Raw genomic sequence first — 72089 nt, forward strand, 5'->3', positions numbered from 1 at the left:
ATGGAAAGCGATAGTAACATTCATTAAAAGGATACGGGCTCACATGGAGCTATTCGTTTGTTCGTTCGTTCCCCTGACATTTCCCCTTATTCCTCCAATCGTTTGAAAATACATTTTTTTGTAAGTAGAATCCCTCGTTCATCCTTTTGTTCGTTCATCCCCTTTTCCGGACGTTGACCGGACTCCACCCATCCGACCATTGGCCGGACTCCACCCATCCGGACGTAGCCGGACTACAAGGTAATACTCGAGTATACCAAATTCACCCAGGGTCACCATATCGCTCGACCGAGTCCGCTTCTGGCTCGAGTCGATCGGTAACGAAGGGCAGGGCCCAATTCAGCCAAAAGGCTTACATCATGCGCAACTAATGTTTCCATCATTAAATCATTGAAAATTTCACGTTTCATTAAGGTCGAGCGCGATAAAGTACACGCTCGCCTAGAAAACTCGTTTTAGAAATCCTTGAAAGCACTTAACACATTATCAAACAACAACAACAAGTCATGAAGTCCGGGAGAATATAACAAACAAGGAACACTCACCTAGATATGCAAAATAACGTGCAAAATATCCTTCCGGATATTACCCTTAGTCACCAATGAAACCTAAGGTTGAACAAGAGAACATATTACAGTTTATCGAGCAAAACATTTAAGGGAAACAAAGAAACCCGACTAATTAGGAGTAAAACGTGTAAAGATGACTTTCAAGTAAGAAGAGGGTTGTTTGAACCCCAGGATGAAAAATCATGTTTTAAAATGGAAAACCGGTCATGGTATTGGCCTAACAAAAGTATACAAGTTCCAATAGAAACCTAGCCCTCGAGCGAAAATTTGGGCAGCACGCCCTTTGTGTTTACCTAATTTTCCAGCCATTTTGGCTTCATTATTTTTCCTCAACCACAACCCAACATCACACATAAGCAATTCAAGTCAAGAGACGTTCCATAGGCTCACAATATCATAAGAATAAGAATTACGACAATCACAAGTGTAGAAATACAACTTAGCACAAGACAGATTTGATGTACGAATGCGGAAATAACATTTCTGAAGCTACGCTTATCGGATTGAGACGAAACCTATGCCGTTTTGAAGCTAAGACACAGAGCTACAACATTCATGAAGGTCACTTAGTCCAGTTCCTAATGTAACTTAGTCAAAGTCTCAAATTACTAAACCAGAAACCAATTTGTCGGCTGTTTAAACGCAGAACACTGTAATGGACATATCTCAGAGTACACAAGTCCGAATCAGGTGTTCTTAGAGGCATTTGAAATATAATTCAGAATAATACAACTTTAATGTTTTGGCAAAAAGCTAAATCAGAATGGATCCTAGTCGAAAAACGTGATAAACTGGACTTAACTGATCACACGGACTGCTTGGGAAATACTTAAAACAGTAAGGGTATTTTGGACTTTTCATGTCCTACGTTGCTCCGATTGAGCTCAAATTTTGTAGGCACCTATAAAATACCATTCTATACAACTTTTATTCTTTGACCTAAGGCCAATTCGGCCTATAACATGAGGTTACAGAACCGGACAGAATGGAAGCAGAATTTTCCAGAAATCTGGAATTTTTTGTAAACAATGGAACTTTCTCAATTTTCTGGTTCTAATCACCACCAAACAACCTTATATAACCTTAATTACAACATTTACAATCATACAACAAGTTTAGGCAGAGAGCTATGAAACCCTAGCTTGCTTATTCATCCCAAAATTCATCACAACCACTTGCATAATCATGAAAGTAAGCCAAAACTTAAGCTAAAAATCATCTTAAACCCAAAATTTAAGCAACAAGGATCATGACCAGATTTGTACCTCTAAAGCAAGACTTGGATGAGTGATAGTTCACTCCCTTTGAAATTTCTTGGTTCCTCAAGCTTCCCAACTCACACTTAGTACTTTAATCGGTTTAGAATTGGATTTGTTACTTGGGTTGAAGCAAATCAAGAAGATGGAATGTTTTTTTTCTTGCTCTCACTTTCTCACACTCTTTGGTTCGGCCAGCAGCAGAAATATGGAGAGGAAAGGTGAAAAAATTGGTTAAGTAAGAAGCCAAAGTGTCTTGGTCAAGATGCTCTTAGGGCTACTCCCACAAATCAAACATTTTCCCCTTTTCCGCCAGCAATCATTCTCAGTGTGATTTGCCTTTCCACAGTATCCACAGGCCAATCGAGGAGCTACTGTTGGATCTTCTCGAGAAATGTCCTTTGATCCGATCTGACTTCCTTTCATAGACCTTTCATCTAGTACTCTTAATGTCCAAGGTGGGCGAGGTGAATGGTTCACTTTTTGCACTTTGGAGAGCATTGTCTTTTCTCTGGATTCCTCAGGTGTGCTGTTGGATGTATCTCTTTTTCGCGTTTGACAGGCTTTTACTTGGGCTTTCACATTCTCAATTCTTTGGGCCTTCTCAAGAGCTTCTGTAAACGTATTAACTTGAACTGCCGCTAATGCCTCCTGGATTTCCAAATTTAGTCCTTGTATAAATCGTCTTATTCTCCGTCGCTCCGTAACCACCAATTCGGAAGCGAATTTAGACAGTCTAGTAAATTTGGTCTCATATTCGGCCACACTTAGGGTTCCCTGACGCAACCCAATAAATTCGTCCTCTCTCCTTTCTTGGACTAAAGGTGGGAGATACTTTTCGTTAAATTCCCTTACAAAGTTCGCCCATGTCCATACCGTCTGTTCTCTTTCCCACTTGGCTTTAATTACATTCCACCACGCGCGGGCTGGTCCTTCGAATTGAAATACAGCAAAATTTACTTGTCTTTGCTCCGTGTAATTCAAAGCCGCGAAGATATTAATCATTGCCTCCAACCACTGCTCAGCTATATCCGGATCAGGCCCTCCTTGAAATTTCGAAGGTAGAAACTTTTGGAATCTCTCAAGAGCCTTATCCTCTCCGATCGCAGGATTTCGGGGTTGATTCACTGGCATTTGACCCTGTTGATCTACCAGTCGTGCCAGGATATTTGTCATTTGTTGCATCGCCGTTGCCATTTGATCTCCAGCCTCAACCCTCGGTCCCTGTTCTTGCTCGGCCTGTGACAGCCCCACCTCTCCCTAGGGCGAACCCTAGGGTATCAGCGCACTGCCTGCCCAGCTCTCGCCGGGACTCAGTCGATCAAAGAACTAGCAACCCAAAATAACTGGGAAAATAACTTCAAATTAAATTATACAACCCTAATAACACATAACTATCAATCAACTTTCCAAACTTAATATGGCAAGCTAAGAGTCACACTTACCACTTCATACTACAATTTCATAACATAAGTCAAACTTAGAAATTCAAGCTTACAACAGTAAAAGGTAAAGTCATCTTAATAAAATTTACAAGTTCAAGCAAAACAAAGCTAAGCGAGCTCTTGACCGTTAGTCCATCCCCGATCTGTTAAGGAAAACAAAGGGAGTGGGGTGAGCTAAAGCTCAGTGAGGTTCCAAGTAAAACAAGTAAACACATAGTCAAATTAAGGCATAGAGTAATCAAGTAAATACCCTCTGATGCAATAACAATTAATCCACAATTCAATTCAAGGATACGGGTGGCTTTCAAAAGCCAAAATTCCCTTGAGCTTGATCATAAATGTCTTCGTTGACACTCCGTCAACACTTGTATACACAGAATATTTAGTCCGTAGAACACCACTTTCACCTGTCTCCGTCCACCAATCAACCCCCCACCGGGCCCGCACTTCATAAACAGTAGTTAGGTAATACTCGAGTATACCGGTTTCAGTGAACAGTAAACAGTCCTCAAGGTTTATCGGCCTTTTCGACCAAGCCCTTGCTGGCTCGATAGAACCGACTCGCCTATTGTGACGCCCCACATCTCCCTAAGGCGGACCAAAGGGTATCCGCGGACGCCTGCCCAGCTCACGCCAGGACTCAAGCAATTCCATTCAATTTCAAACCGAACTAATCTCTTCGATGAGAACAATATGAATACAATAATGCGGAAGCGTTCAAGCTTGAGAAGTCACTTAATGTATAACCAGTACATCGGTAAATCATGCAACGACTTAAATTCAAAGTACACATCAGGGCCCAAATCTTTCAAGTTTACAATTTCCAAAAGTACAACCCAAACCAGGGCCTAGTCAAAATATATAACAGGAGTCTTAACAAAATTACAACGGATGGTTTCTCCATATATCTCCAAGAGTCGGTCCTGTTAAGGAAAACAAAACTATAGGGTGAGCTAACGCTCGTGAGGCCAAGAACACACATGCAAGCACTTAGTCAAATAACAAACCCAAATTTAATAAATAAAACCATGTCTTTTCAATAATCAATTATTCAAACAGGAAAAGTAATCAGAAACAATTCAAGGATATAGTAGCTCTCAGGAGCTAAGTTCCACTCGATCTGCCGTTGTCATTCGTATACCTTCCCGCATTCACCCTCCTGTCAACCGGGTCGGTATTTCCATTTCCGTAGATCACCACTTACTTCCCTCCGTCCACCGTACACCTCAAGGGCCCACAAGTCTATTATTGGGCGATACTCTACAAGTATGCCAAGCAAGACCTCTTATTAGGTCGAGCTTATAATCTCATGGCTCGTTCGAATCCCCGACCAAGCCCATTGCTGGCTCGAGTCTAAGGACGGCCTATGAGTTTGGGCGTCCCCCATTCATTTGAAAGTCGAGGAGGTTCACTCCAACGACACAAGCATTCATGACATAACATTTCATTTCATTCATTCATTCAAGACATTCCATTCATTCATTTGAAATTAGAACGAGTGCGATAAAGTACACACCCGCCCTTAATTTTTAAACTTTCAACAAATACCACAATTAAACAAGTATCAAAATTCACACACTTGACACTCACCGAGCAATTCAACAAGAATTATTTTCCGGAAGTTCAAGTGTCCACGGTGAGATCCTCTTGAAGGTCTCCTTGTGTGCCTGGCAAATTAGTAGTGGATAATCACACAATTAACCCACTTATCAAGAAAGATTGTACACTAGTACAATCTAAGAATTATTTTGCAAAAAGGAACCTCAATTACACGTAAATCGAGGTTCAACTTGCCTTTTATTAGGTATAATATTATTTGAGTTTTTATCATGAAAATCGTAAGCAAAACGTTTAAGAATATAAAAGAATAAAGAGTTTTTTGAAAAACTCTATTTTCTTGGAATTGGAAAATTTTCCAGTTTTATGATAAATCTTTGAAAAATCGTAACTCGCTCGGTATAAGTCGAAAATTGGAAAAATTTATACCGTTGGAAACCTCTTAGAGAGTACTATAAGTTTCTAGAAGACACTTTTCCATGAATCAAAGTGAAAAGTGGTCGAAAATGAGCTTGAAGATGCAGGGTCGGTTTTCATGGCAGAACGAAGTTGGTTTTTGGCCAACTTTGAAAATTCGGCACGATTCGTACGTTGCAAACCGGCCTCTGAAATTTTCAGCTCAATTAGTGTTGCAAGTGAAGTGTATGAAAAAACAAGCGGATCAAGAATCGGAGTTTCGAGCACCGAGATACGGTAGCCCGAAGTTGAGCAAATTCAAGACTGGAGAAGAATTTCCAGATTTGAACCCCCAACTTTGGAATTTTAATTAGGTATCGAAACGAACTTGAATTGGCACCAAAATTGGCAGTGTTTCAATACTATATGGAAGGTATCTCTCTATCGAATTTCGGGGAAAAATACCTTCGGTAAGGTAGTTAATGAGCCAACCGAAGTTCAAGAAAATCCTAAGGCAAACTGCCTTTGACTTGCATTTCCCAATTTGCAATCGTCTAACCAAGAAAGTTATCCAACCATGGTTCATTTGTGAAATAAGGGTCTAAGATACACCCATAATATCTTTGGTAAGTGTTTAATACTAAAACATCAACTAACAAGTTCATTCCAAGATTTGGTTCCAAACCAGTCCCAACATTAGGGTTTTCCAAAACAGAGCAGTTCACTTGATTCAGTCACAACTCAGTCATTATAGCTCGAAATCGAGCATGGCTTACGCCGTTGGAAAATACATTCATAGAGTTAAAATATCACAGAAGAAATCATTTCCAAATTCGGCACCCATCTGGTTCAAATTTGGGCATCAAGTTGCTGCCTGAACACTTCATTCCAGATGAACAGAGCAACAGGACAGCGAACTTAAAACATTTGGTTCGGCTTGCTCACAAGGAATCAGAACGTGCATTATATACCAAATTAAAGCTAGGAATGTCTAGTTTCAAACGCCACCGACGGCACATGATTTCGACATCCGAGGACAGAGTTATGGCCAAATTACTACTGCTGGTCAGAGCATACGCGAATCAGTTTTCCAGATTTGCTGGTTTCGAACAAAAATTCATTTGCTCCATCAAACCCCAATATTTTCCAATGAAATTTTTCACACATCAAATACATCCTATAAACATCCAATCCAAGCCATTAAACCATTAAAATTTGGCCTGGAAATGGCCGAACATAGCAGGGGCAAAATCGGAAAGTTTAGCTTCTTACACCCAATGAAGTTTCCACTAATTACCCATCACTAATGCATCATTATAATCACTAAACCAACAATATAATCACCATTAATCATCACATCAGCAACAACAACCCAAGTGTGGGAATTCCAAGAGCCCACAATCACATTTTTACACCAAAAACAAGTAACTAAGTGCATGCATGAGCTTAATCTTGCTATATAACCTCCAAAAGACAAGAATTCATGGGTTGATCATTACCTCTTCCTTAGGTGTGCAAGACCAGAAAATTTCGGCCCTCTTGAAGCTCCAAGAAACCGTGAAGATGCAGCCTTTTGTTAGCTAAATGTAGTCTCCAAGTGGTTTGCTAAGAGATCTCCAAGTTTGGTGTGATTTGGGTGGATTTTGGTGCATGGATTGAAGATGAAAAATGAAGACAATGGAGAGCTCTTCTCCTTCTTGTTGTTCGGCCAAGTGAGGTGAAGAGAGAGAGAGAGTGCTGATGCAATTGGCTTCCAAAGGAAGATTCTTTGTGTGGTGCAAAATGCACCTCAAAGTCAACTCGAAATAGTGTAATTTAGGGTGCGTTTGGACTTGATTTCTCGCGCGTTTGGTTCACTAGTGCACTAAACCTCTAATGCACTCATGTTAATATAGATATTATTCACTCTTAATTGTCTCGAAACAAGGGTCTAAAGTTCCTCAAATAAAGTCGCGCGTGTGAAAACGCGTACCGCCCATTTTACCGCTATAACGCGAAACTTTCGAAAAATTCTTATAACGATTGCACTACTAACTATCACTTGAATATTTATACTTAAATTACCTATTTTAGGACCATGGTACAAGTCTCCAATATTCCAAGCTTATTGTGCTAATACGCGGATAAAATCTCCAAGTACTATTCACTATTTTTACTAAACGCGCTCTAGGAAATTAATTTTCGAAACGAATCATTTTAAAAATATAACGAAGTTATATTACCATGTATTTAGGTCTAATAAGACTAGAAAATATTCCTTGGAAATAAAATCCAATTAAATAATTTATTAAGCCATAAATTAGGCATAAAATAATAGTTTTTGCGAGTCCTCACATCCTCTCCCCCTTAAGAAAATTTCGTCCTCGAAATTTACCTTGGTCGATGAACAAGTCTGGATACTTCTCCTTGATTGTCTCTTCAACTTCCCATGTTGCTCCTTCTACTCCATGGTTCTTCCATAAAACTTTCACTAGTGGTATCTGCTTGTTCCTCAATTCCTTTACCTTTCGATCCAGAAGTTTTACCGGTCTCTCCTCATAGGTCAGGGTTTCATCAATCTCAATATTCTCCGGTTGTAAAACATGAGAGGGGTCTGGATGATACTTCTTAAGCATGGACACATGAAACACGTTATGAATACGAGATAAACTCGGTGGTAATTCCAGCTTATAGGCTACATTCCCAACTCGCTGAATAATCTTATAAGGCCCTACAAACCTTGGTTGTAGTTTCTTCCCTTTTCCGGACATCAAACTTGCTTTTAAAGGCGTAATCTTGAGAAATACCATATCTCCAACAGTGAACTCCAAATCCTTCCTCCGATTGTCGGCATAACTCTTTTGTCTACTCTGAGCGGTTTGAATTCTTTGCCGTATCAATTTCACCTTCTCATTAGCCTCCTCAATCCAAGATACAATAGTCGTGTCTAAGATTTTCCGTTCACCTACTTCATCCCAACAAATTGGGGATCTACACTTCCGACCATAAAGTGCTTCGTATGGAGCCATTTGAATAGAAGAGTGGAAACTATTGTTATAGGCAAATTCCACTAAAGTTAAAAACTTACTCCAACTCTCTCCAAAGTCCAGTACACAAGTCCTCAACATGTCCTCAAGAGTTTGAATTGTTCTTTCAGATTGTCCATCAGTCTGGGGATGATAGGTGGTACTAAAGTTCAACTTAGTCCCCAACACTTCTTGCATCTTTTGCCAAAACCTCGAAACAAATCTTGGATCCCTATCTGACACAATACTCACAGGTATACCATGTAGTCTGATGATCTCATCCACGTACAATCTGGCCAACTTCTCCAATGGATATTTCATATTAATCGGCAGAAAATGAGCCGATTTAGTCAATCTATCTACTATCACCCAAATGGCATCATGGCCTCTCTGTGTCCTTGGTAAGCCTGATACAAAATCCATGGTAATATTTTCCCATTTCCACTCAGGTATTTCTAGAGGTTGCAAAAGCCCAGATGGTTTCTGATGTTCGGCTTTAACCTGTTGACAAACCAAGCATGTCTGGACAAATTGGGCAATTTCCTTCTTCATATTTTTCCACCAATATAGACCTTTCAAGTCTTGGTACATTTTGTTCCCTCCTGGATGTACTGTAAACTTTGATCGGTGTGCCTCTTCCAAAACTTCTTTTCTAAGTCCTTCATCCTTTGGCATAACCACCCGATTTCGAAATCTCAATATTCCATCTGATCCCAAAGTGAAATCGGTCTGGTCTCCCATCTTGACTTTCTCCACCAACTTTTGCATTTCAGGGTCCTTTTCCTGAGATTCCTTAATACGTCCCAATAAAGTGGAGGTTATCACAATGTTCCCCAAAATCACTTTCCTTGGTTCTAATCGGGGATTCCAATAGCTAACTTCTTCCAACAATCGAAATTCCTTAACCATCAATCCAGCCATTTGTACCTGACGGCTCAAAGCATCGGCCACTACATTGGCCTTCCCAGGATGGTACTTAATCGTGCAGTCATAATCTTCCAAAAATTCCATCCATCTACGTTGCCTTAAATTCAGCTCCTTCTGAGAAAATAAGTACTTAAGGCTTTTGTGATCTGTAAAAACCTCAAATGTCACTCCGTATAAATAGTGTCTCCATTTCTTCAAAGCAAAGACCACAGCCGCTAACTCCAAATCATGGGTCGGATAGTTCCCTTCATGCGGCTTCAATTTTCTAGAGGCATAAGCTATCACTTTATCATTTTGCATCAAAACACATCCCAAACCTTCCTTAGATGCATCTGTGTAAACCACAAAACTATCATGTCCATTTGGTAGAGCTAGAACAGGCGCTCTAGTCAGCCGTCTTTTCAACTCCTGAAAACTTCCTTCACACTTAGAACTCCAAATAAACTTTCCATTTTTCTTGGTCAACTCAGTCATAGGTCCAGCAATTTTCGAAAAATCCTGGATGAATCTCCGGTAATATCCTGCCAATCCTATAAAACTCCGAACTTCCGTTGGGTTTTCCGGTCGTTTCCATTTCGAAACAGCTTCCACTTTAGCTGGATCCACTTTAATTCCATCCTTAGAAATTATATGCCCTAGGAAAGTCACTTCCTTCAGCCAGAATTCACACTTGCTAAACTTAGCATATAACTGATGTTCCCTCAAGATTTGTAAAACAATTCTCAAATGTTTCTCGTGATCTTTCACATTCTTAGAATACACTAAAATGTCATCAATGAAAATCACCACAAATTGATCCAAGTAAGGCTTAAAAACCCTATGCATTAAATCCATGAAAGCGGCAGGTGCATTGGTTAACCCAAAAGGCATCACTGCAAACTCGAAGTGCCCATACCTCGAGTTGAAAGCAGTCTTAGGTATGTCCTTTTCCAAAATCCTCAATTGATAGTAACCTTGCCTTAGATCCAACTTTGAAAACACTACCGCCCCTTGCAATTGATCAAACAGTTCATCGATGTGGGGTAGTGGGTATTTATTCTTAATCGTAACATCATTTAAACCTCGATAATCTATACATAACCTCAAACTCCCATCTTTCTTCTTTACAAACAAAACTGGGGCTCCCCACGGAGAATCACTCTCTCGTATAAAACCTCGTTCCAACAAATCCTGTAATTGTAACTTCAACTCCTTCAACTCAGCTGGAGCCATCCTGTATGGTGTCCTTGATATAGGTGCTGTTCCCGGAGTTAAATCAATTTTAAAAGCTATTTCCCGTTCCGGAGGTAGAGACTCCAATTCTTCAGGAAAAACATCAGAAAATTCTTTTACTACCGGTGTGTCCTCCAGATTCACCTTATCGCTAGGAGTATTAATAAGAAAAGCCAAATACCCTTGAGCTCCTTTACTTAACAACTTTCTAGCCCGAATTCCCGAAATAAGTGCAGACGAGGCTAACTTACCCCTCACATCCAATTTCAAGGTTGCTTCCCCTGGAATACACAATTCTACCATTTTCGTCCTACAATTCAGTTGAGCATTATAACGGGCTAACCAATCCATCCCTAGGATCACATCATATCCTTTAATCGCTAAGCCTATCAAATCGGCCAGCAATTTTCTTTCCCTCACGCAAATTTCACTATTCTTATACACCATATTAGCAATTAGACTTTTGTCCCCAGTGGGTGTTTTAACCTCCAAGTCATATGGTAACTTAATTGGCTTCAAGTCTATTCCACTCATGAAATCAGGGTTTACAAAAGAGTGCGTTGCACCCGGATCAATTAAAACCCTAGCTAGGCGGTGAAAGATTGGAATTGTACCTTCGACCACTTCGGTCGCATCTGGAGCTTGTGGATAGTCCAATGCGTAGACCCTAGCCGGTACTTTCGGTCGACTCCCTCCGGCACTGGTCTGCTTAGAGGTTGATTTTTCAGGTCTCTGCAGGCTTCCCCCTGTCTTTGACGATTTCGGACAACTTGCAATCTGATGCTCAGTGCTCCCACACAGTAAGCATTTTCCCAGCTTTCTCCAGCAGTCATTCTCAGAGTGGTTGGGTTTACCACAATACCCACAAGTAACTTGAGGGGTCACAGTCGATCCAACAGATGGTGCTCCCCTAGCTTGAGTCGTCCCGCCACGACCTCCCCTAGATAGAGCTCCCCTAGAAGCTCCAGCAGTTCTCGTTCCCCCTTCCCCTCTTCCCTTTTTAGAAGGGTGAACAAACTTACTGGTCTGCCCAGTAGTGCGACTAGGGAAATTCCTCTTTCTATTGTGGAAATCCCTCACTTGAGATCTTGCATTCTCAACCCTTTGCGCTTTCTCTAAAGCCTCAGTAAAAGTAGAGATTTGGGCTGCAGCCAGGCCCTCCTGAAGTTCCACATTAAGTCCCTGTATGAACCTTCTAATCCTTCTCCGTTCATCGGCTACTAACTCAGGAGCGTATTTGGAAAGTTTAGTGAACTTCCCTTCATACTCTGCGACAGTAAGGGTTCCTTGTTTCAACTTAATAAATTCGTCCTCCCTTTTCTCTTGGATCAAGGGCGGAAGAAACTTTTCATTAAACTCCCTTGTGAAATTCTCCCAAGTCCAAGGGGTTTGAGCTCTTTCCCATTTTCCTTTTATCAAATCCCACCAAGCACGGGCTACTCCCTCAAATTGAAAGGCAGCAAAGTTCACTCGCCTATCCTCAGTATAGTCTAGAGCGGCGAATATGTTGGTCATCCTTTCTAACCAATTCTCCGCTACTTCGGGGTCAGGTTCACCCATAAACTTAGGCGGATTAAACTTTAGGAATCTTTCCAGGGCTCTATCCTCTCCTCTATCCTGGCCCCCAGGTTGGTTAAATGGTCCAGGACCCTGTCTCTCCGCTAGACGTTCTAGGATATCAGTCATCCTATTGATGGCAGTAGCCACTTGGTTACCCCCAACGTTTTCCTGTCCCTGGGTCGGTCCAGTCGCCGATCCCTGGTCATCCCCCTGAGGTTGGGCCTGTCTAGACGCTCGTCCACGGCCTCGACCACTCCTTAATCCCTCCATTAGTCTAAACGTGCCTAGTGCAAGAAATAAATTAATTTAAGCAGAAAACAAGAATTTTATCAAATTTAGAACTAACCAAGAAAGCATTGAAATTAACAATAATTTACATTTATAGGCAGGTCAAGTTCGTACAATTAGCAAGTTAGGGACAATTCACAAAATATAGCACACAGGTGCTCAGAAGTATACTTCTAGTCACAGAAGACTAAAGTAAGAACAAGTGCCCAAAAGTAGGCCACACAAGCATGCAAAATACAATGGCCTCAGCACTCGCGTCACCCTAACTAGTCCTAACTGTACCCATCAAAAGTCAAAAGAGGTCAACGACCAAGATCCTAGTCCATAGCAGGGCTATCAGGAGGAACCTCCTCCTCGGGATCCTCCTCCTCATCCTCAGGAATCACTGCAGTAGCGTCCTCAACCAGACTAGTAGCATCAACCAGCATCTCGGAAGCCCGAGTACGGACATCTCGTGCTAACCTAGTGAGTCGAGCCCTAGTATCCCGAAGCTCCTGGTTAACCACTGCAGACGTGGCTACCTCACCCTCTAGCACCTCCTCAAGCTCAGCAATCCGCTCACCCTGAGCGCCAACCATCTGCCTAAGCTCATCTACCTCAGCCTGTAAATCACGGTTGGCATCCACCAACTGACGACGCTCGTCGTCCAAAGCAAGCACCACATAGTCCGGGTAGGCAAAAGTCAACCTACACGAACATCGAGGGTATCTATCATGCGGTGAGTAGCGTACACGAGCTCCTCCTGCTATAGGTCGGTAGTAGATAGTCCTAAGGGGCACGTAATGACCATTCGCATGGCCATTCCCATTAGCTGCCGGGGCTCCGTTTCCATCAGCCATCCCTGCAAAATAATAACAATAATAATACCTTTCGGGTTAGAAACTTAAATCACTACCTAATTCCAATATCCTGCAATGCATGCCTAACTTAATCGTTGGTTCATCCCAATCGTCACTTGAGGTAGGACTAACTTAGTTGCTAGCTCGCCTCAAGTATCACTTAGGGTAGGATTAAGTCATCCCATATCGAGTCTTAAAGGTAGAGTATCCAATATGTCTCCCATATAGACCTCTAACCTAGTGCTCTGATACCAACTGTGACGCCCCACATCTCCCTAAGGCGGACCAAAGGGTATCCGCGGACGCCTGCCCAGCTCACGCCAGGACTCAAGCAATTCCATTCAATTTCAAACCGAACTAATCTCTTCGATGAGAACAATATGAATACAATAATGCGGAAGCGTTCAAGCTTGAGAAGTCACTTAATGTATAACCAGTACATCGGTAAATCATGCAACGACTTAAATTCAAAGTACACATCAGGGCCCAAATCTTTCAAGTTTACAATTTCCAAAAGTACAACCCAAACCAGGGCCTAGTCAAAATATATAACAGGAGTCTTAACAAAATTACAACGGATGGTTTCTCCATATATCTCCAAGAGTCGGTCCTGTTAAGGAAAACAAAACTATAGGGTGAGCTAACGCTCGTGAGGCCAAGAACACACATGCAAGCACTTAGTCAAATAACAAACCCAAATTTAATAAATAAAACCATGTCTTTTCAATAATCAATTATTCAAACAGGAAAAGTAATCAGAAACAATTCAAGGATATAGTAGCTCTCAGGAGCTAAGTTCCACTCGATCTGCCGTTGTCATTCGTATACCTTCCCGCATTGACCCTCCTGTCAACCGGGTCGGTATTTCCATTTCCGTAGATCACCACTTACTTCCCTCCGTCCACCGTACACCTCAAGGGCCCACAAGTCTATTATTGGGCGATACTCTACAAGTATGCCAAGCAAGACCTCTTATTAGGTCGAGCTTATAATCTCATGGCTCGTTCGAATCCCCGACCAAGCCCATTGCTGGCTCGAGTCTAAGGACGGCCTATGAGTTTGGGCGTCCCCCATTCATTTGAAAGTCGAGGAGGTTCACTCCAACGACACAAGCATTCATGACATAACATTTCATTTCATTCATTCATTCAAGACATTCCATTCATTCATTTGAAATTAGAACGAGTGCGATAAAGTACACACCCGCCCTTAATTTTTAAACTTTCAACAAATACCACAATTAAACAAGTATCAAAATTCACACACTTGACACTCACCGAGCAATTCAACAAGAATTATTTTCCGGAAGTTCAAGTGTCCACGGTGAGATCCTCTTGAAGGTCTCCTTGTGTGCCTGGCAAATTAGTAGTGGATAATCACACAATTAACCCACTTATCAAGAAAGATTGTACACTAGTACAATCTAAGAATTATTTTGCAAAAAGGAACCTCAATTACACGTAAATCGAGGTTCAACTTGCCTTTTATTAGGTATAATATTATTTGAGTTTTTATCATGAAAATCGTAAGCAAAACGTTTAAGAATATAAAAGAATAAAGAGTTTTTTGAAAAACTCTATTTTCTTGGAATTGGAAAATTTTCCAGTTTTATGATAAATCTTTGAAAAATCGTAACTCGCTCGGTATAAGTCGAAAATTGGAAAACTTTATACCGTTGGAAACCTCTTAGAGAGTACTATAAGTTTCTAGAAGACACTTTTCCATGAATCAAAGTGAAAAGTGGTCGAAAATGAGCTTGAAGATGCAGGGTCGGTTTTCATGGCAGAACGAAGTTGGTTTTTGGCCAACTTTGAAAATTCGGCACGATTCGTACGTTGCAAACCGGCCTCTGAAATTTTCAGCTCAATTAGTGTTGCAAGTGAAGTGTATGAAAAAACAAGCGGATCAAGAATCGGAGTTTCGAGCACCGAGATACGGTAGCCCGAAGTTGAGCAAATTCAAGACTGGAGAAGAATTTCCAGATTTGAACCCCCAACTTTGGAATTTTAATTAGGTATCGAAACGAACTTGAATTGGCACCAAAATTGGCAGTGTTTCAATACTATATGGAAGGTATCTCTCTATCGAATTTCGGGGAAAAATACCTTCGGTAAGGTAGTTAATGAGCCAACCGAAGTTCAAGAAAATCCTAAGGCAAACTGCCTTTGACTTGCATTTCCCAATTTGCAATCGTCTAACCAAGAAAGTTATCCAACCATGGTTCATTTGTGAAATAAGGGTCTAAGATACACCCATAATATCTTTGGTAAGTGTTTAATACTAAAACATCAACTAACAAGTTCATTCCAAGATTTGGTTCCAAACCAGTCCCAACATTAGGGTTTTCCAAAACAGAGCAGTTCACTTGATTCAGTCACAACTCAGTCATTATAGCTCGAAATCGAGCATGCCTTATGCTGTTGGAAAATACATTCATAGAGTTAAAATATCACAGAAGAAATCATTTCCAAATTCGGCACCCATCTGGTTCAAATTTGGGCATCAAGTTGCTGCCTGAACACTTCATTCCAGATGAACAGAGCAACAGGACAGCGAATTAAAACATTTGGTTCGGCTTGCTCACAAGGAATCAGAACGTGTATTATATACCAAATTAAAGCTAGGAATGTCTAGTTTCAAACGCCACCGACGGCACATGATTTCAATGGAGAGCTCTTCTCCTTCTTGTTGTTCGGCCAAGTGAGGTGAAGAGAGAGAGAGAGTGCTGATGCAATTGGCTTCCAAAGGAAGATTCTTTGTGTGGTGCAAAATGCACCTCAAAGTCAACTCGAAATAGTGTAATTTAGGGTGCGTTTGGACTTGATTTCTCGCGCGTTTGGTTCACTAGTGCACTAAACCTCTAATGCACTCATGTTAATATAGATATTATTCACTCTTAATTGTCTCGAAACAAGGGTCTAAAGTTCCTCAAATAAAGTCGCGCGTGTGAAAACGCGTACCGCCCATTTTACCGCTATAACGCGAAACTTTCGAAAAATTCTTATAACGATTGCACTACTAACTATCACTTGAATATTTATACTTAAATTACCTATTTTAGGACCATGGTACAAGTCTCCAATATTCCAAGCTTATTGTGCTAATACGCGGATAAAATCTCCAAGTACTATTCACTATTTTTACTAAACGCGCTCTAGGAAATTAATTTTCGAAACGAATCATTTTAAAAATATAACGAAGTTATATTACCATGTATTTAGGTCTAATAAGACTAGAAAATATTCCTTGGAAATAAAATCCAATTAAATAATTTATTAAGCCATAAATTAGGCATAAAATAATAGTTTTTGCGAGTCCTCACACCTATGAGGTTGGGTACCCAAACAGTAGTAGTAGTTGATGGGATGTCACCCAAACAACTCAAGCACAGTCACATATAGAGAATTCACATTTCACAATAACAGTATACAGAGCCTCAGTGAAAATGAAGGAGGACGAGTGCGATAAAGTACACCCTCGCCTCCACTTTTATCAAATCAGAGTTTGGCTCAAACAGTCGTAAATCAAGTATTCAAATATTTCACATAAGCAGGTAGCAGGTAGTGGAACACTCACCTGTCAATCAAAAGAAGCAATCGATGTCAACCGTCTTAGTTACGGTCACCTTCGTTTCCCAAACCTAGGGCAACGAGTGAAATCGTTAACAATTAGATTCATGCCCCACTAGGTTAGGCTTAATAAGAGACCAAGTGAGTAGTCTAAGCTACTTAATCCGTCATGCAAACAAGGTCCAAACTATGGTAAAAGTTCATGAGAAAACAAGTTTAGTAGGTGCATGAAAGTTTGGCAAAAGAAAAGTTCCAATTATGCTTAAGGATTTCTTCTCGGGTTGCACAGTCATGCCCTGGCAGTCTTAGGAAAATGGTCATAACTCACTGTAGAAAAGTCGAAATTAGGTGCTGTCAGTGGCGTTGGAAACTAGACTCGAAGGGCTTTCCAACGGTACCAAGATCACACCGTGGTTCATCTCCTATCAACAACAGTAATTCAGACAAGGTGGCTGTTTTTCCAACCCTGGATCAACATTAATCCTATACCAAACTACTCTAGTTCTAGGGCTAACTTCATTAGTTTTGATCCAAATTCACCCAATTCACTCCTCAAGTAATCATATACAAGGATTCAAGTCACTTAGAATCAATGGAGTTCACAATATAATATACAACACGATCTAAGGTAGCCATAATGATCCCATAACTACAAGAGTCCTAAAACAGTCTACTAATGGTTCAAAATTACCACTTTACTTGCTTCAACTCCATTCCAACTTGCTCATAGGCTTAACCAATATTTAACCTAGTTTATTAGGCTTGATTAGGACACAATTTAACAACAAGATTGAGGGGAAATCCCTCCTACAAGAACCGGCCAGCTTAGACAAAGCAACCAGCCTACACTTTTCAACATTTGTTCAATCTTCATCCTTACATGTTTTCTACTCAATCATCATATCAAGTGGTAGTTCTAGCTCAGAAGAGGTTTAAAACATAATCATACCTCATAAACAAACATGAACAAGAATCAAACATTTCATCATACACTTGGTATGCATACTAAGAAACCTAGCTACTACTTATTTACTTCAAGAAACTAACTCAACATCTCAACCAAACAACTTGTATCTTTGCTATTAACACTTTCAAGTGCATGATCTATCATCAAAACAAGGATTTAAAGAACATATACCTCTCTTATAGTGAGCTTGAATCACCAAAATCACTTCACCAAAGTAAGTCCTCAAGCTTGGATCAAGCACTTGGAGTTGTAGGAACTCTCTCACTAATTCAGATTTTTTTTTTCTCTCTTGATTGTTGTTCTTGGTTTGCTAGAGTAAGAAAACAAGATTATGTGGCTCACTTTTTCTCTCTCTCTTGAACCAGAATTTCGGCCAGCACTCAAGAAAAAAAGAAGGCTTTGGCTAGTTTATATAGTCTTCTAATCTTGGTTCCAACAAGATGCTTGGCTAGGATTTTGCCACATGTCCACTTACTTGTCCAATTCTCTCTTAATCTTTGACTAATGGTGTCTTAACCTTTCCAAATGCACCAATAATATTTTAACACCTCTAACTAACCTTTCCAAGTGCACCAATAATACTTTAACACTTCTAACTAATCTTTCCAAGTGCACCAATAATACTTTAACACTTCTAACTAATCTTTCCAAGTGCACCAATAATTCTTTAACACCTATAATCCTACATGTAAGATTTCTACCACTAATATAAAGACACTTGGTAAAATGTAAGTGGTGTATAATTAAAATCAATTCAAGAAAAATGTTTTTTTTCTTCAAGTAAAAAGGAATGAAGTGTAATGCATGAAAATTATTGTAACACCTAGAAAAGCTAATGTAAGGGCATATAATATATGATTTAAATCCTAGAATAAGGCAATTAATTGAGGAAATTGTGTTTTAAAATGAGGGTTCTCACACGGCCACTATTTCTCTTTCTTCTCTTGCTTCCGGGGTCCGCTCAGTTCCCCGGCCTCGACCACGTCCACGACTACGTCTCCCGTCCATATATATGTTTTTCCTTCTCTTTTTTTTTCTTTTCCCCCAAAAAGGTAATTTAGTAATGAAACACAGTAAATCGACTATTGTAAGAAATTCTAGCTTTCCAAATACACAAATAAATATAGACGCACATAACACGCCATATCAAGAAGACGGATAAGCAAATACACAAATACATATCAAGTTGGACAGATAACCATGTATACACATGTATACTAACGTCATGTAGTAACAATATACAGATAAATCAAAAGGAAAAGGCGAAGTCGTCCCAGTATCAGCCCGTCCAGTCCCTCACATCACTTACTATCCAAACTAGATGTCCCTCACGTCACTTACTAACGTCTTGTGCTCATTCTAGTCAGACAAAGCCTGTTCATGTTCCCAAAATGCAAGTCTCAAGTACGGCGCTCAACTCTGGAGTACTCAGGCACAAGAATCCGAAATAAGATAATCCACATCTCGAGCTGCAGTCCCAAGAGTAAACTATCTACAATCGGAATTCCTACCTAACATACCTATCTATGATCCTCAGATACCATGAGAAAGATTTAAGGCCTATAACATTCGCAATTCATAGCTTCACTTAGTCCCTCATACTTATTCACCACTTAGTCCAGGGTCACTCCGCGCCGAAACCACGCGAAGCAGCTATAGGTTTTATCCCTCAATCGCTTAACTCTCAAGTCAAATCGAATCAAATCAAATCCCACAGTCCGGCATCCTAAACTTCAAGCCTAGGATACACTACAGGAATCTGAAGCCTAAGCTCTGATACCACCTGTGACGGCCCCACCTCCCCCTAAGGCGAACCAAAGGGTTCGGCGAGTCGCCTGCCCGGCTCTCGCCGGGACTCAGTCGTTCCTTAATCAAATCCAGAATAAATCACAAGAATAAATAGGGCAGCAATCCAAACTTAAAGCGGAACTTATATATATTGCTATCTCAAAAGGAAGTACAGCCATCAAATGTACAAAGGTTCTAACTTCACCATACAACCAGCCCGTGCCAAGCACTAGGGCGAGAACCATTACAAAAGAAACAAAATACCTAGACTATGCTAGTCTATGCTCTCATCCTGCTCGCCGTCCCCTGTTAAGGAAAACAAAACTAAAGGGGTGAGCTAAAAGCTCAGTGAGGTTCCGAACAGATAATCAACAATCAATTCAATACATTAAACATGGAGTATTAATAATTCAAGAAACATTTACAATGGAAAGCGATAGTAACATTCATTAAAAGGATACGGGCTCACATGGAGCTATTCGTTTGTTCGTTCGTTCCCCTGACATTTCCCCTTATTCCTCCAATCGTTTGAAAATACATTTTTTTGTAAGTAGAATCCCTCGTTCATCCTTTTGTTCGTTCATCCCCTTTTCCGGACGTTGACCGGACTCCACCCATCCGACCATTGGCCGGACTCCACCCATCCGGACGTAGCCGGACTACAAGGTAATACTCGAGTATACCAAATTCACCCAGGGTCACCATATCGCTCGACCGAGTCCGCTTCTGGCTCGAGTCGATCGGTAACGAAGGGCAGGGCCCAATTCAGCCAAAAGGCTTACATCATGCGCAACTAATGTTTCCATCATTAAATCATTGAAAATTTCACGTTTCATTAAGGTCGAGCGCGATAAAGTACACGCTCACCTAGAAAACTCGTTTTAGAAATCCTTGAAAGCACTTAACACATTATCAAACAACAACAACAAGTCATGAAGTCCGGGAGAATATAACAAACAAGGAACACTCACCTAGATATGCAAAATAACGTGCAAAATATCCTTCCGGATATTACCCTTAGTCACCAATGAAACCTAAGGTTGAACAAGAGAACATATTACAGTTTATCGAGCAAAACATTTAAGGGAAACAAAGAAACCCGACTAATTAGGAGTAAAACGTGTAAAGATGACTTTCAAGTAAGAAGAGGGTTGTTTGAACCCCAGGATGAAAAATCATGTTTTAAAATGGAAAACCGGTCATGGTATTGGCCTAACAAAAGTATACAAGTTCCAATAGAAACCTAGCCCTCGAGCGAAAATTTGGGCAGCACGCCCTTTGTGTTTACCTAATTTTCCAGCCATTTTGGCTTCATTATTTTTCCTCAACCACAACCCAACATCACACATAAGCAATTCAAGTCAAGAGCCGTTCCATAGGCTCACAATATCATAAGAATAAGAATTACGACAATCACAAGTGTAGAAATTCAACTTAGCACAAGACAGATTTGATGTACGAATGCGGAAATAACATTTCTGAAGCTACGCTTATCGGATTGAGACGAAACCTATGCCATTTTGAAGCTAAGACACAGAGCTACAACATTCATGAAGGTCACTTAGTCCAGTTCCTAATGTAACTTAGTCAAAGTCTCAAATTACTAAACCAGAAACCAATTTGTCGGCTGTTTAAACGCAGAACACTGTAATGGACATATCTCAGAGTACACAAGTCCGAATCAGGTGTTCTTAGAGGCATTTGAAAAATAATTCAGAATACTACAACTTTAATGTTTTGGCAAAAAGCTAAATCAGAATGGATCCTAGTCGAAAAACGTGATAAACTGGACTTAACTGATCACACGGACTGCTTGGGAAATACTTAAAACAGTAAGGGTATTTTGGACTTTTCACATCCTACGTTGCTCCGATTGAGCTGAAATTTTGTAGGCACCTATAAAATACCATTCTCTACAACTTTCATTCTTTGACCTAAGGCCAATTAGGCTTCTAACATGAGGTTACAAAACCGGACAGAATGGAAGCAGAATTTTCCAGAAATCTGGAATTTTTTGTAAACAATGGAACTTTCTCAATTTTCTGGTTCTAATCACCACCAAACAACCTTATATAACCTTAATTACAACATTTACAATCATACAACAAGTTTAGGCAGAGAGCTATGAAACCCTAGCTTGCTTATTCATCCCAAAATTCATCACAACCACTTGCATAATCATGAAATTAAGCCAAAACTTAAGCTAAAAATCATCTTAAACCCAAAATTTAAGCAACAAGGATCATGACCAGATTTGTACCTCTAAAGCAAGACTTGGATGAGTGATAGTTCACTCCCTTTGAAATTTCTTGGTCCCTCAAGCTTCCCAACTCACACTTAGTACTTTAATCGGTTTAGAATTGGATTTGTTACTTGGGTTGAAGCAAATCAAGAAGATGGAATGTTTTTTTTCTTGCTCTCACTTTCTCACACTCTTTGGTTCGGCCAGCAGCAGAAATATGGAGAGGAAAGGTGAAAAAATTGGTTAAGTAAGAAGCCAAAGTGTCTTGGTCAAGATGCTCTTAGGTGGCGACACTTGTCGCCACCACCACCTTTCTTTTTTTCTCTTTCTTTTCCTTCTTTTCTAGCCACTAGTATTGGTCAGCCTTAGCTGTAATATAAGAAGATATTTTGCTCAAGTATCAATGAACTTGTAGGGTAAGAAAGTGGTGGTCAAGTGGTGCGTTCAACCGGTAATGCGCGGGACCCGCCGGTTCGCGCCGTTTTTCTTAAAAACACCCGTACTAGGGTTTTTACTTCCCATTTACTAACCTTATCTCATTGCTCCTAATCACATATTATTTCTCACTTAAAAGTCACTTTTAATCACCAAATTTGATCCTTGCTCCATACCGAAATTTCATCCGGCGAAAAATCGCGAAAACCCTAATTTTGCTCCAATTTTGAAAACGAAGAGTGAAACCCTACTTTCTAGATTCATTTGCACTTATTGGAGAATGATTGGGTAGTAGGGCTATAATAAAGGAATAATTTTCAAATAAAAGGGTATTTTTGAGAAAAATACAAGAAATTTGCGAGTCCTCACAGGGTGGTCTACGGTTTGGTACTTTTAACATTGACGGAGAGTCAATGAGGTTGGATCAAGATTGCAAGCGTGGAAATGGGCTCTTGAGAGCCGACCGTATCCGTTTACCGTTTTGCTTCATTGCTTAATTGTGCACTTTAAATGAAAGTTCATTCTTATATGACTTTGATTGCTTATTGGGTGGTATACCACTGGGCTTTAGCTCATTCCGTGTTATTTGTTTTCCTTACAGGGTGATAATTACTTTTGAGAATGGATTGGATAGTCAATTGCCGAATTGAGCATGTAAATGTCTTTTGTATTGCTCTTGAAGTGAAACCCTAATGTATAACGGGTTCATTTCCTTTTGATAGGCAAATCGAATGTGTACTTCCTTAGTGAATGGTTTTGGCTTGCCGTTGTGGCTTGTAAATGGCTAATGTTATGTTGTATATGTATTTCGATGCTTGGTTGGGTTTCGGACGGGTCGGTTACTATTCATGGCCGACTCTGGAGTTCGTTTCTTTTATTTTGGGATATTTTGCCCTTTTGCCTTGTTGCGCGCGTTATAAGTTTCAAACGTGATAGATCGCTTTATACTGCACCATTAGTCCTGGCGAGAGCTGGGCAGGCAGTCCTCTAACCTCTTTGGTTCACCTTAGGGGAAGGTGGGGCTGTCACAGGTGGTATCAGAGCCTAGGTTTGAATTAGCCTGGGTGTTATAGGAATGCTTGATCTGAGGGTTTATTGTTTATGGTCTTTAAGCTTATTGATTCTTATTTATTTACACTTTTGGTGTAGGATGGACAGTTCCAGTGGACCTAGTGATGGCCCTGCGGCCAAGCGACCCCGTGTAGCGCTCCCGATGATTAAGTACCAGATCCGGCCAAAGGGGGCCGTTATTCGTTGGAGCCCGTCTAACCGTCTTCGGCGGTGCGCGTGTAAAGAGAAGTATGCTTACCCGAATGCCCTCGTTTTGGCAGTTGTGAAGGAAAGAAAGGAGCTGGCAAAAGCTAATGCCAAGCATGAGGTTGAGGTGAATCAGTTAAAGGCGGCCAACGAGGGGCAAGCCAAAAGGATAGAGGATCTGAAGTATGATGTACTTGAGGCGGAGGATAGAGTCGATGACCTCTGTGCCCAGCTGAGGGAGGCGCGTGAGCGCGAGTCTAAGAGGGCTCGGAAGGTGAGGACTCGAGCCGCTGCAATCCTAAACCTCTGTTCCGAGGTGGTGGAAGGAGTGAGCGATAAGGACTCCTGTGCGGGGTCTGAGGCTAGGGTTGGATCCACTCCGTCGAGTGGGTCTCATAGCTCATCTTCGGGCTAGATTATGACTCCTAGAGTTGTTATAGATAGTTTTGGTCTTGTGTATAGGGTGGATAGGGATAGAGCCTTAGCTAACCGTTTTGGATGTAGGGTTAGCTACGTGTAAATCTCTTTTGATAGGCCTATCCTCAGGTGGATCTTTTGTGTACGTACGTGCTTTGGCCGTACTTGACTGACTGCTTGTATATATATGTTTGGCTTGTATCTATGTGTGCTTGTGGCCCTGTGTGAAATGTATCAATATGTGTTATGTGAAAGTTTATGTGTTACTTACCTGCTTTATTACTGCTTTGGTTTAGTACTCTTGCCTAGACAAAGTATACCCTATGGAAGGAACACGAAGTGGTCGGGGACGCGGGCGCGGAACTAGACAAACCGCACCGGTTAGGGAAACGGGGGAACCCTCTACTGGACCTAACCCTGGACCGCAATTAGACCCCAATGTACAAATAGCTGCTGCCATGCAGCAAATGACCAACCTACTCGCACAAGTAGTGCAACAACAGGGCCAGAACCCAAACCCTAACCCCGAAAACCCTGGCCATCATGTCGAGAGTGAAGATAGAGCGCTAGAACGGTTTCAAAAGTTTTCTCCGCCAAAGTTTATTGGGGGACCCGACCCTGATGTTGCTGAGAAATGGCTGGAGAAGATGGTAGACATATTCGCGGCTTTACACTATCCGGACGAACGGCAGGTAACTTTTTCCGTGTTCCAACTCGAGGGGGCTGCCCGTTCCTGGTGGAACGTAATTAGGCAGAAATGGGAGCGGGAGCAGACACAGAGGACTTGGGTGAACTTCATCCGAGAATTCAATGCCTAGTTTTTCCCTCCTTTAGTCCAGGAGAGGAAGGAGGACGAGTTTATCCGGCTCCGGCAAGGGGCTCAGACGGTGGCGGAGTACGAGAGCCAGTTTACCCGCCTGTCCAAATTCGCGCCTAAACTAATCATGACTGAGCAACGACGGGTGAGGCGCTTCATTCAGGGTTTGAATGTGGAGATCCAGAAAGACCTCGCGGCGGCTCAAATCACTACATTTAGCGAGGCAATGGAGAAGGCCCAACGGGTTGAGAGTGCACGGCTTCAGGTCCGAAACTTCCAGGCTAAAAAGCGTGGTTTTCCTGGGAGTACATCTGGACAGGGTGAGAAGAGCAATCCCTCTAAGTTTGGACGAGGCATGGGAGGTGGTCGACAATCTGGATCAGGCAGAGGGACTCCGTTCAGGGGCGGCCAAGCTGGGCGAGGACAAAGGGGAAACACCCAGAGTGGCTCGGCTTCGGCACCTCGTGGTCCCTGTGGGCACTGTGGAAAGACAAACCACACCGAGGACAATTGCTGGAGGAAACTGGGGAAATGTCTGCGGTGTGGAAGTGCGGACCATCAGCTGGCTACATGTCCGGTCCTGAAACAAGACGGAAAGGGGAGCCAACTACCGTTGAGGACCAATACTGGACCAGCCAAGGGAGACGGATCCAAGCCTAAAGTTCCAGCTAGGGTATATTCCTTAGAGCCTCACCAGATCCCAGAGTCTTCCGAGGTGGTGGAAGGTACGATCCCTATTTTCCACCGCTTTGCCAAAGTTTTAATTGATCCTGGTGCCACTCATTCGTTTGTTAACCCTGATTTCATGTGTGGCATCGATATAAAACCTGCTAGTTTGCCATATGATTTAGAGGTTAGTACACCTACGGGGAATCAACGTTTGGTGACTAGTATGGTCTATAGGGATTGTGACGTATGGGTAGGTGAAAGGAGGTTTTTAGGGGACTTGATTAGCTTATCCATTAAGGGGTACGATGTGATTTTGGGTATGGACTGGTTAGCCAAATATAACGCCCAACTGGACTGTAAAACGAAAATAGTAGAATTTCGCATTCCTGGCGAGGCAACCTTAAGGTTGGATATAAGGGGTAGGTTAGCCTCATCTGCTCTCATTTCGGGCATTCGAGCTAGGAAATTGATAAGTAGAGGGGCGCAAGGATTTTTGGCCTTCTTAATTAATACCCCTACGGATAAGTTAAAGGTAGAAGATGTGACCATAGTGAGGGACTTTCCAGATGTTTTTCCTGACGAGTTAGTAGCCCTACCGCCAGAAAGAGAGATAGAATTTCGAATTGACCTTTTACCTGGAACTGCACCTATCTCAAAAACCCCTTACCGAATGGCGCCTACAGAACTTAAGGAGCTTAAGTTGCAATTGCAAGATCTGTTAGAGCGCGGTTTCATTCACGAGAGTGAGTCTCCTTGGGGAGCTCCTGTTCTATTTGTAAAGAAAAAGGATGGAACCTTGAGAATGTGCATTGACTATCGGGGTCTAAATAATGTAACGATCAAGAATAAGTATCCACTGCCCCACATCGACGAGTTGTTCGACCAGTTGCAAGGAGCAGTGGTCTTCTCCAAGTTGGACCTCCGACAGGGATACTACCAGTTGTCGATTAGGAAGGAGGACATTCCGAAAACTGCTTTCAATTCAAGATACGGGCATTACGAGTTCGCCGTTATGCCCTTTGGACTGACTAATGCTCCCGCCGCTTTCATGGACCTAATGCATAGGGTTTTCAAACCCTACCTGGACCGATTTGTCGTGGTTTTCATTGACGACATTTTGGTCTACTCTAAGACACGTGAGGAGCATGAGGAACATTTGAGAGTGGTGTTGCAGACCCTGAGGGAACATCAGCTGTATGCCAAGTTTAGTAAATGCGAGTTCTGGTTGGAGAAAGTAGCGTTTCTAGGGCACGTGATCTCCCACGAAGGTATTTCGGTGGACCCGGCGAAGGTTGAGGCCGTGACAAATTGGAAGAGGCCCGAAACCCCCACGGAGATTCGCAGCTTTCTAGGGTTAGCTGGATACTACCGAAGGTTTATTAAGGATTTTTCCAAACTAGCAGGACCTTTAACTGACTTGACAAAGAAGCATGGCCAGTTTATCTGGAACGGCCGATGCGAAACGAGTTTTCAGGAATTAAAGAAAAGATTGACCATGGCTCCAGTACTGGTCTTGCCAAATGGAGTGCACGGGTTTGCAGTATATGCGGACGCGTCGCGAGAAGGATTGGGTTGCGTTTTGATGCAGAACCGGAATGTGATAGCTTTCGCCTCTAGGAAATTGAAGCTTCACGAGCAGAACTACCCGACTCACGACCTGGAATTAGCCGCTGTTGTATTTGCTCTGAAAAAGTGGAGGCATTACCTATATGGGGTGACCTTCGAAGTGTATTCGGATCACAAGAGTCTGAGATACCTTTTCTCCCAGAAGGAGCTGAACATGAGGCAACGAAGGTGGATGGAATTCCTGGAAGATTACGACTGTACGATCAATTACCATCCGGAAAAGGCAAATGTGGTAGCAGATGCCTTGAGTCGTAAGGTGCAAGTAGCAGGGCTAATGATTAAGGAGTGGGATTTGCTAGAATCCGTGTGCGAGTGGCAACCCTGTTTGGGGAGCCATAAGGTGATATTTGGCAATATTAGGGTTACATCCACTCTACTGGAACGTATAAAAGAGGCGCAAGGCGAGGATTTGATGGTACGGAAGTGGAGAGAGAAAGTGGAGAAGGGAGAAACTACGGACTTTAATTTGAGTCCTGAGGGTATTTTGAAATACCGAAATCGAATGGTGGTACCAAAGGATGAATCGTTGAAAGCAGAAATTCTGGAGGAAGCTCATCGGTCCAAGTATACAATCCATCCGGGTAGCAGCAAGATGTATCAAGACTTGAAAGGGACCTATTGGTGGGATAATATGAAGAGGGAAATAGCTCAATACGTGCAGAAATGTCTTATTTGCCAGCAAGTGAAGGCAGAGCATCAAAAACCATCGGGTCTATTACAACCCTTGGAGATACCCGAGTGGAAGTGGGAAAACATCACAATGGACTTCGTTTCCGGTTTACCGAGGACGCAAAGGGGACACGATGCCGTTTGGGTGATCGTTGATCGATTAACCAAGTCGGCCCATTTCTTGCCGGTAAACATGAAATATTCAATAGACAAGTTGGCTTGGCTGTACATGGATGAGGTTGTAAGACTACACGGAGTGCCTGTGAGCATCGTCTCCGATCGGGATCCACGGTTTGTATCACGATTTTGGCAGAAATTCCAAGAAACCTTGGGGACTAAACTCAATTTGAGCACTACCTATCATCCTCAGACGGATGGCCAGTCAGAACGGACAATTCAAACTCTCGAGGACATGCTACGAATGTGCATTCTGGACTTTGGAGGCAACTGGGGTCAGCACATGACTTTAGTAGAGTTTGCGTACAACAATAGCTTCCATTCGTCGATTCAAATGGCTCCGTACGAGGCTCTTTACGGACGCAAGTGCCGCTCACCGATTTACTGGGATGAAGTTGGTGAAAAGAAAGCGCTAGACCCGGCAACCATTCCATGGATGGAAGAGGCTCAGGAAAAGGTCAAGTTGATTCGGCAACGACTTCAAACAGCTCAGAGTCGACAAAAGAGCTACGCGGATAATCGAAGAAAAGATTTGGAATTTGAAGTTGGAGACCATGTATTTCTCAAAATCACACCCTTACGAAGTCTTACAGCGGGGAAAGGAAAGAAGCTTCAACCGCGGTACGTCGGACCCTACAAGATCCTTCAGAGGGTTGGAGCGGTCGCGTATCGATTGGAACTACCGTCTAGTCTTTCTCGAATCCATGATGTATTTCACGTGTCAATGCTAAAGAAGTACCATCCTGACCCATCCCATGTATTGCAACCGGAGGATATCGAAGTGGATGAATCACTGGCCTACGAAGAGAAACCGGTTCAAGTACTCGATCGAAAAGTCAAAGAGCTCCGAAACAAGAAGATTCCGCTAGTGAAAGTGCTATGGAGAAACCACGGAGTGGAGGAAGCTACCTGGGAGATGGAAGAGGAAATGCGAAAGAAATACCCAAACCTTTTCGGGAATTAAGGTGAGAAATTTCGAGGACGAAATTCTTTTAAGGGGGGGAGAGTGTGAGAACCCGTAAAAACCCTAATATTTTCTTAGGGTTTATTTCCCCTTAATTGCATGTTTTCTGCATTTTCTGGCTTAGAAATATTTTCTTAGTGGATTTTATGAGCAATTATAGTTTTTAGATGATTTTTCTAGCATTGGAGAAATTTTAGAAAATTAAGAGTAAATAGTGGACGTGGGACCCACTAGTGCGAAAAGTTCGGAAAATTCGGCCAATAAGGTTAAGTTTCGGATACTGTTTAAAATTTATCGGATGTTAAGAGATAAGTAGTGTGTGTGAAGTGATTGATGTGAGAGAGAAAGGAATGATAAGAATGCATTTAATAGAGTGCCACATGTCATCTCCTCATTGGATGCCTTTTAAGAAACACTATTCACCTTTTGACATTTTTTTGACTTTTGACCACTTAAGTTAATATCTCCAAAAATTCACAAAAAACCACCATTCTTCACTTCTTGTTGGCCGGCCATCCCAAGCTCCACAAGGAAGAAAGTTCATCAAATTTCAAGCTTCCACTTGGTGCAAATCAACCAAAAACATTTGCTTCCATCCATTTCACTCCATAAAATACTATCTTCTAGTGATAGTAAGTTGTTTGGTGAACTTGGTTTGAAGGTTTAAGGTGTCCAACATCCTCCTCTCTCTTGTTTCTTGGTAAGTGATGCTTCAACCTCTCCCCTATACCTAATGATGGTTATATTATGCTTAATGGTGGCATGAGTGAAGGATTATATGATTTATTTCTTGATTTGAAGAGTTTTGGTGAAGTTTTTATTTTATTGGGAATTTTTCTGGTTTAATATGAAATGAATGTTGTGGCCTTGTATGATGAATGATAATGGTTGATAATGACTCTATGAGGTGTATTGGATAGGAAAATGCAATCAATTTTGGATTTGGTGTGAAAATTGAAAAGTTAGGGTTCATAGAATCCCATTTCTGTCCGGTTTTAGATCACTGGGTTAGAGGCCGAATTGGACTTTGCTCAAAACATGAAAGTTGTAGGTATTAATGTGTTTAAGGTGCCTGTAAAATTTCAGGTCATTTGGATGAGTGTGGAGTGAGTTATGCCGTTTCTACTGTAGCTGTTCTGCATTGAGCAGAATGTGAAAACTGCGATAGTAATTGGCCTTTTTGACTGGAATTGGTTTGGATTTTGAAGTTGGTGTCTTCTGATGAAATGTATCTGAATGTCTTAGCTAACATATGCCTTTGGAATTTCGGCATTTGGACTTGTATGGACTGAGATATACCGATTACAGTTTTCTGCGTTTTGCAAACCTGTTTTGGGAATTCTGGTATAGTATTTCGTATATTCGACCTAGTTAAGCTAGGAACTGGATTGAGTGACCTTCTACATTGTTGTAGCCCTGTTCCATAGCTTCGAAACGGTGGGTCTTACACCCCCAACCGATATTTGTAGTGAGAGTTGTGCCATTACCGCATAATAAGTGTAAAACAGTTTTTCCTAATCGGGGCCAAGACTATTGCTAATTTTAATTTCTGGTTTGCTATCGTGTTCATTTATGCATATGAAACCCTATTGGGGTTGTGTTTAGCATTGTTGGGTGACTCGTTCTCGAGTCTCATTGTATGTGTTACATGTTTTAGGGCGTGACGGTAGCTCACGACGTCTTGGTGACCACGGTGTATGAAACACCACTTTCTCACTTGGTGAGTATACCACTCACTAAATTGTTACTATGTGGCTTTGTTAAATGTTATGTGATGCCTTGATGGCTTACTTGCATATTGGAATTGATTAAGGTGAGGGTGTACTTGACCGCCCTCACCTCTTTTGATATTGTCATTGATTGGCTACCGTTTTATTGCATTACTGAACTTGATATATTGGTTGGTGAATTCCATTTCATGGAAACTGAAATGATGTCGTTTGGACGATGTCCAACGGCCTTACTGCATTACTGAGCTCAACCCCGTTTGGTAGTCAATTGGATCGAGCCGGCGAGGGCTTGGTCGTGAAGATTCAATTGCCACGGGGACTGTACTGGGGAACCTTGTGGTAATGAGACCCTTGGTTCCGGTAAACTCGAGTATTACCAAAAACTACTGAAATGAAGTGCGGGCCCGGTTGGGGTATGTTAGGTGGAAGGATTGGAAGTAAAGGGTGGTCTACGGTTTGGTACTTTTAACATTGACGGAGAGTCAATGAGGTTGGATCAAGATTGCAAGCGTGGAAATGGGCTCTTGAGAGCCGACCGTATCCTTTTACCGTTTTGCTTCATTGCTTAATTGTGCACTTTAAATGAAAGTTCATTCTTATATGACTTTGATTGCTTATTGGGTGGTATACCACTGGGCTTTAGCTCATTCCGTGTTATTTGTTTTCCTTACAGGGTGATAATTACTTTTGAGAATGGATTGGATAGTCAATTGCCGAATTGAGCATGTAAATGTCTTTTGTATTGCTCTTGAAGTGAAACCCTAATGTATAACGGGTTCATTTCCTTTTGATAGGCAAATCGAATGTGTACTTCCTTAGTGAATGGTTTTGGCTTGCCGTTGTGGCTTGTAAATGGCTAATGTTATGTTGTATATGTATTTCGATGCTTGGTTGGGTTTCGGACGGGTCGGTTACTATTCATGGCCGACTCTGGAGTTCGTTTCTTTTATTTTGGGATATTTTGCCCTTTTGCCTTGTTGCGCGCGTTATAAGTTTCAAACGTGATAGATCGCTTTATACTGCACCGTTAGTCCTGGCGAGAGCTGGGCAGGCAGTCCGCTAACCTCTTTGGTTCGCCTTAGGGGAAGGTGGGGCTGTCACATAAATGTTAAATGGGTACTTAGGCGAGGGTGTACTTTATCTCACTCGACCTAAGCCCATCCTTTGTTTTGATTTCCTATGTGAGAATACATGCCTTATGTTGAGTATCACCCTTTTGCTGTGTGCTGATGAGGGTGATTACATGACTTGAGTATCACCCTTTTGCTGTGTGCTGATGGAGGTGTTTACATGACTTGAATTAAACCCCATTTGCTGTGTGCTGTTTGGGGTAAGTACTTTGTTGTGTACTTTGTTGAGAGATACCATCTATTGAGAGATCGGATATCTCAGGGATTGGTTCCACCCCGGTTCCAAGGGTTAGACGAACTATTCGAGCCAGCTGGAGCTTGGTCGAAGATAGTTCCATGCTAAACTTGGGATTTAGTTCCTTGTTAAAGCTTTGACGAAAGCTAAATTATTTTGTTTTGCTCGATCTGCTATGTGCTGTTGACTGGCCAGCGGGGGTTGATAAGGTGAACGGGGAAGTTTAAGTGGAGTCTACGGACCATGAGTACTTTGGTTGACGGAGTGTCAACAGGCGTTCAAGTTCGGGGAATTGAACTGGCTTTGGAGCCACCCGTATCCTACCATTGTGATGTTGCTTTTCGGTTATTGATATGAATTATCCTGATTTACTTGTTTAATTATGTGAGTTTACATTTTCCCCCTGATTACTCACTAAGCATATAGTTTACCCCATTCTATTTGTTTTCCTTAGCAGGGGGCCGACGCGGGGATCGCTCGGGAAGGTGTTTAGTGTTTTGATTATAGATGAGTTGAACTTGTACTTGTATAAGTTGACGAGTAAGATGTATATAGTTATCTTGATGGTTGTTGTTAACACCTTTTCTAGGGTTTACTTTCTGGTACTCGTGGTATGTATGACTTGATGAACTAGTTTATGCAACTTTTGAAACTGTAATAGAGTTAATAGAGCTTTCTTTTGGCGTGGAATCTATTTTCCCATTTTAAGTATTGAGTCCCGGCGAGAGTTGGGCAGGCGACCCGCCGAACCCTGGGGAACGCCCTAGGGGGAGGTGGGGCCGTCACAGCCATGGAAGGGCTTATGCACATGAGTCTAGCGACACCAACTCAGACAACAACTATGAGCATAAGCAAAGTAGGTCCAGGCGTGATGTTAGGCCTTCAAATGACCACATTCCGGGCAAAAAAAAATGAAAATTCCGCCCTTCCAAGGACGATCAGACCCCGATGCCTACTTAGAGTGGGAGAAATGGATTGAACTTGTCTTCGACTGCAATACTTACTCGGAGGAGCAAAAGGTCAAGTTGGCCGTGGTCGAATTCACCGACTACGCCGTTGTGTGGTGGGATCAACTCTCCACTAGTCGAAGGAGGAGTCGTGAACCTACCATACAAACTTGGACGGAGCTAAGATGACTAATGAGGAAGCGTTTCGTACCAAGTCACTACTACCGTGACTTGTAACAAAAGCTTCAAACCCTCAACCAAGGAGCACGAAGTGTCGAGGACTATCACAAGGAAATGGAAATACTTATGCTACGGGCAGCCATCATGGAGGATCGAGAAGCAACAATGGCACGCTTCTTGAACGGACTAAGGCCCGAAATCGCTGACCAAGTGGAGTTACACCACTATGTGGAACTTGGGGACTTGGTGGAAAAGGCCATCAAGATTGAAAGGAGGATTAAGATGAGGGGTTCGACTCGGAGTTACTCCAACTTTTCACCCTCTTATCCCCGAACTACATCACCAAAGAAAGAGGATAAAGGGCCGAGTAATTCCACCTCTTCAAGATCGAGGCCCGATATGACTAAGTGAGAGTCTAAGGCAACACCAAAGACTACTTCAAATGCCAAGGTCGAGGGCATATTGCTAACCAATGTCCGAACCAACGCACTATGATCATCTTACCCAATGGTGAGTTTTTCACCGATGATGAAGATGAGAAGGAGGAGTTGCCATCCCTTGAGGAAGAAGAGGAAGAAAACGAAGCATTGCCCGTCGATGAACGAGTTGGACTCGTTGTCAGACGAGCCTTAGCAACCCAAGTGAAAGCCGCCGACCATGCACAAAGGGAGAACATTTTCTACACCCATTGCTATATCAAAGGCAAGGTATGTAGTTTGATCATAGATGGAGGTAGTTGTGCTAACGTTGCTAGTGCCTTGATGGTGGAGAAACTAGCACTACCCACTCTACGACATCCAACACCTTATCGTTTGCAATGGTTGAACGATAGTGGGGATGTTCGTGTGACCAAGCAAGTCCAAGTACCTTTTCGAATTGGAAAGTATGAGGACGTGGTGTTATGCGACGTGGTCCCTATGCAAGCATGTCACATACTATTAGGGAGACCATGGCAGTTCGACAAGGGAGTTACATTCGATGGCATTACCAATAAATACTCCTTCAAGTAAGGCGAGAAGAGGATTGTGCTTGTGCCACTCACTCCTATCCAAGTTCGTGAAGATCAAGAAAGCTTGATCAAGGAGAGTGAGCTTGAGAATGAGAAGCAAAAAATAGAAAAAATCGAGAGCTCAACAGAAAATAATAAGGCCGAGAAAATTGAGAGGAAAAAGACATATGGTGAGCCGGCCAAAATTGAAAAGAGAGAGAAGAGGCAAAATCTATTGATAAAAGCCAATGTAGTAAGAAAAGCTTTAAGTGTTAATACACCCATCTTTGTACTTTTGTGCAAAAAGGTGTTGGTTATTACAAGTGATCTTACTAATACTCTACCATCTATAGTATTGTCTCTCTTTTACAAGATTATGAGGATGTCTTCCCCGATGAGATTCCAAATGGACTACCACCAATAAGGGGAATTGAGCATCAAATTGACTTGGTTCCAGGTGCCCCACTTCCTAACAAACCGGCCTACAAAATGGGACCAGATGAGACAAATGAGCTCCAACACCAAATCGAAGAGCTTCTAACAAAGGGATGGGCACGAGAAAGCTTGAGCCCATGTGCGGTTCCCGTCATCTTGGTGCCTAAAAAGGATGGAAGTTGGCGAATGTGCACTGACTGTATGGCCGTTAATGCAATAATGGTAAAATATCGTCACCCTATTCCTAGACTTGATGATATGTTAGATGAGCTATATGGTGCTGTGATTTTCACTAAAATTGATCTAAAAAGTGGTTATCATCAAATTAGGATGAAAGAGGGGGATGAATGGAAAACGGCCTTTAAAACCAAACATGGCTTGTACGAGTGGTTAGTTATGCCATTTGGACTAACTAATGCATCTAGTACGTTCATGAGGTTGATGAACCATGTACTTCGTCCATTCCTTGGAAAATTTGTGGTTGTGTATTTTGACGACATTTTGATTTATAGTAGGAGCTTAGATGAACATGTTGAACATGTGAAGCTTGTTCTTGATGTACTTCGAAGGGAAAAGCTCTATGCTAACCTTAAGAAGTGCTCCTTTTGTACTGATCAACTTGTCTTCCTAGGCTTTGTTGTGAGTAAACAGAGAAGCAAAGTGGATGAGGAGAAGGTTAAAGCAATTCGAGAATGGCCTACTGTGACAGCCCCACCTTCCCCTAAGGTGAACCAAAGAGGTTAGCGGACTGCCTGCCCAGCTCTCGCCAGGACTAACGGTGCAGTATAAAGCGATCTATCACGTTCTGAAACTTATAATGCGCGCAACAAGGCAAAAGGGCAAAATAACCCAACATAAAAGAAATGAAATCCAGAGTCGGCCATGAATAGTAACCGACCCGTCCGAAACCCAACCAAACATCGAAATACATATACAACATAACATTAACCATTTACAAGCCACAATGGCCTTTAAAAGTGATACAAAAGTCACTACATATATGGGTTGCCAAAACAAAAGTGAAAACGGCCCTAATGATACATTTAGGGCCCCATTTTATATACAATACAAAAGAGGCATTCATCTAGTTCATTCGGCAACCATTTAACAAAATTCATTCCAAAAGAGTCATATTCCTGTAAGGAAAACAAAAGAAACGGGGTGAGCTAAGTGCCCAGTGAGAATACAACCACCATAGCAACTAAGATCACCTAAGCATAACCGTTCAGTTCAAGTATGCAAATAAGAAGTAAATCAAATCAGTGAAAGGATACAGACGGCTCTCAAGAGCCCATTTCCTCGCTTATATTCTTGATCCAACCTCATTGACCCTCCGTCAATGTTAAAAGTACCAAACCGTAGACCTCACTTTACTTCCATTCCTTCCACCCAACATACCCCAACCGGGCCCGCACTCCAATCAGTAACTTTTGGTAATACTCGAGTATACCGGAACCAAAGGTCTCATTACCACAAGATTCCACAGTACAGTCCCCGAGGCATGTCAATTTTCACGACCAAGCCCTCGCCGGCTCGATTCAATTGACTACCTACGGGGTTGAGCTCGGTAATGCAGTAAGGCCGTTGGATATTCGTCCAAACGACACCAAATCAATTGTCCATGAGTGGAATTCAATATTTCATATAGCAAGTGCAGTATTTCAGTATAACGGTAAACAGTCAAGAATGGAATCACAAGGGGTGAGGGCGGTCAAGTACACCCTCACCTTGATCAATTTCAATAACCAAATAAGCCTTCAAGGCATCACATTCACACATAACAAAGCCACATTGTAACAATTTAAGTTAGTATACTCACCAATCACGTAGGTGATATTTCATGCACCAACGTTAAAAAGGTCGCCGTGAACCCTCGTCACGTCCTAGAATACGTAAACAAAGACCATGAGACTCGATAACGAGTCATAAAGCAATACCAATCACAACGCCAATAGGGTTTCATATGCATTTTAAGCATAAAAGCAAACCAGAAAATCAGGAAATGTAACTCATTTGTTCCAACAACAAAAAATAGTTTTGACCTCCTAATGCGGTAATGGCACAAAATGCGCTACGCTTATCGGATTAGGGTGTAAGATCCACCATTTCGAAGCTAAGAACCAGGGCTACAACAATGTAGAAGGCCACTCAGTCCAAATCCTAGCACAACTAGGTCAAAAATGCAGAATACCAAACCAGAACCATAATTGCAGGTTCACAAATCACACAATGCTGTAATTGGTCTAACTCAGTCTATACAGGTCCAAATGCCGAAATTCCAAAGGCATATGATAGCTAAGACATCCAGCTACATTTTATCAGAAGACACTAACATCAAAATCCACACCAATTCCAGTCAAAACAGTCAATTACAAGTGCAGTTTTCACATTCTGAGCAACCCAGATCAGCAATAGTAAAATTGACATATCTCACTCTACACTAGTCCAAATGACCTGAAATTTTACAGGCACCTCAAACACATCAATACCTACAACTTTCATGTTTTAAGTAAAGTCCAATTCAGCCTCTAACCCTATGATCCAAAACCGGACAGAAAAGGGGGTTGAAAAACCCTAACTTTTCTCATTTCACTCCAAACCCAAAATTGGTTGCATTTATCACTAATTCACACCTACTAGAGTCTTTATAGACTATTGCCAATCATCAAAGATAGCCACAACATCACATTCATATTAAACCAGAAAATTCCTAAAAAAAAAATAAAAACTTCACCAAATCAACTCAAACCAAGAAATAAATCACATAATCCACCACTTTGGCTCCCATTAGGCACAATTTAAACATCATTAAGTATAGGAGGAAGTTCATATTCCACTTACCAAGTAAACAAGAGAGACGGAGTTGTAGGACACCTTAGATCTCCAAGAAAACTTCACTAATCAACTTACTAGCACCTAATGGAAGGATAATATGGAGTAGAAACTAATTTAGGTAAGTGGTTTGGATGATTTGTGCTAGTTGGGAGCTTGAAAATTGAAGAAATCCTCTTCCTTCTTGAGCTTAAGAGAGCCGGCCATTGAGGAGTAAAAATGAGTGAATTTTGAGCAATTTTTAAGATATTTAACCTTTTGGTCAAAAAAATCAAAAATTGGAATAGTAACTCTTAAATCCTATCCAATGATACCATGACACTTGGCACCTCATTAATGCATTCCTATCCTTTCTTTTCTCTCTCACATCAATCATTTCACACGCTCTACTTATCTCTTAACACCCGATAAATTTTACACAGTATCCGGAATTTAACCTAATTGGCCGAATTTTGCCGAACTTTTCGCACTAGTGGGTCCCACGTCCATAATATATTCTTAATTTTCTAAAAACTCTCCAATACTAGAAAAATTATTTAAAAACTATAATTATTCATAAAATCCACCAAAAAATATTCCTAAACCAGAAAATGCAGAAAACATGCAATTAAGGGGAAATAAACCCTAGGAAAAATATTAGGGAAATACGGGTTCTCACACTCTCTCCCCCTTAAAAGAATTTCGTCCTCGAAATTTCTCACCTTAATTCCCAAAAAGGTTTGGATACTTCTTTCGCATTTCCTCTTCCACTTCCCAGGTAGCTTCCTCTACCCCATGGTTTCTCCATAGCACTTTCACTAGCGGAATCCGCTTGTTTCTGAGCTCTTTGACTTTCCGATCGAGCACTTGGACCGGTTTCTCTTCATAGGCAAGCGATTCGTCCACTTCAATTTCCTCCGGTTGTAAGACATGGGATGGTTCAGGATGATACTTCTTTAGCATTGAGACGTGAAACACATCGTGGATTCGAGAGAGACTGGATGGCAGTTCCAATCGATACGCGACCGCTCCAACCCTCTGAAGAATCTTGTAGGGTCCGACGTACTGCGGTTGAAGCTTCTTTCCTTTACCCGCTGTAAGACTTTGTAAGGGTGTGATCTTGAGAAATACGTAGTCTCCAACTTCAAACTCCAAGTCTTTTCTTCGATTATCAGCGTAGCTCTTTTGTCGGCTTTGAGCTGTTTGGATTCGTTGCCGTATCAACTTGACCTTCTCGTGAGCCTCTTCCATCCATGGAATAGTTGCCGGGTCCAGTGCTTTCTTTTCGCCAACTTCGTCCCAGTAAATCGGTGACCGGCACTTGCGTCCGTAGAGAGCTTCGTACGGAGCCATTTGAATCGACGAATGGAAGCTGTTGTTGTACGCAAACTCTACCAAGGTCATGTGCTGACCCCAGTTGCCTCCAAAGTCCAGAATGCACGTTCGTAGCATGTCCTCGAGAGTTTGAATCGTCCGTTCTGACTGGCCATCCGTCTGAGGATGATAGGTCGTGCTCAAATTGAGTTTAGTCCCCAGGGTTTCTTGAAACTTCTGCCAAAATCGAGATACAAACCGTGGATCTCGGTCAGAGACAATGCTCACAGGCACGCCGTGTAGTCTTACTATCTCATCCATGTACAGTCGGGCCAACTTGTCCATTGAATACTTCATGTTCACCGGCAAGAAATGGGCCGACTTGGTTAATCGATCCACGATCACCCAAACGGCATCGTGTCCTCTTTGCGTCCTCGGTAAACCGGAAACGAAGTCCATTGTGATGTTTTCCCACTTCCACTCTGGTATCTCCAAGGGTTGTAACAAACCTGATGGTTTTTGATGCTCTGCTTTCACCTGTTGGCAAATGAGACATTTCTGCACGTACTGAGCGATTTCCTTCTTCATATTGTCCCACCAATAAGTTCCTTTCAGGTCTTGATACATCTTGCTGCTACCCGGATGGATTGTATACTTGGACCGATGGGCTTCCTCAAAAATCTCTGCTTTCAACGGCTCATCCTTTGGTACCACTATTCGGTTTCGATACTTCAAAATACCCTCAGGACTCAAATTGAAGTCCGTAGTTTCTCTCTTTTCCACTTTCTCTCTCCACTTCCGTACCATCAAATCTTCGCCTTGTACCTCTTTAATACGTTCCAGTAGAGTAGAGGTTAGCCTAACATTGCCAAATATCACCTTATGACTCCCAAGACAGGGTCTCCACTCGCACACGGATTCTAATAAATCCCACTCCTTAATCACTAGCCCTGCTACTTGCACCTTACGACTCAAGGCATCTGCTACCACATTTGCCTTTCCCGGATGGTAATTGATTGTGCAGTCGTAATCTTCCAGGAATTCCATCCATCGCCGTTGTCTCATGTTCAGTTCCTTCTGGGAGAAAAGGTACCTAAGACTTTTATGGTCCGAGTACACTTCGAAAGTCACCCCATATAGGTATTGCCTCCACTTTTTCAGTGCAAAGACAACTGCGGCTAATTCCAGATCGTGAGTCGGGTAGTTCTGCTCGTGAAGCTTCAATTTCCTAGAGGCGAAAGAAATCACATTCCGGTTCTACATCAATACGCACCCCAGGCCTTCTCGCGACGCGTCGGCATACACCGCAAACCCGTCCACCCCATTTGGCAAAACTAGCACTGGAGCCATGGTCAATCTTCTCTTTAATTCCTGAAAACTTGTTTCGCATCGGCCGTTCTAGATAAATTGGCCATGCTTCTTCGTCAGGTCAGTTAGAGGTCCAGCTAATTTGGAGAAATCTTTAATGAACCTTCGGTAGTACCCAGCTAGCCCTAGAAAACTGCGAATTTCCGTGGGGTTTTCTGGCCTCTTCCAATTGGTCACGGCCTCTACCTTCGCCGGATCCACTGAAATGCCTTCGTGGGAGATCACGTGGCCTAGGAACGCTACTTTCTCCAACCAGAATTCGCACTTACTAAACTTGGCGTACAACTTATGTTCCCTTAATGTCTGCAACACCACTCTCAAATGCTCCTCATGCTCCTCGCGTGTCTTAGAGTAGACCAAAATGTCGTCAATGAACACAACGACAAATCGGTCTAGATAGGGTTTGAAAACCCTATGCATTAGGTCCATGAAGGCGGCGGGAGCATTGGTCAGTCCAAAGGGCATAACGGCGAACTCGTAATGCCCGTATCTTGAGTTAAAAGCAGTTTTCGGAATGTCCTCCTTCCTAATTAACAACTGGTAGTATCCTTGTCGAAGGTCCAACTTCGAAAAGACCACTGCTCCTTGCAGCTGGTCGAATAACTCGTCGATGTGGGGCAGTGGATACTTATTCTTGATCGTAACATTGTTCAGCCCCCGGTAGTCAATACACATCCTCAAAGTTCCGTCCTTTTTCTTCACAAATAGGACAGGAGCCCCCCAAGGAGACCCACTCTCGTGAATGAATCCCCGCTCCAAAAGATCTTGCAATTGCAACTTAAGCTCCTTAAGTTCTGCAGGCGCCATTCGGTAAGGGGTCTTTGAGATAGGTGAGGTTCCAGGTAATAGATCTATTCGGAATTCTATCTCCCTTTCCGGAGGTAAGGCTACTAACTCATCAGGAAAACATCCGGAAATTCCCTCACTATGGCCACGTCTTCCACTTTTAACTTATCCGTAGGGGTGTTAATTAAAAAGGCCAAAAAACCTTGCGCCCATCTACTTATCAGTTTCCTAGCTCGGATGCTCGAAATTAGAGCGGATGAGGCTAACCTACCCCTTATATCCAACCTTAAGGTTGCCTCGCCAGGAATGCGAAATTCTAATATTTTTGTTTTACAATCCAGTTGAGCGTTATATTTGGCTAGCCAGTCCATACCCAGAATCACGTGAACCCCTTAATGGACAAGCTAATCAGGTCTCCTAAAAATCTCTTTTCACCTACCCATACATCGCAATCCCTATATACCATACTAGTTACCAAACGTTGATTTCCCGTAGGTGTACTAACTTCTAGGTCATATGGTAAACTAGCAGGTTTTATATCGATGCCACACATGAAATCAGGGTTAACAAACGAATGAGTGGCACCAGGATCAATTAAAACTTTGTCAAAGTGGTGGAAAATAGGGATCGTACCTTCTACGACCTCAGAAGATTCTGGAACCTGATGGGGCTCTAAGGAATACACCCTAGCCGGCACCTTAGGTTTGGACCCATCTCCCTTCGCTGGTCCAGTATTGGCCCTCGACGATGGTTGGCTCCCCTTTCCATCTTGTTTCAGGACCGGACAAGTAGCTAATTGATGGTCCGCACTTCCACACCGCAGACATTTACCCTGTTTCCTCTAGCAATTATCCTCGGTGTGGTTTGCTTTCCCACAGTGCCCACAGGGACCGCGAGGTGCCGAAGCCGAGCCACTCTGAACATTGCCCCTTTGTCCTCGTCCAGCTTGACCACCCCTGAATGGAGTCCCTCTGCCTGAGCCAGATTGTCGACCACCACCCGTACCTCGTCCAAATTTAGAGGGAGTGCTCTTTTCACCCTGTCCAGAAGTACTCCCAGGAAAGCCACGCTTCTTAGCCTGGAAGTTTCGGACCTGCATCCGTGCACTTTCAACTCGTTGGGCCTTTTCCATTGCCTTGCTAAACGTAGTGATTTGAGCCGCCGCGAGGTCTTTCTGGATCTCAACGTTCAAACCCTGAATAAAGCGCCGAACCCGTCGTTGCTCAGTCATGATTAACTCCGCGCGCAAACTTGGACAGGCGGGTGAATTGACTCTCATATTCCGCCACTGTCTGAGTTCCTTGGCGAAGCCTAATAAACTCGTCTTCCTTCCTCTCCTGGACTAGAGGAGGGAAAAACTTTGCATTAAACTCTCGGATGAAGTTCACCCAAGTCCTCGGCGTCTGCTCCCGTTCCCACTTCTACCTAATTACATTCCACCAGGAACGGGCAGCCCCCTCAAGTTGAAACACGGCAAAAGTCACCTGCCGTTCGTCTAGGTAGTGTAGAGCTGCAAATATATCAACCATCTTCTCAAGCCATTTCTTAGCAACGTCAGGGTCGGGTCCCCCAACAAACTTCGGCGGGGAAAACTTTTGAAAACGTTCGAGAGCTCTATCCTTGCTCTCGATATGGTTACCGGGGTTTCCGGGATTAGGGTTTGGGTTCTGGCCCTGTTGTTGCACTACTTGTGCGAGTAGGTTTGTCATTTGCTGCATAGCAGCGGCTATTTGCACACTTGGGTCTATCTGTGATTCAGGATTGGGTCCAGTAGAGGTTTCCCCCGTTTCCCTAACCGGTGCAGGTTGTCTAATACCGCGCCCGCGTCCCCGACCACCCCGTGTACCTTCCATGAGTTTCACTTGGTCTAGGCAAAAGTACTAAACCAAAGCAGTACAAGGCATGTAAGTAACATGCAAAACTTTCACAATAACACATATTTATACATTTCAAACATGATCACAAGCACATATATACAAACAACACACATATATACAATCAGTCAAGTCAAGTACGGCCAAGGCACGTACGAACATAAACGATCCTCCCGAGGATAGGCTTATCAAAAGAGATTTACACGTAGCTAACCCTACATCCAAAACGGTTAGCTAAGGCTCTATCCCTATCCCTATGTACATACAAAACCACCAACTATCCAAAAGAGGCCTAATAGTCATGGCCTAGTCAGTCGCTGGGGTCTGGGACCCAGGCGACGGGGTAGACTCCTCCCCAGCCTCGGCCCCAGCACACGAGGCCTCATCGCTAGACTCCTCGAGCCCGTCGTCGCACAGATTAAGGATCGCCTCAGCACGACCCCTGACTTTGCGAGCTCGCTTAACCTCGCGCTCGCGTGCATCCCTCAGTTGGTCGCATAGATCATCAACTCTGTCCTCGACCTCGTGCACGTCATACTCTAGCTCCTTGATGCGTGCAGCCTGCTTCTCGTTGGTTGCCTTAACCTGAGTCACCTCAGCTTCCAGCTCAGCAACCCCAGCTTCCAACTTAGCGTTATCCTTAGCAAGCTCCTCACGCTCCTTTGCCACAGCCAAAACTAAGGCGTTCGGGTAAGCATAAGTGTCACGGCACTCACACCGTCGAAGGCGGTTGGCCGGGCTCCAACGCACCACGGCCCCCTTCTGCCTGATCTGATATGGAATCACGGGGAGTGCTCTGGGAGGTCTCACTCCCGAAGGACTAGCACTAGGGTCACCACTCGCATCCATCCTATAGCAAAGGAAGAAATAACATGAATACACTTAATAGGCATAAACAATAGAATCCTCAAGTCAAGCATTCCTATAACACCCAGGCTAATTCAAACCTAGACTCTGATACCACCTGTGACAGCCCCACCTTCCCCTAAGGCGAATCAAAGAGGTTAGCGGACTGCCTGCCCAGCTCTCGCCAGGACTAACGGTGCAGTATAAAGCGATCTATCACGTTCTGAAACTTATAATGCGCGCAACAAGGCAAAAGGGCAAAATAACCCAACATAAAAGAAATGAAATCCAGAGTCGGCCATGAATAGTAACCGACCCGTCCGAAACCCAACCAAACATCGAAATACATATACAACATAACATTAACCATTTACAAGCCACAATGGCCTTTAAAAGTGATACAAAAGTCACTACATATATGGGTTGCCAAAACAAAAGTGAAAACGGCCCTAATGATACATTTAGGGCCCCATTTTATATACAATACAAAAGAGGCATTCATCTAGTTCATTCGGCAACCATTTAACAAAATTCATTCCAAAAGAGTCATATTCCTGTAAGGAAAACAAAAGAAACGGGATGAGCTAAGTGCCCAGTGAGAATACAACCACCATAGCAACTAAGATCACCTAAGCATAACCGTTCAGTTCAAGTATGCAAATAAGAAGTAAATCAAATCAGTGAAAGGATACGGACGGCTCTCAAGAGCCCATTTCCTCGCTTATATTCTTGATCCAACCTCATTGACCCTCCGTCAATGTTAAAAGTACCAAACCGTAGACCTCACTTTACTTGCATTCCTTCCACCCAACATACCCCAACCGGGCCCGCACTCCAATCAGTAACTTTTGGTAATACTCGAGTATACCGGAACCAAAGGTCTCATTACCATAAGATTCCACAGTACAGTCCCCGAGGCATGTCAATTTTCACGACCAAGCCCTCGCCGGCTCGATTCAATTGACTACCTACGGGGTTGAACTCGGTAATGCAGTAAGGCCGTTGGATATTCGTCCAAACGACACCAAATCAATTGTCCATGAGTGGAATTCAATATTTCATATAGCAAGTGCAGTATTTCAGTATAACGGTAAACAGTCAAGAATGGAATCACAAGGGGTGAGGGCGGTCAAGTACACCCTCACCTTGATCAATTTCAATAACCAAATAAGCCTTCAAGGCATCACATTCACACATAACAAAGCCACATTGTAACAATTTAAGTGAGTAGTATACTCACCAATCACGTAGGTGATATTTCATGCACCAACGTTAAAAAGGTCGCCGTGAACCCTCGTCACGTCCTAGAACACGTAAACAAAGACCATGAGACTCGATAACGAGTCATAAAGCAATACCAATCACAACCCCAATAGGGTTTCATATGCATTTTAAGCATAAAAGCAAACCAGAAAATCAGGAAATGTAACTCATTTGTTCCAACAACAAAAAACAGTTTTGACCTCCTAATGCGGTAATGGCACAAAATGCGCTACGCTTATCGGATTAGGGTGTAAGACCCACCGTTTCGAAGATAAGAACCAGGGCTACAACAATGTGGAAGGCCACTCAGTCCAAATCCTAGCACAACTAGGTCAAAAATGCAGAATACCAAACCAGAACCGTAATTGCAGGTTCACAAATCACACAATGCTGTAATTGGTCTAACTCAGTCTATACAGGTCCAAATGCCGAAATTCCAAAGGCATATGATAGCTAAGACATCCAGCTACATTTCATCAGAAGACACTAACATCAAAATCCACACCAATTCCTGTCAAAACAGTCAATTACAAGTGCAGTTTTCACATTCTGAGCAACCCAGATCAGCAATAGTAAAATCGACATATCTCCCTCTACACTAGTCCAAATGACCTGAAATTTTACAGCCACCTCAAAAACATCAATACCTACAACTTTCATGTTTTAATAAAAGTCCAATTCAGCCTCTAACCCTATGATCCAAAACCGGACAGAAAAGGGGGTTGAAAAACCCTAACTTTTCTCATTTCACTCCAAACCCAAAATTGGTTGCATTTATCACTAATTCACACCTACTAGAGTCTTTATAGACTATTGCCAATCATCAAAGATAGCCACAACATCACATTCATATTAAACCAGAAAATTCCTCAAAAAAAAAATAAAAACAAATCCTCTTCCTTCTTGAGCTTAAGAGAGCCGGCCATGGAGGAGTAAAAATGAGTGAATTTTGAGCAATTTTTAAGATATTTAACCTTTTGGTCAAAAAAGTCAAAAATTGGAATAGTAACTCTTAAATCCTATCCAATGATACCATGACACTTGGCACCTCATTAATGCATTCCTATCCTTTCTTTTCTCTCTCACATCAATCATTTCACACACTCTACTTATCTCTTAACACCCGATAAATTTTACACAGTATCCGGAATTTAACCTAATTGGCCGAATTTTTCCGAACTTTTCGCACTAGTGGGTCCCACGTCCATAATATATTCTTAATTTTCTAAAAACTCTCCAATACTAGAAAAATTATCTAAAAACTATAATTATTCATAAAATCCACCAAAAAAATATTCCTAAGCCAGAAAATGCAGAAAACATGCAATTAAGGGGAAATAAACCCTAGGAAAAATATTAGGGAAATACGGGTTCTCACACCTACTCTAAGCACGGTGGGTGAGGTACGCAGCTTCCATGGTCTTGCTAGTTTTTATAGACAATTTGTTAAAGATTTTAGTACCATTGTTGCACCTGTAACTGCTGTAATTGAGAAAAATGAGCCATTTGTATGGGGTAATGCTCAAGAATGTGCTTTTCAAATACTTAAACATCAACTCACACACGCACCACTACTTGCATTGCCATGCTTTGACAAGATGTTTGAAATAGAGTGTGATGCATCTGGGGTGGGCATTGGAGCTGTCCTAATGCAAGAGGGCAAACCAATTGCATACTTTAGTGAAAAACTCAATGGGGCAGCTTTGAACTAACTTATGATAAGGAGTTGTACTCCTTAATCCGTGCTTTAGAAACTTGGCAACATTACTTGAGACCAAGGGAATTTGTCATACACACTGACCATGAGTCGCTTAAGCACATTAAGTCACAACACAAGTTGAATAAGCGTCATGTTCGGTGGATTACATTTATTGAAACCTTTCCTTATGTGATTAAGTACAAAGTGGGGAAAACTAAAGTTGTTGCTGAAGCATTATCATGCCGGTACTCTTTGCTCACTCAACTTGATGCAAGGATGTTAGGATTTGAATTAGTTAAAGAGTTATACACCAATGACCCAGATTTCTCAGGTATTTATGACTCTTGTGGTTCAGCAACTCAACGTAAATTCTACGTCCTTGATGGATTTCTTTTCTACTTCAATCGACTGTGTATACCTAACTGCTCTATTCGCTCTTTACTTGTTAGGGAAGCACATGGAGGTGGCTTGATGGGACACTTTGGCGTGGTTAAAACCTTAGCTATCCTTCAAGAGCACTTCCATTGGCCAAGGATGAAGCGAGATGTGGAGCGAATGGTGGCTAAATGCTTTACTTGCCAGAAAGCTAAGTCTAAACTTCAACCCTATGGCCTTTATAGTCCTTTACCTGTACCTAAGGAACCTTGGACCGACATTTCCATGGATTTTATTTTAGGGTTGCCTAGGTCAAAGAGGGGAAATGATAGCATCTTTGTTATTGTTGACAGATTTTCAAAAATGACACATTTTATACCATGTCACAAAACAGATTATGCATCGCACATTGCTGATTTGTTTTTCAAAGAAATCATTAGATTGCATGGCATGCCTAGGACAATTGTCTCTGATAGGGATGTCAAATTTTTGAGTTACATTTGGAAAACTTTGTGGGAAAATTGGGTACCAAATTGCTATTTTCTATTACTAGTCACCCACAAACTGATGGCCAAACTGAGGTTGTCAATTATACACTATCTACACTCTTGCGTGCCATCATAAGAAATAACATTAGAACCTGGGAAGAGTGTTTACCCCATGTTGAGTTTGCATACAATCGCACGGTGCATAGTTCTACTCATTTTCCACCATTTGAAATAGTCTATGGTTTTAACCCTTTAACACCACTAGACTTATCACCTTTACCTTCTTCTGAGCACATAAACATGGATGGTGCTAAACGAGCAGATTTTGTCAAGAAATTACACGAGCAGGTACACCTAAACATTGAGCGAAAGATGGACCAAGTTGCTCAACGGGTTAACAAGGGACGCCAACGTATCATGTTTGAACCTGGTGACTGGGTGTGGTTACATCTACGCAAGGAAAGGTTCCCAGTCCAAAGGTGCAATAAATTACTTCCCCGAGGAGATGGGCCATTTCAAGTCATCAAGCGTATCAATGATAATGCTTATAAACTGGACCTACCCGGTGAGTACAATGTGAGCGCTACATTCAATGTCTCTGATCTATCTCCTTTTCTTGCAGACGATGAAGCTGATTTGAGGACAAATCCTTTTGAAGAGGAGAGGGATGATACAAACCAAGAGACAACATTGTGAACTATTCGAGTTCCCCTAGAACCCGTAACTCGAGCACGAGCTAAGAAGATGAGGGAGGAACTCCAAGGATTTGTTCGTGAGATACAAGGCCAAGAAATTGTCCCCAAGGTCATTGAGGGACTTGAGCATGAAGGAATGAAAGTCATCCATGTAGTGCACATCGAAGAGAACCATGTGTGACCCTTCTCTAGTCACATTTGCTGTTTTAGTTAAGTCATTGTAATAAGGGTTTAATGGTTATAGCCTTGCTTTATTTACCTAAGGGATGACCTCATAAGGTTATTTACCTAAGCGATGACCTTATAAGGTTATTTACCTAAGGGATGACCTCATAAGGTTTGGTCAAACCCACAATTCTTAGTCTTATGGAAATAGTCAAGCCTACAATTGTTAGTCTTAGTCAAGCCCACAATTCTAGACTAGTTCCACATTATTTAGTTGTTCATCTCTAAGTAAGGCTATAAATAGCCCACACTTCCAATGGTTTTAGGCATTCAATCAATAAATCAAATTTTGAGAGTTTTCTTGGTTTCTCCAAGGCTTCTTGAATACCTTAGAATTTCTCTAGGTGTTCGTGACTTATCAATCTAGAATCGCACTAGGTTGTGGCGTCTTCCACCATTATACCAAGGTTCGTTAACCACGTGATTAACGGGTTGAGGTCATCCACTCCAAACTTGGTGTCCTCTTGTCGATCCTGAAGCTAATCTTTTACAAGTTTCGTCACAAGGTTGGCGACGTTCGTATCACAATGACAAATTTCCCTATGAATTGCCTTAAAACATGATTCATCAATCTCATGAAAGTATTGGGTGCATTTGTCAACCCAAAGGGCATGACTAACCACTCATAAATGTGAGGACTCACAAAAATTTATTATTTTAAAATCCATTCCAAGCTTATTTAAATATTTAATTGCCCATTTACTCTGATTATTATTTTCTAATCTCTTTAGACCTAATTATATGGGCCTATAGCTTTGTTATATTTTTAAAGTGTTTTGTTTCAAAATTTAATTTCTAGAAGCTCGTTAAATGAAAATAGTGAATACGCGATTTGGGATTTTAGCTGATTTGGAAATACCATAAGTTGGAAAAATTGGAGACTTGTATAATGGTCCTAAACTAGGTAATTTTATGTTTAAATACTCAAGTGATAGTTATTAGTACTATCGTTATAAGAAATTCTTGAAAGTTTCGTGATGTGTGCACGAGGAGCCTCGGCCTACACAATGACCCAGTCTGAGTTCCATTGGACCCAGTCACACGTGCACGGGCCAAGCTCTTCAAAGAATCACTCTAAGCCCTGGTTAGGGTCGTCCAAGACCAACATGGAGTTCACAAAGATATTGAGGGCTTGGAGAGGGACAATCGAGTCATTTACACCATGATCCAAGCCCACGAAGAGTCAAGCGGGCCACCAAGAGAATAAGACCTTAGGCCCCATCAATTAGTTAGCAATTAGTTAATGATTAAGTAAGAGCATGGGCCGGGCCATCTTGTTCCAAAAGGCATGGGCCGACTCTTTCCTTTTTCCTAGCCCCTTTTAGGGTTTTAGTCACTTAAGCCTATAAATAGGCTTGCTTTGTAAGGTTTAAGGGTAGGCGTTTCATCAATAAAATTAGTTTATTTTCATTCCTTCTTCTAAGAAGAGAGTTCGAGCACTTTACTTGCTTTGGCAAGGGTTTTGACCAGTCTTGCTTCCCGTGCTAGATTGTTCTACCGACCTATCCCCTGGTGTAACCACCTTCATCGGAGTTGTCGTCCTACCGTCTTGAATCAAATCGTGTCGTCCGTTTGGTTCTAGATCCTGCAATTCCAAACGTTGGACAACCTTGCTGGATCCTTGGGCAAACGTGCTACGTGTCTCAAAAAAAGTTGATCGAGGAACGTATCAGTTGGCCTCAGAGCTTTGGTTGAGGTATCTTCCGTTATATCCATAGGTTTGTCTTAGTTTTAATTGATTCCGCTGCCTTGTTTTTACAAAAAAAATTCTGTCCGTATAGTTTCTTGTTGTGTGAGTCGTTATTCCTAATCTGTCCGAAGTCCCTTTGGTGTGTGTTTGCAGTCTGTTCGGTTAAAAAAAAAAGGAATTTTTCTGTTCGTTAGTTCTTGTCCTTGCCGCATTAATTTTTGTTCTTGATTGCGCGGTTTACTTTGAAAGATTCTGCCCGCTATTGGTGAGTCGTGTTGCATCAACATTCTGGCCGTAGACTGCCCCCAATCTGACCTTGATTTATGCCATAACTTGGTGGAAAAATTTCTGCCCAAGTAGTGCTACAAATCTAGCCGTCACTTGGTTGGAATCGTTGAGCCGCAAACTTGTTCGTTGTGCACTCCAATTCTGTCCAAGGTTGTGCGTATTGTTGCTAGTTCCAATCTGACCAGACCTTGTACTCTTGTTGTGTCAATTCTGCCTAGCAATTGGCCATAGCCGAAACTACAAAAAAAAAAAAAAAAAAAAAAGGTGCGGCTAGGGTTTGCGCGGCTAGGGTTTTCCTTGGGTTGTCCAAATCTGTCCAAGTGTTCAATTGCTTATCTAAGTTGTGGATCAAACTTGTTGGAGTTGAGAATCTTGAAGGAAACTACAAGCATCTAGGGTTTCTTGAGTTTCTTGAAATTAAATCTTGAAGTTCTTGAAAGTTCTTGATCAAATCTTGGAGTTTTGGGGCTGTTGGTTGTAGTAAGTTAGGGCCTGACCAGAATCTGGTTGTGAGCCTTTTCGGCCAGGTGTAGTTACATTGCTAAGTAAAAAAAAAAAAAAAAAAAACAGGATCGAAACAAAAAAAAAAAGAAAGAAAGAAAGAAAGCCTTCGGGTGGCACAAAGGCCAAACAAGAAAGGGAAAAGAACTTGGTTCTTTTATTGCCAAACAACAACCATTACATATTGTTTCTAAGCAAACCAGAAAATTCGAACAAACAAAAGAGAGAAACTCAAAAGTTTTGGCCTACCTCTTCTTGAACTTCTTGATCACCTTAATTTTGATACTTGTACTACCTTTTGGGATTCTTGAGGTTCTTGATCATCTTGGGTCTTAAAGACTTGCACTTCTCTCCGAATAAAAAGTTTCTTGTAAGATCTTGCATCCATACGAGGCTTTCTTGTTTTAGGAGTAAATTTCTTGGGAGTGTCTTGAGCAAGTCGCTTGGGGGATTCTTGAGTAACATTACTCGCATTGTCTTGGGAGGCCATTGTCTTGGAACAAGAACCAAACCTGTCTTGAAGGAAGGAGGGCCGAATTGCTTGTCTCTTGGGAGTAGAGAGAGCTGACTTGCTTGGGGCAAGTTGCGGCTGTGAGAGAGGGAGTTTTATAAGGGTGTAGCCGACTTGGGGGAAGGGTTTTTAGGGGGAAAGAATTCTGAAAAAATTTTGGTTGAGGGAGGAAAGAAACCAATCTGTTTTTGGAGAAGGATTAGGAAGTTGCTTAAGAGAGGTCTTCAAGGGAGCTTCCAACTCTAACTTGTTTTCCAAGTTAGTTTAGGAGACTAAGTAAAATACTTGGATAACTCTTGGACACTTCCCTATATTTTCTCATCCACTTTAGGAAACTCTCCTACCTTTTCTCATATATTCTAGGAAGCCCTCCTATATTCTCTCATCCACCTTAGGAAACCACTCCTACTTTCACTCCTACGTTTTAGGAACCACTCCTACATCTTTGGGATCTAGGGTTTTGTTTTCTTCTTAGCATTATTTTCCACATCTGCCTGCCCCAATAAACCTCCAAAATTCGTCCACTCCATCTCAAAAATATCACCCAATTGTGTCCTTCCCTCTTGCTTACTCTTGTGGGAAAAGTTGGTGACGATTATTGGACTCGAGCGACATTTCTCAACTACCTAAACCAACAGGTAAAGGTACTTAGTAAGTCTAATAGAGTGAATTGAGCACTACATACGAGTGTGAGGGATACACTAAGGGAGTGAAGTGAGGTTATGCTTGCACTTTCTTTGCTTGTTACTAACCTTTTGCAGGGGCATCACGAAAGACATGGAGGAACAACAAACAACCACCGATCACTCGTTGTTGTTCGCCGCAATGAAGAATGAGCTCAGGCGAATCAGTGAGCAATAAATGGAGGAGTTGCACACTCGTTTTGACGAGTTGTCCAGGAGTCTTACACGAGGCTCTCGTTCGAGATCCCATAACCGGAGTAACCATGGCACCAAAGAGGCACATAGCGAAGACTACTCCGCTAGTGAGGATGAGGAGCGACCCGAGAAGACTAGGAGGGACACGCCTAAGAGCGAACTCAAGGGGCTTAAGATTCAAGTCCCCGCATTCAAAGGCAAAAGTGACCCTGAAGCTTACTTGGAGTGGGAAGGCCGTATCGAGATGGTCTTCGACTGCTACGACTACAGCGAGGAACAAAAGGTTAAAGTTGCCACCGTGGAGTTCACCGACTACGCACTAGTCTGGTGGGACCAAGTGAGGACCAATAGGAGAAGGATGGGAGAACCACGTGTCCGGACTTGGCGAGAACTCAAGGCACTGATGCGCAAGCGATTTGTTCCTAGCTACTACAATCGCGATCTCCACTCTAAGCTTCAAACCCTCATGCAAGGCAACATGAGTGTGGAGGACTACTACAAAGAAATCGAGATGGCCATGATGAGGGCCAACATTCAAGAAGACAATGAAGCCACAATGGCTAGGTTTCTTAGAGGTCTCAATCCTGACCTTCAAGAAGCCTTGGAGCTCCAATATTACTTGGACATGCACGACCTTCTAGAACTCGCTATTAAGGCCGAGCGGGGGAAGAAATTAAGACGAGGAGTACGTACTTTCCAATCTTCTAACATCACTTCATGGAGGGGCAACCAACCACGAAGAGCGACCCACGAAGTTGGGAGTGCGACAACACCAACCTCTTCTAACCGACTCCAAGGTAACGCCTCTAACCGCAATCTCCGAGGCATCCAGGGCCACTTCGAAGTCACCACATGAAACTCCTAAGACTAGGAGTAGGGACATCAAATGCTTCAAGTGCCAAGGGTTTGGACATATTCAGTCTCAGTGTCCAAACCAACGGGTCATGCTCATCACTCACAATGGCGAGATCGTGTCTGATGATGACGATTGTGAGGAGATACCCCAACTGGCCAAGGATGACTACCTGGAAGAGGAGTCAGCTGAGGAGGATTGCTGGCCTACACGAGGAGAAGTAGGTTGCTTGGTGGCACGGCAAGTGCTAATCGCCCAAGTTAAGGAGGACGAGCAGCTACAACGCGAAAACCTGTTCTACACCCGCTGTAAGGTAGGCGACAAGGTGTGTAGCCTCATCATCGACGGTGGGAGTTGCACGAACGTGGCCTGTTTGCTCATGGTTAAGAGTCTAGGGCTCCCAACTACCAAGCATCCAAACCCTTACTGTCTCCAATGCCTAAGTGAGGATGGCGAGGTACGAGTCTTCAAACAGGTAGGCGTTCCCTTCTCAATTGGTACTTATACCTGATTCAATCGTGTGTGACATATTGCCAATGCATGCTACGCATATCATCCTAGGGAGACCCTGGCAATTTGACAAACACGTCACATTCAATAGAAGGGCAAATAAGTACACACTTGTGCACGATGGCAAATGTAAGGTCCTTACGCCTCTCACACCTACACAAGTATATGAGGACCAACTAAAATTGCAAAAGGAGTGTGAACAAGACCGTCAAAGGAGGAATCTAAAGACGGTCGACCCTGGTAAAAGCGCCACTTCTACAAGTGCGCAAGCAACCAAGGGACCAGTGAGCACACCTAGTGTTATACATGACAAATCACCCACTGCACCTACCACTAGGAAGCACAACATGATTATTAAGGCTAGAGATGTTAGAAAAGTTGTGAACTCTAATCAGCCTATACTTCTCATGATTTGCAAGCATGTGCTCTTAGATGTTGCTGAGCTCGATAAGGCATTGCCTTTGAGCATAGTTGCTCTCTTACAGGAGTTCGAGGATGCATTCCCTGATGAGGTCCCTGATGGCTTACCACCCATTCAAGGGATCGAACATCAATCGACCTGATTCCTGGAGCACCACTACCAATAAGCTTGCTTACCGCATGGGTCCTGAGGAGACCAAGGGGCTTCAAAGGCAAGTTGATGGCCTCTTAGGTAAGGGTTGGGTGAAAGAGAGTCTAAGCCCTTGCACCATGCCTGTGATACTTGTCCCCAAAAAGGATGGTACTTGGCGCATGTGCACTGACTGCCGGGCTGTAAATGCTATCACTGTCAAATATCGGCATTCCATTCCTAGACTTGATGATATGCTTGATGAACTCGATGGTGCTATTATTTTCACCAAGATTGACTTAAGGAGTGGCTATCATCAAATTAGGATGAAAGAAGGCGATGAGTGGAAAACGGCCTTCAAAACCAAACATGGTCTCTGTGAGTGGTTAGTCATGCCTTTTGGCTTGACTAATGCCCCTAGCACCTTCATGCGACTAATGAACCATGTTTTGAGACATTTTATTGGCAAATTTGTCATTGTTTACTTTGATGACATCCTGATCTATAGTCGTAGTGAGCATGAGCACTTAGAGCATGTAAGATTAGTTCTTGAGACACTTTGACAGGCACGTCTATACGCTAACCTCAAGAAGTGCACCTTTTGTACTAATGAGCTTGTGTTTTAAGGCTATGTGGTAAGTTCGCAGGGCATCAATGTGAACAAATTCAAGATTGAGGCTATCGAGCAATCGCCAACTCCCACATCCGTCCCTGACGTGCGCAGCTTTCTTGGATTGACGGGCATTTACCGGCGATTTGTCAAAGATTTTAGCACTATTGCCGCCCCGTTGACCACCGTGACAAAGAAGAATGACAAGTTCCATTGGGGAGAATCATAAGAACAAGCATTTCTCGCCCTCAAGGACACACTCACACATGCACCTGTGTTAGCATTACCAAACTTTAACAAGACCTTTGAAATTGAATGTGATGCTTCTGGTGTAGGTATTGGAGCAGTCCTCATGCAAGACAAGAGGCCTTGTGCCTTCTTTAGCGAGAAGTTGGGAGGAGCTGCATTAAACTACCCCACGTACGACAAGGAGTTGTACGCCTTAGTGAGGGCCTTGGAGACTTGGCAACACTACCTTCGCCCTCGGGAGTTCGTGATACACACTGATCACGAGTCATTGAAGTACCTCAAAGGGCAACCCAAGTTGAGTAAGAGGCATGCCAAGTGGGTAAGCTTCATTGACACCTTTTCTTATGCCATTAAGTATAAGACTAGCAAAACGAATGTGGTAGCTGATGCCTTATCACGTAGACATTCCTTGCTTGCCTTTCTTGATGCCAAGTTACTCGGGTTCGAAATGGTTAAGGAATTCTACACAAATGATCATGACTTTGGTGATATCTATGCTGCTTGTGTTAAGAACCCGCATGGAAAGTACTTTTTGCATGATGGATTTCTATTCCATGTAGATAAACTGTGTGTGCCTAATTCTTCCATTCGTGATCTTTTGATTCGAGAGGCATATAGTGGTGGTCTCATGGGCCACTTTGGCATTGCCAAGACTCTAACCATGTTACAAGAGCACTTTTACTGGCCCCACATGCGTAGAGATGTTGAACGCATGGTTGGTAGGTGTGCTACTTGTCACAAGGCAAAGTCTACGACAAATTCATATGGCTTGTATACCCCATTACCTATCCCTCACCATCCCTGGGTTGACTTGTCTATGGACTTTGTACTGGGTTTGCCTAGATCACCAAGGGGTAATGATTCCATATTTGTGGTGGTTGATAGATTTTCTAAGATGGCTCATTTTATCCCTTGTCACAAAACTGACGATGCATCTCATGTTGCTCATTTATTCTTCAAAGAGATTGTCCATCTGCATGGCATGCCTAGGACTATTGTTAGTGACCGAGACGTGAAGTTCCTGAGTTACTTTTGGAAGACTTTGTGGTCCAAACTGGGCACTAGGTTATTATTCTCCACCACTAGTCATCCACAAAGTGATGGACAAACTGAAGTTGTCAATCGCACACTTGACGCTTTACTTCGAGCCTTGATTAAAAAGAATCTTAAGTCTTGGGAGAAGTGCTTACCTCATGTTGAATTTGCCTACAATCGAACTGTGCATAGTGCAACACAATATTCTCTCTTTGAGATTGTTTATGGCTTCAACCCCCTGAACCCCTTGATTTGGTGCCCTTACCTTCCTCTAAGCACACAAGCTTAGATGGGAAAAAGAAAGCTGATTTTGTGTGCAGGCTGCATGAGGCCGTGCGAGCAAACATTGAGAAGTGTACACAACAATACATCCAGCAAGCCAACAAGCACTGTCACAAGATGATTTTTGAGCCTAGAGATTGGGTTTGGCTACACTTGAGGAAAGAGCAATTCCCCAAGCAACGTCATAGCAAATTATCCCCAAGAGGTGATGGCTCATTTTGAGTGCTCCAACTAGTCAATGACAATGCATACAAATTGTGTGAGAACCCGTAAATCCCTAATAATTTTCCTAGGGTTTATTTCCCTTTAAAGACACGTTTTCTGCATTTTCTAGCTTAGGAAAATTTTCCTGGTGAATTTTATGAGCAGATATAGTTTTTAGATGATTTTTCTAGCATTGGAGAGTTTTTGAAAAATTAAGAATGTATATTGGACGTGGGACCCACTAGTGCGAAAAGTTCGGAAAAATTCGGCCAATTAGGTTAAATTCCGGATACTGTGTGAAATTTATCGGGTGTTAAGAGATAAGTAGAGTGTGTGAAATGATTGATGTGAGAGGAAAAAGAAGGGATAGAATGCATTAATGGTAGTGCCAAGTGTCACCATCTCATTGGATAGGACTTATGATTTACTATTCCATTTTTTTTGACTTTTGACCAAGAGGTTAAATATCTTAAAATTGCTCAAAAATTACCATTTCTTTCACCATTGTGGCCGGCTCTCTCTCTTGCAAAGAAGGAAGAAAACTTCTTCAATTTTCAAGTTTCCAACTAGCTCAAATCATCCAAACCAATTGCCTAAAGTTGTTTCTACTCTATAAAATCTTTCTAGTTGGTGTTAGTGGTTGGTTTGGTGAAGTTTTTGGAAGAGCTAAGGTGTTCTACAACTCCCTCTCTCTTGTTTACTTGGTAAGTGGTGATTGACTATCCTCCTATACTTAATGATGCTTAATTTGTGCTTAATGGGAGCTTTAGTGATGAAATATGTGGTTTATATCTTGCTCTTGGATGACTTGATGAAGTTTTCCATTTATTGATGAATTTTCTGGTTTAATGTGATCATGATGTTGTGGTTGTTTATGATGGTTGGTAATGAGGGGTAATGACTCTAGTAGGTGTGAATTATTGATAATTGTAACCAATTTTGGGTTTGGATTGAAATGTGAAAAGTTAGGGTTTCATAACCTCCTTTTCTGTCCGGTTTTGGATCATATGGTTAGAGGCCGAATTGGCCTTTGCTTAAAACATAAAAGTTGTAGGTATTGATGTTTTTGAGGTACCTGTAAAATTTCAGGTCATTTGGAGTAGTGTAGAGTGAGATATGTCGATTTTACTGTGGCTGTTCTGGGTTGATCAGAATGTGAAAACTGCACTTGTAATTGACCGTTTTGGCTGGAATTACTTTGGATTTGGATGTTGGTGTCTTCTGATGAAATGTACCTGGATGTCTTAGCTACCATATTCCCTTGGAATCAATGCATTTGGACCTGTATAGACCGAGTTAGACTAATTACAGCATAGTGTGATTTGTGAACCTGCAATTACGGTTCTGGTTTGGTATTCTGCATTTTGACCTAGTTGTGCTAGGATTTGGACTGAGTGGCCTTCTACATTGTTGTAGCCCTGTCTTTTAGCTTCGATATGGTGGATTTTACACCATCATCCGATAATCATAGTGAATTTGGTGTCATTACCGCAAAATGAGGTCAAACCCGGTTTCCTTATCAAGGCTTAAGTTAAAGCCATTCCTTAATTTCTGGTTTGCTATCATGCTTGCATATGTTTATAAAACCCTATTGGGGTTGTAATTGGCATTGTTTTATGACTCATTATCGAGTCTCATTGTAATTGTTTGCGTGTTCTAGGGCGTGACGGTAGTTCACGACGTATTGGTGACCGTGGTGCATGAAACACCACTTACTTGACTGGTGAGTATACTACTCACTTAAATGTTACAATGTGGCTTTGTTATATGTGAAATTGATGCCTTGAAGGCTTATTTGGCTATTGAAAGTGATTGAGGTGAGGGTGTACTTGACCGCCCTCACCCCCTTGTGATTTCATTCATGACTGCTTACTGTTTTACTGAAATACTGAACATGCAATATGAGACATTGAATTACTGTCATGGAAAACTGATTTGGTGTCGTTTGGATGAATATCCAACGGCCTTACTATATCACTGAGCTCAACCCCGTTAGGTAGTCAATTGAATCGAGCCGGCGAGGGCTTGGTCGTGAAAATTGACATGCCACGAGGACTGTACTGGGGAACTTTGTAGTAATGAGACTCTTGGTTCCGGTATACTCGAGTATTACCAAAAGCTACTGACTGGAGTGCGGGCCCGGTTGAGGTATGTTGGGTGGAAGGAATAGAAGTAAAGTGAGGTCTACGGTTTGGTACTTTTAACATTGACGGAGGGTCAAAGAGGATGGATCAAGAATATAAGCGAGGAAATGGGCTCTTGAGAGCCGTCCGTATCCTTTCCCTGATTTGATTTACTTCTTATTTGCATACATGTACTGAACGGTTATGCTTATGTGATTTTGGTTGCTTATGTGGTAGTAACTCACTGAGCTTTAGCTCACTCCGTTACATTTGTTTTCCTTACAGGAAATGACTATTTTGGGAAGGTTTTGCTAGTTGGTTGTCAAGTTGAGCATGTAAATGTATTTTGAATAGCTCCTTGAGGGTGAAAACCCTAAGTGCTTTGTTCCAACCAATGGTTGGCTTGTAAATGACTGTTTGCACATGTATGGACTAGTTGGATATTTTGGTATGCCGTTTGGCTTGTAAACGTTGGAATTCCATGTATATATGTTTGGATGATGTTTGGTTGGATTTCGGATCAATACGCATTTCAAACGGAAAAGGAAAAAAATTGGCGGGAATGAACAGGGCCGAATCCGGCCAGGAATCCGGCCAGAAACTGGCCGGATTGAGGGCCGGATTGCCCTGTGGAAAAATGGATCCGGCCAGTTGCTCTCTGGCCGGTATCCGGCCAGACAATCCGGCCGGAATCTTGGCCGGATTGCGAAGGGAAATGAAATTTTTTGGAAACTCTCTGGCCAGTATCCGGCCAGGAATCCGGCCAGGAATCCGGCCTGAAATCTGGCCAGATTCCGGCCGGATTCTGACGTGTCCTGCACTGTTCATCTTCGGCTTCAATTTTCATTTTTTTTATTTTGTGATTTTGACTTGTTTGCGCGCGTTGATATGTTCCGGAACGTATTAGATCGACGTAAACTGATCCGTTAGTCCTGGCGAGAGTTGGGCAGGCAGTCCGCTAACCCCTTTGATTCGCCTTAGGGGAAGGTGGGGCTGTCACAAGTGGTATCAGAGCCTAGGTTTGAACTAGCCTGGGTGTCATAGAAGTGCTTGACGTGAGGGTTCCATTGTTTATACCTTTAAGGTTATTCATGTTATTTCTTCCTTTGTTATAGGATGGACGCGAGTGGTGACCCGAGTGACCGCCCGGCAGGAGATCGTCCCCGTAGCGGGCTACCGCCAATTAAGTACCAGATCAGGCAAAAATGGGCCGTAGTTAGTTGGAGCCCGGCCAGCCGCCTTCGACAGTGTGAGTGCCGTAACACCTACGCCTATCCGAACGCTTTAGTATTGGCTGTGGCTAAGGAGCGTGAGGAGCTTGCTAAGGATAACACTAAGTTGGAAGCTGAGGTTGCTACGTTGGAAGCTGAGGTGACTTACGTTAGGGCAACCAACGAGAAGCAGGTGGCACGTATCAAGGAACTAGAATATGACGTGCTCGAGGTCGAGGACAGAGTTGATGACCTATGCGACCAACTGAGGGGAGCACGAGAGCGCGAGCTCAAGCGAGCTCGCAAGGTCAGGGGTCGCGCTGAGTCGATCCTTAATCTTTGTGACGATGGCCTTGAGGAGTCTAGCGATGAGGCTTCGTGTGCGGGGCCAGAGGCGGGGAAGGAGTCTACCCCGTCGCCTGGATCCCAGACCCCGGCAACTGACTAGGCCTTGACGTTTAGGCTTCTTTTGTGATGGTTTGGTGGTTTTTGTATGTACATAGGGATAGGGATAGAGCCTTAGCTAACCGTTTTGGATGTAGGGTTAGCTACGTGTAAATCTCTTTTGATAGGCCAATCCTCGGGGGGATCGTTTATGTACCTACGTGCCTTGGCCGTACGTGACTTGACTGATTGTGTATATGTGTGTGGCTTGATCATGTGTGGCTTGTATATATGTTTGTGATCATGTTTGCAATGTATAAATATGTGTTTTGTGAAAGTTTAAGTGTTACTTACATGCCTTGTTACTGCTTTGGTTTAGTACTCTTGCCTAGACCAAATAAAACTTATGGAAGGTACACGAAGTGGTCGGGGACGTGGGCGCGGATCTAGACAACCCACACCGGTTAGGGGTACGGGGGAAACCTCGACGGGACCCGATCTTGAACCACAAGCCGACCCCACTGTGCAAATAGCTGCTGCTATGCAGCAAATGACAAACCTACTCGCACAAGTAGTGCAACAGCAGGGCCAAAACCCAAACCCTAACCCCGAGAACCCCGGTAACCACGTCGAGAGCGAGGATAGAGCTCTTGAACGTTTTCAAAAGTTTTCCCCGCCAAAGTTTGTTGGGGGACCTGACCCTGATGTTGCTGAGAAATGGCTTGAAAAGATGGTTGATATATTCGCGGCCCTACACTACCCTGATGAACGGCAGGTCACTTTTGCCGAGTTCCAGCTTGAGGGCGCGGCTCGTTCCTGGTGGAACGTAATTAGACAGTAATGGGAAAGGGAGCAGACACCCAGGACTTGGGTGAACTTCATTAGGGAGTTTAATGCAAAGTTTTCCCTCCTCTAGTCCAGGAGAGGAAGGAAGACGAGTTTATTAGGCTTCGCCAAGGGGCACAAACTGTGGCGGAATATGAGAGTCAGTTCACCCGCCTGTCCAAGTTTGCACCTGAGTTAATCGTGACTGAGCAGAGACGGATTAGGCGTTTTGTCCAGGGGTTGAACGTTGAGATTCAGAAGGACCTCGCGGCGGCTCAAATTACTACGTTTAGCGAGGCTGTGGAAAAGGCCCAACGAGTTGAGAGTGCACGGTTGCAAGTCCGGAACTTCCAGGCAAAGAAGCGTGGCTTTCCTGGGAGTACCTCCGGACAGGGTGAGAAGAGCACTCCCTCTAAATTTGGACGTGGAACGGGTGGTGGTGGACAATATGGTTCAGGCAGAGGGACTCCATTCAGGGGTGGCCAAGCTGGGCGTGGACAAAGGGGAAGTGCTCCAAGTGGCTCGGTTTCAGCACCTCGCGGTCCCTGTGGGCACTGTGGGAAAGCAAACCACACCGAAGATAATTACTGGAGGAAATAGGGTAAATGTCTGCGATGTGGAAGCGCGGACCACCAATTGGCTACTTGCCCAGTCCTGAAACAAGACGGAAAGGGAAGCCAACTACCGCCGAGGACCAATACCAGACCAGCCAAGGGAGATGGGTCCAAACCTAAAGTTCCAGCTAGGGTGTATTGCTTAGAGCCCCATCAGGTCCTAGAGTCTTCGGAGGTGGTGGAAGGTACGATCCCTATTTTCCACCGCTTTGCCAAAGTTTTAATTGATCCTGGTGCCACTCATTCGTTTGTTAACCCTGATTTCATGTGTGGCATCGATATAAAACCTGCTAGTTTACCATATGACCTAGAAGTTAGTACACCTACGGGAAATCAACGGTTGGTGACTAGTATGGTTTATAAGGATTGTGATGTATGGGTAGGTGAAAGGAGATTTTTAGGAGACCTGATTAGTTTGTCCATTAAGGGGTATGACATGATTCTGGGTATGGACTGGCTAGCCAAATATAACGCCCAACTGGATTGTAAAACAAAAGTAGTAGAATTTCGCATTCCTGGCGAGGCAACCTTAAGGTTGGATATAAGGGGTAGGTTAGCCTCATCTGCTTTAATTTCGGGCATTCGAGCTAGGAAACTGATAAGTAGAGGGGCGCAAGGATTTTTGGCCTTTTTGATTAATACCCCTACGGATAAGTTAAAAGTGGAAGACGTGGCCATAGTGAGGGAATTTCCAGATGTATTCCCTGATGAGTTAGTAGCCTTTCCTCCGGAAAGAGAGATAGAATTTCTAATAGACCTGTTGCCTGGAACCTCACCTATCTCAAAAACCCCTTACCGAATGGCGCCTGCAGAACTTAAGGAGCTTAAGTTGCAATTACAAGATCTTTTGGAGCGGGGATTCATTCACGAGAGTGGGTCTCCTTGGGGGGCTCCTGTCCTATTTGTGAAGAAAAAGGACGGAACCTTGAGGATGTGTATTGACTATCGGGGTCTGAACAACGTAACAATCAAGAATAAATATCCACTGCCCCATATCGACGAGTTGTTTGACCAGCTGCAAGGAGCAGTGGTCTTCTCAAAGTTGGACCTCCGACAAGGATACTATTAGTTGTTAATTAGAAAGGAGGATATTCCGAAAACTGCTTTCAACTCAAGATACAGGCATTACGAGTTCGCCGTTATGCCTTTTGGACTGACCAATGCTCCCGCCGCCTTCATGGACCTAATGCACAGGATTTTTAAACCCTATCTGGACCGATTTGTCGTTGTGTTTATTGACGACATTTTGGTCTACTCTAAGACACGCGAGGAGCATGAGGAGCATTTGAGAGTGGTGTTGCAGACCCTACGGGAACATCAACTGTATGCCAAGTTTAGTAAATGCGAGTTTTGGTTGGAGAAAGTACCATTTCTAGGGCACGTAATCTCCCACGAAGGCATTTCGGTGGACCCGGCGAAGGTAGAGGCCGTGACAAATTGGAAGAGGCCAGAAAATCCCACGGAAATTCGCAGCTTTCTAGGGCTAGCTGGGTACTACCGAAGGTTCATTAAGGATTTTTCCAAATTAGCAGGACCTTTAACTGACTTGACGAAGAAGCATGGTGGATTTATCTGGAACGCCCGATGCGAAACAAGTTTTCAGGAATTAAAGAGAAGATTGACCATGGCTCCAGTACTAGTTTTGCCAAATGGAGTGGACGGGTTTGCGGTGTATGCAGACGCGTCGCGAGAAGGTCTGGGGTGCGTTTTGATGCAGAACCGGAATGTGATTTCTTTCGTCTCTAGGAAGTTGAAGCTTCACGAGCAGAACTACCCGACTCATGATCTGGAACTAGCCGCAGTTGTCTTTGCACTGAAAAAGTGGAGGCATTACCTATATGGGGTGACCTTCGAAGTGTATTCGGATCACAAAAGTCTTAGGTACCTTTTCTCCCAGAAGGATTTAAACATGAGACAACGGCGATGGATGGAATTTCTGGAGGATTACGACTGCACAATCAATTACCATCCGGGAAAGGCAAATGTGGTAGCAGATGCTTTGAGTCGTAAAGTGCAAGTAGCAGGGTTGATGATTAAGGAGTGGGATTTATTAGAATCCGTGTGTGAGTGGAGACCCTGTCTTGGGAGCCATAAGGTACTATTTAGCAATGTTAGGGTGACCTCCGCTCTACTGGAACGCATAAAAGAGGCACAAAAAGAAGATTTGATGGTACGGAAGTGGAGAGAGAAAGTGGAAAAAGGAGAAACTACGGACTTCAATTTGAGTCCTGAGGGTATTTTGAAATATCGAAACCGAATAGTGGTACCGAAGGAAGAGTCGATGAAAATGGAGATTCTGGAGGAAGCTCATCGGTCCAAGTATACAATCCATCCAGGCAGCAGCAAGATGTATCAAGACCTAAAAGGAACCTATTGGTGGGACAATATGAAGAAGGAAATCGCTCAGTACGTGCAGAAATGTCTAATTTGCCAACAGGTGAAAGCAGAGCATCAAAAACCATCGGGTCTGTTACAACCCATGGAGATACCCGAGTGGAAGTGGGAAAACATTACAATGGACTTCGTTTCAGGCTTACCAAGGACGCAAAGAGGACATGATGCCGTTTGGGTGATCGTGGATCGATTAACCAAATCGGCCCATTTCTTGCCGGTGAACATGAAGTATTCAATGGACAAGTTGGCCCAACTGTACATGGACGAGATAGTAAGACTACACGGTGTTCCTGTGAGCATCGTTTCTGATCGGGATCCACGGTTTGTATCTCGGTTTTGGCAGAAGTTTCAAGAAACCCTGGGGACGAAACTCAATTTGAGCACGACCTTTCATCCTCAGACGGATGGCCAGTCAGAACGGACGATTCAAACTCTCGAGGACATGCTACGAATGTGCATTCTAGACTTTGGAGGCAACTGGGGTCAGCACATGACTTTGGTAGAGTTTGCGTACAATAATAGCTTCCATTCGTCGATTCAAATGGCTCCGTACGAAGCCCTATACGGACGCAAGTGCCGGTCGCCGATTTACTGGGATGAAGTTGGCGAAAAGAAGGCACTAGATCCGGCAACTATTCCATGGATGGAAGAGGCTCACGAGAAGGTCAAGTTGATCCGGCAACGAATCCAAACAGCTCAAAGCCGACAAAAGAGCTATGCGGATAATCAAAGAAAAGACTTGGAGTTTGAGGTTGGAGACCACGTGTTTCTTAAAGTTACACCTTTACGAAGTATCACAGCGGGCAAAGGGAAGAAACTTCAACCACGGTACGTCGGACCTTACAAGATCCTTCAGAGGGTAGGAGCGGTCGCGTATCGATTGGAACTGCTGTCCAGTCTCTCTCGAATCCACGATGTGTTTCACGTTTCGATGCTAAAGAAATATCATCCCAACCCATCCCTTGTCTTACAACCGGAGGAGATTGAAGTAGACGAATCGCTTGCCTATGAAGAGAAACCGGTCCAAGTGCTCGATCGAAAAGTCAAAGAGCTCCGCAACGAGAAAATTCCATTAGTAAAGGTGCTATGGAGAAACCATGGGATAGAGGAAGCTACTTGGGAAGTGGAAGAGGAAATGCGAAAGAAGTATCCAAACCTTTTCGGGAGTTAAGGTGAGAAATTTTGAGGACGAAATTCTTTTAAGGGGGAGAGAGTGTGAGAACCCGTAAATCCCTAATAATTTTCCTAGGGTTTATTTCCCTTTAAAGACACGTTTTCTGCATTTTCTAGCTTAGGAAAATTTTCCTGGTGAATTTTATGAGCAATTATAGTTTTTAGATGATTTTTCTAGCATTGGAGAGTTTTTGAAAAATTAAGAATGTATATTGGACGTGGGACCCACTAGTGCGAAAAGTTCGGAAAAATTCGGCCAATTAGGTTAAATTCCGGATACTGTGTGAAATTTATCGGGTGTTAAGAGATAAGTAGAGTGTGTGAAATGATTGATGTGAGAGGAAAAAGAAGGGATAGGAAAGCATTAATGGTAGTGCCAAGTGTCACCATCTCATTGGATAGGACTTATGATTTACTATTCCATTTTTTTTTACTTTTGACCAAGAGGTTAAATATCTTAAAATTGCTCAAAAATTACCATTTCTTTCACCATTGTGGCCGGCTCTCTCTCTTGCAAAGAAGGAAGAAAACCTCTTCAATTTTCAAGTTTCCAACTAGCTCAAATCATCCAAACCAATTGCCTAAAGTTGTTTCTACTCCATAAAATCTTTCTAGTTGGTGTTAGTGGTTGGTTTGGTGAAGTTTTTGGAAGAGCTAAGGTGTTCTACAACTCCCTCTCTCTTGTTTACTTGGTAAGTGGTGATTGACTATCCTCCTATACTTAATGATGCTTAATTTGTGCTTAATGGGAGCTTTAATGATGAAATATGTGGTTTATATCTTGCTCTTGGATGACTTGATGAAGTTTTCCATTTATTGATGAATTTTCTGGTTTAATGTGATCATGATGTTGTGGTTGTTTATGATGGTTGGTAATGAGGGGTAATGACTCTAGTAGGTGTGAATTATTGATAATTGTAACCAATTTTGGGTTTGGATTGAAATGTGAAAAGTTAGGGTTTCATAACCCCCTTTTCTGTCCGGTTTTGGATCATATGGTTAGAGGCCGAATTGGCCTTTTCTTAAAACATAAAAGTTGTAGGTATTGATGTTTTTGAGGTACCTGTAAAATTTCAGGTCATTTGGAGTAGTGTAGAGTGAGATATGTCGATTTTACTGTGGCTGTTCTGGGTTGATCAGAATGTGAAAACTGCACTTGTAATTGACCGTTTTGGCTGGAATTACTTTGGATTTGGATGTTGGTGTCTTCTGATGAAATGTACCTGGATGTCTTAGCTACCATATGCCCTTGGAATCAATGCATTTGGACCTGTATAGACCGAGTTAGACTAATTACAGCATAGTGTGATTTGTGAACCTGCAATTACGGTTCTGGTTTGGTATTCTGCATTTTGACCTAGTTGTGCTAGGATTTGGACTGAGTGGCCTTCTACATTGTTGTAGCCCTGTCTTTTAGCTTCGATATGGTGGATTTTACACCATCATCCGATAATCATAGTGAATTTGGTGTCATTACCGCAAAATGAGGTCAAACCCGATTTCCTTATCAAGGCTTAAGTTAAAGCCATTCCTTAATTTCTGGTTTGCTATCATGCTTGCATATGTTTATAAAACCCTATTGGGGTTGTAATTGGCATTGTTTTATGACTCATTATCGAGTCTCATTGTAATTGTTTGCGTGTTCTAGGGCGTGACGGTAGTTCACGACGTATTGGTGACCGTGGTGCATGAAACACCACTTACTTGACTGGTGAGTATACTACTCACTTAAATGTTACAATGTGGCTTTGTTATATGTGAAATTGATGCCTTGAAGGCTTATTTGGCTATTGAAAGTGATTGAGGTGAGGGTGTACTTGACCGCCCTCACCCCCTTGTGATTTCATTCATGACTGCTTACTGTTTTACTGAAATACTGAACATGCAATATGAGACATTGAATTACTGTCATGGAAAACTGATTTGGTGTCGTTTGGATGAATATCCAACGGCCTTACTATATCACTGAGCTCAACCCCGTTAGGTAGTCAATTGAATCGAGCCGGCGAGGGCTTGGTCGTGAAAATTGACATGCCACGAGGACTGTACTGGGGAACTTTGTAGTAATGAGACTCTTGGTTCCGGTATACTCGAGTATTACCAAAAGCTACTGACTGGAGTGCGGGCCCGGTTGAGGTATGTTGGGTGGAAGGAATAGAAGTAAAGTGAGGTCTACGGTTTGGTACTTTTAACATTGACGGAGGGTCAAAGAGGATGGATCAAGAATATAAGCGAGGAAATGGGCTCTTGAGAGCCGTCCGTATCCTTTCCCTGATTTGATTTACTTCTTATTTGCATACATGTACTGAACGGTTATGCTTATGTGATTTTGGTTGCTTATGTGGTAGTAACTCACTGAGCTTTAGCTCACTCCGTTACATTTGTTTTCCTTACAGGAAATGACTATTTTGGGAAGGTTTTGCTAGTTGGTTGTCAAGTTGAGCATGTAAATGTATTTTGAATAGCTCCTTCAGGGTGAAAACCCTAAGTGCTTTGTTCCAACCAATGGTTGGCTTGTAAATGACTGTTTGCACATGTATGGACTAGTTGGATATTTTGGTATGCCGTTTGGCTTGTAAACGTTGGAATTCCATGTATATATGTTTGGATGATATTTGGTTGGATTTCGGATCGATACGCATTTCAAACGGAAAAGGAAAAAAATTGGCGGGAATGAATAGGGCCGGATTGCCCTGTGGAAAAATGGATCCGACCAGTTGCTCTCTGGCCGGTATCCGGCCAGACAATCCGGCCGGAATTTTGGCCGGATTGCGAAGGGAAATGAAATTTTTTGGAAACTCTCTGGCCAGTATCCGGCCAGGAATCCGGCCGGAAATCCAGCCAGATTCCGGCCGGAAATCCAGCCAGATTCTGGCCAGGAATCCGGCCGGAAATCCAGCCAGATTCCGGCCGGATTCTGACGTGTCCTGCACTGTTCATCTTCGGCTTCGATTTTCATTTTTTTTTATTTTGTGATTTTGACTTGTTTGCGCGCGTTGATATGTTCCGGAACGTATTAGATCGACGTAAACTGATCCGTTAGTCCTGGCGAGAGCTGGGCAGGCAGTCCGCTAACCCCTTTTGTTCGCCTTAGGGGACGGTGGGGCTGTCACAAATTGGAGCTACCTCGGGAGTACAATGTTAGTGCTACCTTCAACGTCGCGGACCTAAGCCCATTTCTTGCCGAGGAGGATCCTGATTTGAGGGCAAATTCTTCTCAAGAGAAGGGGACTGATGTGTGCACGAGGAGCCTCGGCCCACACAATGACCCAGTCTGAGTCCCATTGGACCCAGTCACACGTGCACGGGCCAAGCTCTTCAAAGAATCACTCCAAGCCCTGGTTAGGGTCGTCCAAGACCAACATGGAGTTCACAAAGATATTGAGGGCTTGGAGAGGGACAATCGAGTCATTTACACCATGATCCAAGCCCACGAAGAGTCAAGCGAGCCACCAAGAGAATAAGGCCTTCGGCCCCATCAATTAGTTAGCAATTAGTTAATGATTAAGTAAGAGCATGGGCCGGGCCATCTTGTTCCAAAAGGCATGGGCCGACTCTTTCCTTTTTCCTAGCCCCTTTTAGGGTTTTAGTCACTTAAGCCTATAAATAGGCTTGCTTTGTACGGTTTAAGGGTAGATATTTCATCAATAAAATTAGTTTATTTTCGTTCCTTCTTCTAAGAAGAGAGTTCGAGCACTTTACTTGCTTTGGCAAGGGTTTTTGTGACAGTCCCACCTCTCCCTAGGGCAAACCCTAGGGTATCAGCGGCTGCCTGCCCAGCTCTCGCCAGGACTCAGTTGTTCAAAGTACTAGTATCATCATGAAACGAATGTAACATTTGACAATGCAGGGGATTGAAACACTAACTCAAACATAATCACTAATCCAACAATTCAGCTTAGTACATATATCATCGCATGCCAACTTATCACGCTTCACTCAAAATTACATAATATAAATCACCCTTAAGAATTTAATCTTACAAGTCTGCTGAAACGAAAGTTACAACCTCAAAATGCAATAGCAGCAAAATAAAGCTAAGAAAGCCCCGATCAAATCCCTTCCCAATCTGTTAAAGAAAACAAAGGGAACGGGGTGAGCTAAAGCCTAGTGAGGTTCCAGGTAAACAAGTAAACACATAACCACATAAAATCACAAAATAGCCAACTAAACACCGTACAGTAAAATAACAGTTTAATCATAGTTCAATTCAAGGATACGGGTGGCTTTCAAAAACGATAAGGTCCACTTGAGCTTATCATAATTGCCTCCTGTTGACACTCCGTCAACACTTGTAACAGTATATAGGTCCGTAGAACACCACTTTCACCAGTCTCCGTCCACCAAACAACCCCCCACCGGGCCCGCACTCCATAAACAGTAGTTTGGTAATACTCGAGTATACCAGGAATCCGAGTTTTCAATGCTCAAGGATTCCAATGAAACAGTATCAAGCCGAGGATTTTATCACTGGTGGTGCTGGACAACACAACAAGCAAGCACAACGGCTATGCTTCACCAGGGACTTCCAAGCAAGATTCGATTTCCAGTGAACAGTAAATAGTCCTCAAGGTTTATCGGCCTTCTCGACCAAACCCTTGCTGGCTCGATACAACCGGCTCACCTATGAGGTTGGGTACCCAAACAGTAACAGTAGTTGGTGGAATGTCATCCACGCAACTTAAGCACAGTCATGTATAGCAATATCTCATTTCATGTTAATTCATTCAATAAGTAGAGCCTCAGTGAAAAGAAAAATGACCAGGAAGGTCGAGTGCGATAAAGTACACACTCGCCTCAATTTTAATTAAAACAGTGTTTGGCTCAATCAATAACAATTCAATACTTTCAAGTACACAAATATTTCACATAACAAGTAGCAGGTAGTGGAACACTCACCTGTCAAGCAAAAGTAATAATCGACGTCAAACGTCTCAGTTACAATCACCGTCGTTGCCCAAACCTAGGTCAACGAGTGAAAACATTAATGATTGGATTCGTTCCCTACTAAAGTATAGGTTCAGTAAGAGGCAAAGTGAGTAGCTTAAGTTACTTAATCCGGCATGCAAATAGGGTATAAACCACGGTGAAAGTTCATGGAAAACAAGTCTAGTATGTACATGAAAGTTTGGCAGGAGAAAAGTTTCACTAAAGCTCAAAGACTTCATTACGGGTTCAACTATCTCGCCCAGCCAGCCTCGGGAAAATGGTCATTTCTCATTGTGAGAAAGTTGGAATTAGGTTCTGTCAGTTGCATTGGAAACTAGGTTCACAAGGCTAAATTTGTCTAGAAGAAACCATTTCCAAAATCCCAACATAAGTGGCTCAAAATTAAGAAACCAAAAGAAATTTCTGGACTGCCTCGGATGAACAGTACTGCACAGGTAGCCGACTTCCACGACTTGCCACGAATTGCTCGGGACGAACCAGAATATGAGCCAGGTACCATTTTAAAGCTCTAAGAGTCTATTTTCCAATGCCACAAATGGCACTCAATTCGGATCAGTGAGTAAAACGTTATAGCCTTTACAACATGGCTGGACAGAAAGTTTCTGGACCTAGTCCAGTTTTGTCCCTTTGCTTGCAACTCAACATTTACTCAACCAAATTGGCTAATTTTTTGTAGACAACCTCTACACACATAACCCAACATATATCACTCACATTTGTAGCCAAAATATGCATGAAATATCAGGACAAAATTCGGACAGCAAGCTGGACAAATTTCGGTCAGCACACTTAATTCTTTCCCAACTTTCAGTCTTCTCATTATTTTCACTTTTTGCATATCTCAAGTATTACATCTGACCATATAGGGTTTTAAAGAATATCAATACCTCATAAACATACATGAATAAGGGTTGAACATTTCATCAAACACTTGGTGTGCATACTAACAATTCATCCACTACTTGTTTAATTCAAGGGCTTAACTTCCAATTCCAACCACAACAACTTGCAATTCATGATTAGGGCTTATTGTAGGTGATCTAACACATAAAACCCCCAAATTAAAGAGTACTTACCTTACTTACAAGGTGTTCAAATCACCAAGAAATCCACCAAGTAGAGGCTCCAAGGTTGGGATTCAACACTAAAAACAAAGAAAGCTTCCTTGCAAACCCTAAATTCCTCTCTTGAATTTTGGTCTTTGATTTGTTTAGGTAAGAAAACCTGATTTGGGAGCTCTCTCTCTCTCTCTCTTCCTTGAGCTGGAATTCGGCCAACATGAGAAGAAAAGAAAGGGTTTGCTAAGTTTTTATTTTGTCTCTTAATCCTTAGTCAACAAGTCTATGGTCAAGGTTTTGCCACATGGCCCTTTTCTTAACCAAACCTTTCTTAATCTTTGACTAATGGTCTACTTAACTTTCCAAATGTACCAATACATGATTAACATCTCTAATCACTCACATAACTTGCTACCACTAACAAAAGAACACTTGGACAAACACAAGTGGTGCATTAATTTAATATAGCTCAAGAAAATATTCTTACTTCAAGTAAAATAAAATGGAACATTATACATGGAAATTATTGTAACATGTAGAAAATATTTTATAAGGGCATATAATAAATGGTCTAGATCTTATAATAAGGCATTTAAATAAGAAAATTGTGTTTTAAAGTGAGGGTCAATACAAGGGATTTGTTGTAACACATTGTGAAATATAATGTTAGGGCATATAAGAGGTGGTTTAAATCTTGGTGCAAGGCATGTAGTTTGGGGAAATTGTATTTTAAAAATGAGGGTTCTCACACTCTCTCCCCCTTAAAGAATTTCGCCCTCGAAATTCTCAGCTTGATTACTGAGTAGTTCAAAATATTTTCGATGAATATCCTTTTTAACTCTCTCGAGTCCTGTGAGCGCATGCTTTAGTAAGACCAGCAATACAAAGCCATATTTATGTAGGAATTGAAGCTCCAAATCTTTTTCTTTTTTTTTTAGAACATGTATCCATTTACAAGTTTCATAGTTGTATAACCTATCGAAATATAATACTAGCTTGTTCCCATCGAAGAATAATCCTTATGTCCTTACTAATCAATGTTGCAAAAGTCATTTAGAGCAGAAAAGTATCACTTATAGCCAAACGTTTAGAGAAAGTAGAAAAGACGTTCAAAATGCAAAGTTGTAAACTGTCCGACCTAAGGTGGTTTGAAGAA

Source organism: Coffea arabica, chromosome 6c (genome assembly GCF_036785885.1).
Source record: "Coffea arabica cultivar ET-39 chromosome 6c, Coffea Arabica ET-39 HiFi, whole genome shotgun sequence".
Classification (NCBI taxonomy): Eukaryota; Viridiplantae; Streptophyta; class Magnoliopsida; order Gentianales; family Rubiaceae; genus Coffea; species Coffea arabica.